The sequence below is a fragment of the Notamacropus eugenii genome, chromosome 3, assembly GCF_028372415.1.
Source record: "Notamacropus eugenii isolate mMacEug1 chromosome 3, mMacEug1.pri_v2, whole genome shotgun sequence".
NCBI lineage: Eukaryota > Metazoa > Chordata > Mammalia > Diprotodontia > Macropodidae > Notamacropus > Notamacropus eugenii.
Genome location: NC_092874.1, coordinates 3,643,025 through 3,715,113, shown reverse-complemented (window position 1 = coordinate 3,715,113; position 72,089 = coordinate 3,643,025). Strand labels below are relative to the sequence as shown.

General features: G+C 38.0%; 1 pseudogene; it reads left to right on the top strand.

The window, feature by feature from the left end:
* The first annotated feature begins 47,456 nt into the window (after nt 1–47,456).
* LOC140531047 (thioredoxin-related transmembrane protein 1 pseudogene) lies at nt 47,457–48,384 on the top strand (annotated as a pseudogene).
* The last annotated feature ends 23,705 nt before the right edge of the window (nt 48,385–72,089 follow it).

The window sequence follows — 72,089 nt, the reverse complement described above, 5'->3', positions numbered from 1 at the left end:
CATGAAGATATTAAAGCTATTCACAGTCATATGAGAAAAATGCTCTTAATCACTATTGGCTAGAGAAATGTAAATTAAAACAATTCTGAAGTAACATCTCATGCCCATCAGATTGGCTAATATGACAGAAAAGAAAAATGGTAAATGTAGAAGATGTGGCAAATTTGGAACACTAATGCACTGCTTGTGGAGTAGTGAACTGATCCAACCATTCTGGAGAGCAAATTGGAAGTATGTAAAAAGGGGCTATAAAACTACACACACTTTGATGCAACAATATACCTACTGTGTCTGTATCCTGAAGAGCTCATAAAAATTGAAAAGGACACATATATTTAAAAATATACTAGCTCTTTTTGTGGTGTCAAAGAATTGGAAATTGAGGGGAAGCCCATCAATTGGGGAAGAGCTAAACAAGTTGTGGTACATAAGTGTAACAAAATACCATCATTCTGTAAGACATACTGAGAATTTCAGAAAAACTGGGAAGACTTACATGAACCGATGTTGAGTGAAGTGAGCAGAACCAGTACATTTTACATGGTAAAAGCAAGAAACGAAGGATAAACTCCATGATCCACTATGAATAACTCAGCTCTTTTAAGCAATACAACGATCCAAGACAATTCCAAAAGACTTGTGATGGAAAATGCTGTCCCCATCTAAAGAAAGAACTGTGGAGCTTGAAAACAGATCAAATCATGCTATTTTTAGTTGTTTTTTTTTTTTTTAACTTTCTCATGCTTTCCCCTCGTGTTCTGATTCTTCTTTCACAACATGATTCACAATAAAATATGTTGAACATGATTGTACATGTATAACCTATAGCAGATTGCTTACTGTCTTGTGGGGGGGGAGGAATGGAGGGAGAGGAGGAGGAATATTTGGAACTTAAAATATTACAAAAACAAATGTTGAAACCTAATTGGAAAAAATGCAATACTACGAAATGTCTTGAAAAAGACATAATATTGGTTATAGTGACTTCAAGTATGCTTTTAATATTGTTGACTTTGGTTTCCCTTCTACCAGATTTCCCTCCATGTCAATATTTCTCATCTCAAATCTTTCACTTTTTCTTTTATTTCTTTAGACAAACACTATTGTGAACTGATTATTGCTCTTGATTTCCTCACTGATTTCTCCTATGCATGCCTCATCTGAGGGTTCTGTGTTCCGACCATTACTCAGACTTGCTTTCATCTTTAATGTATTTATTTTCTATAACATTCCAAGGTTCATCATTGTTGTCCCATGTTTTCTTAATAAATGACAAGATTCTCTATTTCAAAAAGAGTTAGCTAGCTTTCTTTTTTAATTCAGTCTTTGTTTATTTAGATTTATATTGTGTTTGAGGATTCACTACTTAATTATTCTGCTTGTTTTTAATTTATTTTAAAGATTCTCTGAGTTGATTTAAATTTTTTCCTAGACTTTGTTGACACATTTTCTCTTGAAATCTTTTAGAAAAGTTTTTTTTAATGTTTTCCACTGGCAATTTGCTTTCTGGTTCTCCCTTCTTTCTTGGTATAGAGAGCTCCAAGACCAGATTACAGAACTTCTTCAGTGTCAATTAAGGCATATGACATCCCTCCTCTGTGTTCTTGTATTGAAGAAACTAGTGGATGGACTAGGCTCTAATTCAGGACCTCATATTCTAGTTGAACCAACTGGGTTTTATTCTTCTATTTTGCCTTACCAGAAAAGTAATACATGTTGGCTTCCTGTCTAATTCTTCCCTTCTTTCTTCTCTTGTCCTCCATTCATGCCAAATCAACATGTGCCACTTTTTTGTGGACTAAAGGGAAGACATGAAGGGGGTTTTGGCAGAGAATGTTCGGCCATTCAGATCACTCACTGTAGGAATGTGTTCAGTTCCTCCTCACTTGTGCTTTACCTCCACTTAGCTGAGAAGGTGAGGAGGTTGGATATTCCCACAGCATCTCTGGAACACCAATGGAGATCACAAAATTTGGTGCCATTGGTCCCATAGCTACTTAATAGAAGAATAGAACCCATTGGTCTTAGCTTTTGTTCTCAACCTCTTTCTGTTAGTTTCTGAAAAAGCAAAATAGTTCTTTTTGAAATATGAAGACTCAGTAGTCTGAGCATTGCTTTTCTCAATACAATCATTCTCCTTTGGATTCTAGAAACACTACAATAATTAGCACTCTAGCTCGTGGCCAGATTTGGGGGATCACACTCTCAATGACTGAATGTCCAAGGCAGTGATTCTTGACAAATCCATGGAGAAGCAAGAATTCATAATTATGATGACAATAATGATATTATAATAGCAAGAACAGCTCACTCTTACATAGTACTTACATGGTGCCAGGCACAGCACTAAGTGCTGGGCAATTATCATTTCATTTGCTCCTCACAATAACCTTAAGGTATAGGTGTCACTATTGCATTCACTTCACAGATGAGGACACTGAGGCAAATATTTGTTAAGTGACTTGTCCATGGTTGCACAACTAAGAAGTGTCGGAGGCCAGATCTGAATTCATGCTTTTCTGAATCCAAGCCCAGCACTCTATTCACTGTACCACCTAGTTGTGTAAATTGTCTTTGAGATCAAGATACAGCCATTCAAAAATTATTTTTAATTTATGGAATAAAACAAGCATTTCCGTGACATAGTACAAGGAAGAAGATGACTGCGCATGAAACTACAAATCTTTTATGAACGATTTTCAATTCCTTTCAAATATACAACAAATTCTCGTACATATGCACACATGTGTATATATGCATATGTGAGTTTATATGTAGTGTGTATATATGTATATATGTGCATGTAGTGTGTGAATGTATGTATATGTATTTAAAATTTATTTTGTACATACTTCTATCAGTTCTTTCTGTGGATGTGAATATCATCTTTCTTCATATGTCCTTTAGAATTAATTTGAGTATTTATAACATTCAAAATACCTTGCTCCCTCAAAGTTGCTCTTAAAACAATATTGCTGTTACTTTATACAGTGTTCTTTTGGTTCTGGTCATTTCATTTCCAAGCCTTTCCAAGATGGGGCAGGATTATTTACAATATTATCAGGTCTTCTGCAGTTTATCGTGTTGTTTCTGATTATTTCAGACTCTGTGATGACCCCAGATTTGAACTCTCTCAGATAAAACTATTAGACTTTATTCTCCTTATGAGCACAGAGCCCTGGTGACAGAGGTAGGGATGAAAGGAATCCTGACTTTTAGGAGTTTTCTCTATTTAATATTATGCTAAACACAGCAAAAAATTAAAAGTGACACAACCATCAGTGTGCCATCCTTCACATTTTAAAAAGAGCTACTATAAATATTTTTGTACAAATCGGTCTTTCTCCCCCTCCTTTTTTGATGTCTTTTGATTAGAGATCTAGTAGTGGTATTGCTGGATCAAAGGGTATGTGGTTTTGTGGCCCTTTGGGTATAGTTCCAAATTGCCCTCCAGAATGGTTGGATCAGTTCACAACTCCACCAACAGTGTATCAGTGTCCCAGTTTTCCCAATCCCCTCCAACATCCAACATTTTCTTTTTTTGTCATATTAGCCAATCTGATAGGCGTGAGGTTGTATCTCAGAGTTTGTTTTTTAATTTGCATTTCTCTGATGAATAGTGATTTAAAACATTTTTCACATGACTATAGATAGCTTTGATTTCTTTGCCTGAAGTGCTATTTTTCTTGTTGCGGTCTCTGACAGATGACACTGTTTCTAGCATTTCTTTGCTATAATCTGTATCAATCAGTAAAACACCCAGCTTAAGGATAGGCTTTGTGTAATTTCTAGTGGCAATGTCATCATATTGTATTGATCTCAAGAAACCCTCTTTCTGTAAAAAATCCTCCTGACACAGACATTTATTCAAAGATTCTTTGACATAGTTTTGATTGAATTCTTCTGGATACATCATCCCTGAGGCCTACTGAGTCTACTCTGAGATAAAATAAGATAATACACAGGAACTCATTTCTGTACACTGGGTGAATATTGTTGTGTAGTTGTTAAATGATTTATTGGATTCTATTTCCGGAAAGCCAGACTTTGATGAAGCACATTGCAGTTCAAATGGAGATGCTTGATGTTGCCACTAAACCTAAATCATTCTGCCTCTCACTGACTAGCCAAAACTAAGTCTCAGCCCAAGCCTCATCTTCTCATTGTTTGGCTATTGTTGGCTCAGAGTAAGTGTAAATAGCAATTGTGTCTGTTCTGCCCAGAAACTCTGAGTGTCTTCCCCATCTCAGACTGATTCTTTTGTGAAGGCAAACTAGGCCATCTCTTGTCTCTACTCTTACCTAACCTTTGACTACTATATGGGGATTTCTTCAGACAAACTGATACCTGGGAAAGACCTTAGCCTAAAAAGGCCAAGGCTTCCCTGTGCATCTGTGGCCATTCCAAGTCATCCTGACCTATGTTTTGTCACTGGGCTCTGATAACTCTGGAAGAGAGAGTGAGGCTGATGACTTTCCACAATCCTCCCTCATTTAAATCCAATGAATTGGCAAGTAAAGACATCAACCTCTTGATGTCATTGATCTTCTTCCAGAAGGCACCATGCTAAGCTCTTTTAAAAATATTGTCTCATTTCATCCTCACAGCACCATGTGAGGTAGTCGCTATTATTATCACCCTTTTACAGTTGAAAGAACTGAGGTAAACAGAGGTCAAGTAACTTACTCAATGTCACCCAGACAGTAAATGTTTGAGTTCAGATTTTAATTCAGGTCTTCTTGATTCCAGGTCTAGCACTCCATCCGTTGCACCACCAACTATGCTACCCATTGAGAATAACTTGTCAATCATCTCGGGCAACCAATATCTGAAAATAATAATCCTTTATCCAAAACACCTGAGAAGGCAACACGATATCTTTACTTGAAAGCATCCAGTTATTGGCAGCCCACTAGTTTCAATAGGTGGATTGTGAGATCACAGACTAAAACTCAACCTTAAAAGTCATCTAGTCTTCCCCATTCCACCTTGACTCGCATTTTACATGATGAAGGAATGGAATATTTTGGAATTAAGTGTTTTGTCCAAGATCATACAACAGCTAAAATGTCAACCAAAATATTCTGAACCAAAAATTAGTGCCTCCACCTCATACTGACTCATCATATCTCTCTAAGCAAATCATATGCTTATTGAAAATTCAGGCAATGGAGTTATTGGGTTCTACTCTTTGAATATATGGATAATTCCAAACTCCAGCAGTCTAGTCAGGATCACAACTATGGGAATTATTTGGGGAACTAAGCATTATGTTCAGAATGAATTTTGGAAACAGTCACAGTCACAGTCACAGGCTCATGAGTTGCTCACTCCACTCACTTTGTATTACCTGCCCTGAGATGCTCAGACACTAAGCTAAGAATTATGTTGCTGAGTAAGGTGTGGTCTTCAATAGCAATTGGGCCTTCAGATGTTATCTATCTGTAGAAGGAAATTTCAACCTTTGTTAACTTTTGGTAGAACAAACCATCATCACATCTAGTAATGGGCTCAGTGATATCCATGTGTCTTTAATTCAGCTTTCAGTGAGAGAGGCCCAAAGCCTATAGTGGACCATTTGCTACAGAACTAACCACCACTTAACGTGCTGATGTGGATCCCATGACAATGAAAAAATTCCAGTTGAAAAGACAAAACCTTAATATTTCAGGAATACTAACTACTCTTTCAGCTAGAGAGAAGAAATAGGGCAGTGGGTGGGGCCTGGACCAGCTGTGCCACATTTTCCTATTCTTAATTTTGTCTCCAGTGGGAGAAAAAAAACAAAGCAAACAGTTTCTAGGATAAAGTGATAAAACATGTTTTAGGTTAGAAAATAATTGTTCTTCCCTCCATGTCTTTTTAAGCAGTGATTCCTTTTTACAAAGACCATTTTTTCCTGTTAGTTATTGCTAGTGTGTGTGTGTGTCTCATTAGCCAGATCACAGTGAATATTGGGAGATAATTTCCCAAAGAAAACCAATGAGCAGAAAAGTAGTCTAAACAGCTTTCCTGGGTGGCTCAGTGAGAAGCATCTGCCCTGCTCTCTGAATAACTACTTGACCTCCAGAGACCCTTTAAATTCTTAGAGAGATATAGATAAAGAAAGGTAGAAGCCTCTATGGTAACTCAGGGTGCATTCCTCTGAGGAGAAGTAAATGGTCATTTGTCATACTTCCACAAGGCTCTAAGGCAGACATACTCATTGCTGACCCTACAGTATCATGTCTACAGCCAAATTACTGAGAACCCGTGCTGCCGCTAAATCTCATCACTTCTCCTTTGATGACAGGGGAAAGTAGAGCCTATTGACAACATACTTAAACAATTCTGCCCATTAAGGAGACATATTAATCAAAAAGAAATCCTTTAAGGAGTGCCTAGGCTACCTGGAGACTTTTACTATAGTAGTCTAATCCAGCATCACCAAGGGATTCCTATACTTGCTTAGATGGAAGGCTAGGTCTGGTACTCACTGAGAATTTGTAATATACGCCTGGAAACACAAGGGGTTTGCTTTGTATCCTTTATCTTCTCGGTGTTTAATAAGATTATAAGAATGACTTCTTCAGGCAGGAAGAAGACTTCAGTCTAGCTGTTTGGATCCCTGGAAAGTAGAGAACCAGACAGGCAGAATTTTTCATTTCACCCTCAGAGGGATGAGACTCTGACCAACTCAGCTTCCCAGCTGTGCATGGTTGTAGGAACAGAAGTAACAGAGAAGAGTTTCCAATTCTGGTACTTTTTTTAAAACTGTGTTGTAACAGCAGTGGGTATGGGTGCTTTTGGCAACAGCAGGGGAGGAACATGCACATCAAGTAAGTAAGGAACTGAGGACACCTGAGAATGGACAACTGGATGTTGAGGTGCAGTATTTTCTAGGGCCAGTGGCTGAGACCATGGTGCAGTCACTTACGGACCCTCTTCCCAAACTCTATTCTAGCCAATATTGTAATCATTGGATTACCTCCAATGTAAGTACCTCCATTGGAGTACCTCCACCTTCATCAGGTCAACTTGAGGTGGTGGTTGTTGACTTTCCATTTGTGATAATATGAAAAAGACCATCATGTATGGTTATCCTTTACCTCTCACTCGTCTCTGCCTAGAATAGGGAGAAGCTGATTACAAAATATTTTTTTCAAGTCATTCATAATTTTTTTTTAATTGCAGGACTTTATTTTGCTAGCAAGATAAGCAAATGGGGATAATAATTTTATCTGTCTTTCCTTATTTGAAAGGGAGAAAGGGGATGAGGCTGCAGCAAGAAAGAAAGGGGTTTGGCAACTAGCCTACCATGATACAGAAAGGACCAGGGTTTGAGGCTTAGTCTCCTAAACTGTGAAGTTTTCTCCTTGGTAGGGGGATGAATCAAACTGAGAAATAATCCTATGAGTTTATTTTATTTATTTTTGGGGAAAACAGGACAAAAAAACCCCAAACTTCCTTAAAGACTGCACTAAATTGGTCCCAAGCTTTACATTGTGCTTTTCAGATTAAAAAACAGTCATAATTCCATTGTACTGTCTTCTGTAAGAGAGAGGTATGATATCACTTCTCACTTATTCATACGTCTCCCATCTGTCATTTATTTGCAGGAAAAAATATCTTTTTTTCTGGAGTGGAATTGAGGATGGTAACAGCGCAGTAGAAGGCAAGAGCAAAGGTTTTCCAGACTTTACCTAGCTTCCAATGGCCACTTTCCAAAGCTGTCATTCACAGAAAGAGGGGAGTATGTCCTTTTGGCTTCACTTTTTACATCGAGTCCATTTCTTAGTAGTCAGGAAAAGCTACATGACAAACAAAGGAGTTGGGCAAAAATAGTTCTGAGATTTCTTTGAGTGTTATTCTAATTTCATCGTCCCACAATGTCTTCAGTAAATATAAAGGGACATTCTCTGAGCATTTCTTTCAACTTTTCTTTCACTTTTTTATTAGTGCTTCAACAAGGGAAAGCTATCATTGATTGTGGGGCAATAAGATCATGTTTCCCAGAATCTCTCAGTCTTCATCTATTAGCCCCTCTTTGGAGAGAAAAGACTGAGTCTGTCATGAGCTTGATTTTTGGGCTTGGGTCACATTTATGTGATTGACTATCCAAGCCAGCTGGATTTAATGGGGTAAGACTGTCCACACACTCCTTTCCACTGGGTCCACTTTGTATAGCCCTCCTCTCCAATTAAGGAATGGTACTTTCCAATGATACAGTGCATGGCAGAACTTTAACACTGCCAAGGGACTGTGTGACTGCTTAATGAGCCAGTTCATTCTTTTAATGTCTTTCTTCTCTTGGCTCTCTGTGTTTGCAAAGTCAATGGGCAAGGTACTGGAAGGATCAAGGCGTGAGCACACTCACACACAATCACACACAGTTGTTAAAAAGCCCATTTTTCCGTATCCACAAGATATCATAAAATGGGAAAGGGTCCCACACGTACAAAAATATTTAGAGCAGCATTCTTTGTAGTGGCCAAAAACTGGAAATCAAGGAGATGCCCATCAGTTGGGGAATGGCCGAATAAATTATAGTATATGAATGTAATGGAATACTATTGAGCCATAAGAAATGATGAACAAGAAGACTTCAGAGAGGCCTGGAAAGACTTATATGATCTGATGCTGAGTGAAAGGAGCAGAACCAGGAGAACTTTGTGCACAGCAAAGACCACAATGCGCCAGAGTTTTTTCTGGAAGACTTGGATCTTCGTAGCAATTCAAGGACATTAAAAAAAATCCCAATAGTCTTCTAAGCAAAATGACTTCCACATTCAGAGAAAGAACTATGGAATTCAATTGCGGAATGTAGCAGTTCATTTGTGTGTATGTTTGTGTGTGTGTGTATTATGTTTTGGTTTGTTATATGATTTCTAACATTTATTTTAGTTCTTCTACACAGCGTGACTATAATGAAAATGTATTCAGTAGGAACGTATGTGTAGATCCTATAGAGAACAGTGTGCCGTCTTGGGGAGGGAGGGGGGTAGTGGAGGGTAGGTGAGGGGAAAAATCTAAGTATTATGGTAGTGATTGTAGAATATTAAAAAGAAATAAAATGAATATATTAAAAAAAGAAAGAAAAGCCCATTTTTCCTTTCTGAACTTCTTGTACCAGTGAGTTACTTTCTGTACAGGGTTTGAAGAGACAATGGTGTAATATATGACCATGCATGTGGTGCTCAATGTGGTCACGATTTCAGTCAGGAGACTGGTTTACCAATTACTTGACTTTGCACCAAATCAAACACTCTGCCACTATTTATTCATTACATTGTTCTCTAAACTGAGGTTCTTCTTCTCATATGGTCTTCTGTTGAGTGCTAGACACAGAAAAAATATCTCACTTTTATCTTTCTCTTCTTATATACCAGAAAAAATGATGGATAGTAAGTACAATACAGGATTGAGATTCTAGACACTATTAATCTCCAAAAATATGAGAGTTATTAACATCAGAGATCAATGACGATTTTCTTTTCCATTTTGAGGGGCTTGAATCCTTCCTCTTTTTCTTTGACTTCGTAGAATCTAAGACTGGACTGGGACCTCAGTGGTCATCTAATTAAATGTGTCTCAAAACAAGTATCTCTTTTGTGAGAGATGTCAAAAGTATTCTTCTTTCCTTTGCTTGAATACATTCAATGATGGGGAACCTTTTTATCTTCTAAGACATTCCAATAGACGTTTGGTAATTCTCATAGTTGAGGAGATTTCCCTATAAAAGAATTTATCTGTTTCATTTTTAGAATACAGTCCTTGTGAGGTGGTACAAACAAGTAAACAATACCATAAGGAAGGAAAGAAAGAAGAAAGAGTGAAAGGAAGGAAATAAGGGAAGGAAGGAGGAAATTTTGAGTTTCAAATTTTCTCCCCATCTCTTTACTCCCCCTACCTTAAAATGTCTGGCATTCAGATTACCCCTTCCTCCAATCTGTCTTCCCTTCTAACAACCCTCCCTTTCCTTATCCCCATCTTGTCTTTTGTCCCGGAGGGCAAGATAAATTTCTCTACCCCATTACCTGTGTTTCTTATTTACCAGTTGTATGCAAAAACAATTCTCAACATTTGTTCCTAAAACTTTGAGTTTCAACTTCTCTTCCTTCTTCTCTCCCCACCTATCCCCCCTGAGAGGCAAGCAATTCAATATAGGCTGTATATGTGTAGATTTTCAAATGACTTTCATAATAGTTACTTTGTGTAAGACTCACTACATTTGTCTCCATCCTACCCTGCCCCCCATTTCTTCAATTCTGTCTTTTGACCTTGTCCCTCCCCAAGAGTATTTAATTCTAATTGCTTCTTCCTCCTTTTTCTCCTCCTTTCCATCACCCCCTCCTTCCCTGCTTATCCCCTTCTACCCTAGTTTCCTGTAGTGTAAGATAGGCTTTCATAGCAAATTGAATGTGCATGTTATTCCTTCCTCGAGCCAAATGTGATGAGAGTAAGCTTCACTTTTTCCCTCTAAACTCCTCCCTTTTCCTCTCCATTGAAAAAAATTTTTTTTGCCTCTTTTATGAGAGATAATTTGCCCCATTCCATTTCTCCCTTTATCCTCCCAATATTTTCCTGTCCCACCCCTTAATTTTTAGATATATTCCCTTCCTATTCATCTCACACTGTGCTCCCTGTCTCTCTCTGTCTCTGTCTCTCTCTATATATACATATATATATATACATACATACATATCTATCTATCTATATGTACATATGTGTGTATGTAATTCCTCCAACTACCCAGATAGTGAGAAAAGCTTCAAGAGTTACAAATATTATCTTTCCATGTAGGAATGGAAACACTTTAACTTTAGTAAGTTCCTTGTGATTTCTCTTTCCTGTTTAACTTGTCATGCTTCTCTTGATTCTTGGGTTTGAAAGTCAAATTTTCTTTTCAGCTCTGCTCTTTTCATCAAGAATGCTTGAAAGTCCTCTATTTCACTGAATGACCATTTTTCTCTCGAAGTATTATACTCAGTTTTGCTGGGTAGGTGAGTCTTGGTTTTAATCCTAGTGCATTTGACGTCTGAAATATCTTATTCCATGTCCTTTGATCCCTTAATGTGGAAGATGCTGGATCTTGTCTTATACTGATTGTATCTCCACAGTACACGAATTGTTTCTTTCTAGCTGCTTGCAGTATTTTCTCTTTGACCTGGGAACTCTGGAATTTGGCTATAATGTTTCTAGAAGTTTCTCTTTTTGGATCTCTTTCAGAAGGTGACCAATGGATTTTTTCAATATTTATTTTGCCCTCTGGTTCTAGAATACCGGTGAAGTTTTCCTTGATAACTTCATGAAAATATTTTCATTATTGCCATTTTCTTTTACACAATTGTCTATTATTTCTAGGTTTCATATTTTGATCTATGAATGCCTTAGAACTTACTAGTCTCTAGTTACTTTTTAAATTCTTTCTTTGTTGGCCCTTTGTTGAATATGATCTTATTGAATTGTGATCAGTAAATAGTGTCATATTTCCTTTTTCTAAACTTATCTCTTCAAACTCTCCACTGAATTTTGTTCAAGGTCGTCCTATAGACCATTCATTTCATTTCCCTTTTGTTATTCTTTTAAATATTTTGATAGTTTGTGGTTAGGAGTGACTAAAACATGACCACTGACTTTTGGAGTGGCTGGAATTCTGCTATAATCTCTTAATGGCAGGAATTGAATTCATGGCCTTTACTCAGGAGTTTTCTGGGTGGATGAATGGTATTATAGCAAAGAATAAAATATTTTCTATTGTTTATTTGTTTACTAATATGCTAACACAGAAGCTCAGAGAAAAAATAAATAAAATTTTATTAATTTCACAATAATCCTTTACTTCTCTGAAGGACATTTATCTGACAAAATCAATTGTCTATACTATAGTCTGGAGACGGAAAGGAAGTAAGAGACGTTTAAGAAGCTATAAAAGCTGTTAAACCACATACATGTACTGAGGACATCTTCTGATAGTCACTCCCTACTATACAAAGCTTTGTTCGGGGTTGTCTGGTCTACAGACACGAAGGTGGGGAAACGAACTTATTACTGATAGTATAACTATGAGAAAAGACTCAATAAAAGCCAACTAATGAGGCCTGAAGCCGAGGAGCCTTTAGTGCCAGGAGAGATATGTTGTCAAGACCTCTCAATGAATGCCTGTTGTATGTCACTAGACAGACATGGATGATCAGAGTGTCCTCGGAAGTGAAGAGAGGCTTTCAGGATATCAGCAGACTGAGTGTTAGAAAAGTGGGGAATAACGTATGGAAACATTTTCACCAAAAATGATAAAATTGGGCAAAACTCTTTTCTTGGTTGCAAAAAGGTAGCTGTAGGAAGCTATTGAGCTTTCCCAGGAATTTAGAGAGATTTCCCAGGAATGTAGCTCCTGGACATCCTGTTTTCCCTAGCCCACTTTTTACATTACAAAATCGAAGGCTAAGTGGTCCTATGCAAATGCCAGCAGGACACTTGGAGGGAGAAGGTAAGTTAGGGAATAATGGTTTATTACAAATAATAGAACCTTGTACAAAGCAGACCATGGCCAGGAATTGTCCAAGGAAGGAGGCAAGCCTTGTTTACAGCTCATGTTATCTACAAAGCTCACAGTGGGCACTGTTGGTGTTTTCTATTTTCACATCTATACTAACAGTCTTTTTCTAAATATAATATTATTTCACAAATATTTCCCCAAAGACAGTTTTCAGTTGGGGGCATTTAAGGATCAACACATGCATTCAGGGCCATGCTATTGGGTTCGATATTTCCAGCGTCATTTGCAATGTTAGATGCCAAGAGAGATATGTGAAAGTCTTTTAGAAAAAATGAGTGTGATGACACGACACATTTCACTGAAAAATGGGTAAAATAAATTTTTCTAGGATCAAAATTACAGCTTTGATGGAAATAATTCCCCTACTGTTCTGGCCTTGTTAGTCTTCTCTTTTTATTTTTTTAAAAGCAAGACAAAGGACCTAAAAAAAAAAAAAGGAAGAAAAGCTTTCTCCATGAAAACTGGATTTTCTTTTGGACAGAACTACAACAAGCTACTTGGAAGTCTGTTGCAGCCTGTTTTACAGTCTTAGCTAACTTACAAAACATAATAGTTCATTTAAAAAATCAAAATCTGGATTCCACTTACCAGGAAAACAAAACAGAAGAGTTGAGGTCATCCCACATGATATGACATATCACTGTCAGAAGAGCTGTTTTCATATAGAAATAATGGTTCCCTATAAAATCAATCTAGAATCACAGAAAACAAACAGTTCATTAGTGATCACGCTTGACATTTCTGAATTTAAATATTAAAGAGATGAGTTTCTACATTTAATTCTAGTCTGGAAGTTTCCAAAGTGAGAAAAAAAAGACCCAAAGGAGGAAAAGGGAGAACTAATTTAAAAGAGAATGTTACTTCCATTGTAATTTATAAGAGTGGCTTGTTTCTAATGATACTTAAGAGGCAATGATGATGAAACCTTTCCTTTCCCTAGGTTTTGATCACTATAACCCAAAGAATTTCCTGTGAGGGAAATCCAGATTGAATGATCTCAGCCTGTTTTTGCAAATCTTAAGGGTAAGCAAAAACATTTAGCCTCCTTCTACACTGTTATGGAGTAGAATTATCTGTTAAAGTTGTCTGTCTTAGGGTGTGTTTTTCCCAAGATATCAAGACTGATTTGATCCCTCATAATGTGTGTGTATGTGCCCTGCATGTGGCATGTGTATATGCACATGTGTTTGCATCGACAGTAGAGGTATGAACACCTGTGTGAATATGTACATCGTATGTAGATGTGTGTGTGTGTGTGTGTGTGTGTGTGAGAGAGAGAGAGAGAGAGAGAGAGAGAGAGAGAGAGAGAGAGAGAGAGAGTTGTATTAAAAAATTCCACATGGTTTGTGACCAAGTTAATGAGTAATTCTCCTTTGGGTCCTGTGGAAATGTCCCCTTTGTCTATCCCTATCTATCAAACATGAGCTCCTTGAGTAGACAGTCCATTGCCCATTGGTGTTTCTATCCACATGCCTAAGTACACTGCCTGGCAAAGAGGAACGTTTTCAGAATTCCACATGACTGCTAGAGGTTTTTTGTTTGTTTGTTTTTACCACATCAGTCTGTCAATATGCAATCCTTTATTAAGAGATTATCATGTGCCAGGCACTGTGTTGTGATACAAAGAAAGGGAAGTACATCCCTTACTGAGGATTCTAATAGAGCAGACAATTTGCGAGACTTACAGACATATGAGATAGCTGTAGTGCCAATGGTAAGTAATTACAGAGGGAAGGCAGTATGAGGAGGGGGATATACAAAGGTCTCTTGGAGGAAATGGGATGGAAGGGAAATCTTGAGAAGCCAGGAGGCTGGGGTGAAGAAGACAAAATTGCTAGCTGTGTGAAGAGTGAACTGGAATAGGGAGGGACAGGAGAGTAGGAGATCAACCAGCAGCCTATTGCAACTGTTGGGGGCAGAGCCAAGATGGCAGAGTAGAACAACAGATGTGTAGAAGCTCCATCCCCATAGCCCATAAAATACCTGTAAAAAATGACTCTAAACAATTTCTAGAGCAGCAGAAGCCAGAAAACGACAGCGAAAGAGATTTCTATCCCAAGACAGCCTGGAAGGCCAATAGGAATGGTCTGTTGCGCCAGACTCAGAGTAGAGTACAGCCTAGTTTTGGCCACATGGTGCAACAGGGACAGGACTGAAACTGGCTTCAAGGCACAGAATCATGGGTGACAGCTGCAGTTCCAAGATTTCTCAACCTACAAATGCCAAAGACAATTTTAAAGGTTAGTGAGGAAGCTCTTTAACCTGTGTGAGAAGGGAGCAGCATCTGGCCTATCCCCGGGCCCAGGGTGGCATCAGCCACAGGGATAGCAGAGCCTTCTGCCTAAAGACCCTGGGGGAATTGAGCTGCTGATCAGAATCTCAGCCCTGAATAGGAGTCCTGGGGTGAGGAGGAGCACTGGCTGGTGGAGCTGATGAAGGCTCTGGAGCGGGAATTCTACTCACAGAACCTAGGCAGAAAAGCATGTGGTTGCTTTCAAACTTGAGTGCAGACCAGGAGAGGAGTAAACTCCTCTCCCTTGATTGTGCCACCTTGGAGGAACTGAGAACTTACAGGTCCCTAGGATATACCCTCCATTTGACAAAGGACTCAAAAGTCAAGTAACTGGCTGAGAAAATGCCTAATAAAGGGGAAAAAATAAGACAATAGAAGGTTACTTTCTTGGTGAACAGGTATTTTCCTCTATCCTTTTGGATGAGGAAGAACAAGGCATACCAGCAGAGGAAGACATAAAAGTCAAGGTTTCTGCATTCAAAACCTCCAAAATAAGTATGCCGTGGTCTCAGGCTATGGAAGAGCTCAAAAAGGATTTTGAAAATCTAGTCAGAGAGGTGGGGTAAAAGTTGGGAAGAGAAATGAGAGCGATGCAAGAAAATCATGAAAAACGAGTAAACAGTTTGCTAAAAGAGACCCAAAACTGCTGAAGGAAATAACACCTCTAAAAATAGACTAACCCAAACGGCAAAAGAAGTCCAAAAAGCCAATGAGAAGGAGAATGCTTTAAAAAGTAGGATTAGCCAAATGAAAAAGGACATTCAAAAATTCACTGAAGAAAATAATTCTTTCAAAACTAAAATGGAGCAATTGGAAGCTAATGACTTTATGAGAAACCAAGAAATTACAAAATAAAACCAAAAGAATGAAAAAATGGAGACAATGTGAAATATCTCATCGGAAAAATAACTTACCTAGAAAATAGATCCAAGAGACACCATTTAAAAATTATGGGACCACTTGAAAGTTATGATCAAAAAAAGAGCCTAGGCAATTTTTGAGGTATGAGATGAGGAGAGTGTGTAGGAGGATAGAGAGAAAGGACCTCAGGTATGGTGGACCAGACGTGCAATCTCTGCTACCTGGGAGGCTGATACAGGGGCGTAAATTAAGCTTAGGGACTCTGAGATGCAATTGGACTGAAGCAGCTCATGTGTGCTCATAAACCTCCCATCAAAATGATGAACTGTGGATATGGGTTGGACACGGCCAGATGCTCAAGGAACAGAGAACTGGCCTATATCAGAAAAAGACCTGGTCAACCCTTTCATGACAATCAACAGCCAGATTGGCCAGAGTCAGACATGAAGACATGGATACAATGATATGGACAGACAGACAGATAAAGGGAGAGAGGGAGACAGAGACCCAGATAGAGACACAGAAAGAGAAGGTGCATGGGTTGGCAACAGATTGTATATGCGGTTTGAATGTGAGTGAAGGTTGACTAATGTGAGTGTGGCCTACTAGGATGATAGTTGTACCCTCAACAGTAAAAGGACATTTTAGAAGACTTGAGGATTTGGGGTCCAGTTCCTTTAAGAACCTAACCTCTCTGAGGCACCAAGAAAGGGTGAGTAGTCACACAGTAATCCCTGTAAGCTGTTAGCTTGCTTCATTTAGCCTGAAAGACCAGGGGAATGAAGAAGCAGTACTCTTCCTCAGGACTGGACCAAGAGGTCCCATTAGAAGCTGCTTCTATCTCTTAAATTCTGTCATATACTGAGACTCAAGTGGCAAGCAGTGCTGTGACCTTTCAGGAATAACCTTCTAGAAAGTCAATATGTAATGAAGAGTTCTTCCTGGAATGCCTTGCCTCAGTCTGATATGTAAGAAAAGAGCCAGTTTTAAGGAGGCTGTAGCTGAAAAACTATGGGTGGGTGCCAAAGGCAGTAGAACCAAGGGATCCCTAGTTGCATGGTCTTTGCTGGAATCAGCTAGGCTCTGACTTCACTGATACTACCTTGCTCAACTAAGAATGAACACCTCTCTCCAAATGCTGAACTTGCTAACATTTGGAGAGATGCTGAGAGGTCTTGCAAAGTCTCTCTTGTTTCTCCACTGCTCAAGTACCTCATGTCCCCAGTTCCCTTTCCACCTGACATCCTGGGGTGCTCCAGTCTCAGGTGCTGAGAGCCAGCAGAAACTGGGTCAGCTGATGATGGCTGCTCTAAGGAAGCTGGTACAAAGTAAGTTTTTGATCACTTGGTGGAAAAGCCACATGACCACCTGATGCTAATACCAACCATGCCCAAGCCAGGGTTGCCTTCCCTCTTTTTGAGTGTTAAATGCATGAGGGGAAGAAAAAAATCTCTTAAGAATGATACTGCTCCAATGACTGATGGAAAATTACATTTATTAGCTGGCAAGTATAACAGGGAAGGCAGAAAGGTAATTGAAACCATGCAAAACTCCCCATTAGAGGAGACAAATGACTCAGAGTCTGAGGCATGGGGAGAACTGGCCGCACTTTGCCCTGGGTGACAATGACATGAAGCACATCAGAAGCCCTGCTGTTTATCTCTTTGAGCATCTGAAATATTCATAGAGCCCATCGCTGGAATAAATTTACAGTCTGCTTGAGGAGATAGCAGAGGTTGATAAAAATGCTTCTCTGACCTTGGAGAACTTGGTTGGTGCATTTGAAGACTTTGACACATGGATGAGTACGGGAGTATTCAGGGCCTGGTAGTACACTGTGGCCTGAGGCCTATATCCCTGGCAGCCCCCAAAGGGGTGTTCTCAGAGGAGTAGCCAAGCCCAGTAGATCTGAAAATCCTTCCTCCAATGAAGGAAGCCAGGGGGAACTCAGGAGAAGCAAATGAAAAGCAACATTTTACAAACCCTGACATCACCATGTAATTAGTGGTCTTCAGTGCTTCGGGTGGCTTTTCTCACTGGCAGCATTATTCCTATCTTGCTGATCAGTGCATACCAAGTATGGCCCTGTGCCACTTGCTAGGGCATCCTGAGTGACAGCCAGGGCCACAAGGGAACAGAGTACAAGAAGCAGGGTTAGAGCCCAGGTTTAGTCAGGCTAGGACTACTCCCTGGGATTTCCCCCAGGAAGGCAGACCCTTCAAAGGTGATGGATTGAAGAATGATTACTGAGGGTGAAGGATGACACTTTCAACAAAACACTGAGATTGTATGCGTCAAAAATGGATTTTAAGCTCAAGTCCCTGAAGCCCGACCACATTCAGGCCCCAAACACCTACAAGAAGTTAAAATGCAGGATTTTAGGTGGTTTTAGATATCAACATTTCCTCAGGAAACTATTGTTTCCCACAGTGAGTGAGATGAGTTCAGATCTAAATGTATGGTAAGTGAATGTGCACATATGTGTGTGTGATGTATTATGGTGATTGAGGGTGCCTCCACACATATGTGCGTGTACATGCAGCTTGTGCATGTCATCTATGTGTGTGTGTGTGTATATATATATATATATATATATATATATATATATATATATATATATATATATATATATATATATATATATATATATATTTGAATATGTCTCATGCAATGTGGTATGTGCCAATACGTTTTGCATATATGTGAGCATACATGCATATGTGTATGTGTAAGATTTACCAGTGGTGAATCCCTTAGCAAGTAAGTCATTTAGTCCTTCTATGATTCAGTTTTCCCATTGGTGACATTTGGGAGTTGGACGCAATGGTTTGCGAGATTCCCTCCATGTTTAAATTAATGATCTTGTAAGTTTCTTGGGCTTCTCCCAAGTTCTTTTGGAATTCTGTGATATCAGTGCAGCACTACCACCTGTTCACCACTCTGCCTTCTGTATTATGTGACTGACCTATCACCAATTGTTATACTTCCTATGTTGTTTCTTTTAGGCCTTGTTAGGTCTGCCAGGCGTTAGTGGGAATATACTTCAGCATTCTCAAGATTCTCCACCTCCCTGCAAGTCACTCATGGCTCTCACTTTTCAAATATTGTGGTGTTTTCTGATACATAGACAAAGCGAATCATCTGGAGTTAAAAAAATGCATTTGGCACCAGGCAACAACAAGAGATTTTTGTAAGATCTGTACCTCACTAGAAGGTAATATCCTTGGGAGGGATTCTTTCATTCCTTGCATCTCCAGTAGCCAGCCAGCATGGGATACACAGTAGCTCTCATTCAGTGTGGTGAACTGATCAGTAGCTTACCAATCCACTGTACCCTTTCATTCAGTTCTGAGCCATACAGTATGTCTGGCTATGTTGATGCTTCAAGGTCTTCCCTTCTCTCATGTCTTCATGGGATTGTAGAGCTCCAAGAAACTCCTGATTGATGGATTGAAGCACAGTGAAGTGACCAGATAACTGGCCCCAAAGGCAGGAGGACACAGGTTCAAGCCCCACCTCTGACACACACTCTCTGTCACTTACCTGGGATCCAACAGATCCTCTCTGACTAATAAGCTGAAGAGGTGCTTCTGACTGTATTGACAAAATGAAGCTCCTCAGCAGGGAGTTCAGGATAGGAAAAAAACCCAGGTCCAGTCTTGAACCCTGATTTTTTAAGGCCTAAGCCAATTTGAATTGTCTGATTGAGAACATCACATGGCAGGCATTAGGAGTGAGGTTTCTGGGACTTTGGGTTCAGAGTCAAAGAACCTGGGCTCAAGTCATATGCTTGATGTTCACTATGTGACTTTTGAAGTTCAGAGTGAGTTCAGAGTGCTACAAAGTCTAACCGAATGCTCCAAGAACTTAGAGGAAGAAGAGATCAAGAGGGTCTTTGGGAGACTGAAAATCTTAAAATGGATGGTTGAGTTTGAGCTGAGTCCTGCATTCAGCACAAGACTAGAAAGGCCAGTAGCACATACATACTGGGAAAAGGAGACAGTGTGAGTAGAAGTGAGAAGGCAAGAATGCATGAGCTGTGTTCTAGACACAATGCATAGACTGACATATGTAGAGAATAGAGAAGTTTTTGACAGCAGTGGAGGATACACTTGACAAGGTGAACTAGACAACATTACAAGGATATAGTAAATAACTTGATTACTGTGGTGTTTTGATAGAATAAAGGCTGAACAGAGGAAGGGTTAATATGACGGCTTATTTTTTTTTAAATTGTAGTGGAAAAAGAACAGCAGTTCAAGAGTCTAGGGACCTGGCTTCAGCTCTGGGCTTTGCCTCTTGTTCTCCATTAATCCTTGGGCAGGTCACTCCTGCTCTCTATAACTGAGTTTCCTCATCTGAAATGAATAATTTTCTGTAGATGCTTCTGCTTGCCTACATTTCTTCATAGGACCCAAGATCTTAGAATTGGGAAAATAGACTTTCGTATGTCTGTAATGTCCATAATTCATCAGCAAGACTTCCATGCCATTATCATATGGATCTGCTTCCTGTCTCTCAGGGTGCTTCCAAGTGCACTTGAAGGACTTCCTCTTTTCTAGGTTTGTACTGAGAACAACCCTATCTAGTAGACACCAGTGATAGCTTTACTCCTCTTTGAGAAGAGGAAACTTTGAGACAGAGAAGTCTAAAGGAATGTTCAAGACTTCTTGGGGAGTTTGAAAGAGGCCTCATGGCCAATGGTATTAGAGGGATAAAGGGAGACTAGGCTGCTCAGACCAGTGGTGCTTTCTCAGCATTGACCACCACATCCATTCTTTCAGTCCATTAACTGCTGTGACCCTCAAGTGGAAAATCATTTGAAGGAAGATCATTTGGAAGCCCTGAGGGTCTCCACAGGCCAACACTTCACTTTTTAAACCTGTGTAACAAGTGATTCAGTTTAATGAAATACCACTCTCAATGACCAAGCAGAGAACCAATAAATGGTTAATGAATAAAACCTACAATTGACTTTTAGCTTGGACAAAGGCAATGCATCTCACATGGAAATGATCCAATACTCATGTTAGTGTCATAGGCCAATATGCAGAAAAAAGAGACAGAAGCACCAAGCACCCCAGCTCTTCAGACATGGGAGCTCATCAACCCCATGCACCCAAATAATCTTCATCTTACCCATTTCATTAAAGCATTCCCTGTGAAAATGTGCAGTCTTCCATCATTTTGGTTTTTATTTATATATATATTTTTTAATTTAACTTTTAACATTCATTTTCACAAAATTTTGGGTTACAAATTTTCTCCCCTTTTGTCCCCTCCCCCCCCAAACACCAAGCATTCTAATTGCCCCTATGACCAATCTGCTCTCTCTTCTATCATCCCTCTCTGCCCTTGTCTCCATCTTCTCTTTTGTCCTGTAGGGCCACATAGCTTTCTATACCCCTTTACCTGTATTTCTTATTTCCTAGTGGTAAGAACATTACAGTTGATCCTAACACTTTGAGTTCCAACATCTTTACCTCCCTCCCTCCCACCCCTTCCCTTTGGAAGGCAAGCAATTCAATATAGGCCAAATCTGTGTAGTTTTGCAAATGACTTCCATAATAGTTGTGTTGTATGGGACTAACTATATTTCCCTCCATCCTATCCTGTCCCCCATTACTTCTATTCTCTTTTGATCCTATACCTCCCCATGAATGTCGATCTCAAATTGCACTCTCCTCCCCATGCCCTCCCTTCTATCATCCCCCTCACCCTGCTTATCCCCTTATCCCCCACTTTCCTGTATTGTAAGATAGGTTTTCATACCAAAATGAGTGTGCATTTTATTCTTTCCTTTAGTGGAATGTGATGAGAGTAGACTTCATGTTTTTCTCTCACCTCCCCTCTTTATCCTTCCACTAATGAGTCTTTTGCTTGCCTCTTTTATGAGAGATAATTTGCCCCATTCAATTTCTCCCTTTCTCCTCCCAATATATTTCTCTCTCACTGCTTGATTTCATTTTTTTTAAGATATGATCTCATCCTCTTCAATTCACTCTGTTCACTCTGTCTCTATGTATGTGTGCGTGTGTGCATGTGTGTGTGTGTGTGTGTGTGTAATCCCACCCAGTACCCAGATACTGAAATGTTTCAAGAGTTACAAATATTGTCTTTCCATGTAGGAATGTAAACAGTTCAACTTTAGTAAGTCCCTTATGACTTCTCCTTGCTGTTCACCTTTTCATGGTGCTTTTCACTCTTGTGTTTGGAAGTCAAATATTCTTTTCAGCTCTGGTCTTTTCATCAAGAATGCTTGAAAATCCTCTATTTCATTGAAAGACCAATTTTTCCCCTGAAGTATTGTACTCAGTTTTGCTGGGTAGGTGATTCTTGGTTTAAGTCCTAGTTCCTTTGACTTCTAGAATATCCTATTCCATGCCCTTCAATCCCTTAATGTAGAAGATGCTAGATCTTGTTTTATCCTGATTGTATTTCCACAATACTTGAATTGTTTCTTTCTAGCTGCTTGCAATATTTTCTCCTTGATCTGGGAACTCTGGAATTTCGCCACAATGTTCCTAGGAGTTTCTCTTTTTGGATCTCTTTCAGGCGGTGTTCTGTGGATTCCTTGAATATTTATTTTGCCCTCTGGTTCTAGAATATCAGGGCAGGTTTCCTTGATAATTTCATGAAAGATGATGTCTAGGCTCTTCTTTTGATCATGGCTTTCAGGTAGTCCCATAATTTTTAAATTGTCTCTCCTGGATCTATTTTCCAGGTCAGTTGTTTTTCCAATGAGATATTTCACATTATCTTCCATTTTTCCATTCTTCTGGCTTTGTTCTGTGATTTCTTGCTTTCTCATAAAGTCCTTAGCCTCCATCTGTGCCATTCTAATTTTGAAAGAACTATTTTCTTCAGTGAGCTTTTGAATCTCCTTTTCCCTTTGGCTAATTCTGCTTTTGAAAGCATTCTTCTCCTCATTGGCTTTTTGAACCTCTTTTGCCAATTGAGTTAGCCTGTTTTTCAAGGTGTTATTTTCTTCAACATTTTTTTGGGTCTCTTTTAGCAAGGAGCTGATTTGCTGTTCATGCTTTGACTTCATGTCTCTCATTTCTCTTCCCAGCTTTTCCTCCACCTCTCTAACTTGATTTTCAAAATTCCTTTTGAGCTCTTCCATGGCCTGAGCCCATTGGGTGGGCTGGGACACAGAAGCCTTGATTTCTGTGTCTTTTTCTGATGGTAAGCATTGTTCTTCCTCATCAGAAAGGAAGGCAGGAAATGCCTGTTCACCAAGAAAGTAACCTTCTGTAGTCTTGTTTCTTTTCCCTTTCCTAGGCATTTTCCCAGCCAGTGACTTGACCTCTGAATATTTTCCTCACACCCACCTCGCCTCCTGATCCTCCCAGCCAGTGTTTGGGGTCTGAGATTCAAATGCTGCTTGCCAGCCTCAGGGCTTTGGGCGGGGTCAGGGCTGCTATTCAGTGTGAGATTAAGTTCATATTCTCAGGTAGGGGCAGGGCCGCCTCTCAGGCTCAGTTCCCTCAGGGAGTTTATGCACAGACCTTCAACAATGGATCCAGGCTCCTGCCTGCTTGGGAAGCCCTGGTCTGCGCTGCCCCTCAGCTTCTATCTCCCGAGGGGGCCCGAGCCCTGGGGCACCCCACTCCCCCCTCGACCCACCAAAGAGACTCTCTCACCGACCCCCGTCACCTGTGCATGGAGGGACTTGTGTGGCCGCTGGAGATCCTGTCCCTGAAGCCCGCTTGGATCTGTTCCTCTCGGTGCCGCGGCCGTGGCAGGGCTGTACTCAGCTCTGGGTCCAGATGCCCAGTCTGCAGTGCGAAGGACCTTTTACGAGAGGTTTGCAGGTCTCTCCAGAACAGAAATCTCCCTCGCTCCAATGTTCTGTGGCCTCTGGGTGCAGAATTTGCCTAGAGTTACTTCTTTGTATTTGTTCTATGGGTTGTGGGTTCAGAGCTATGTGTATGTGCGTCTTTCTACTCTGCCATCTTGGCTCCACCCCTCCATTTTGTTTTTTAACTTAATGTCTTTCAATTAATGGAAATGTATTTGCTCTCCATCCTACCCCACAACTAAGTAAATAAGAAAAAGAAAAGAAAAAACAAATTGTGACTAATACGTGTAGTCAAAGAAAACTAATTCCCACAATGCCTCCTCACAATTTCTAATGAGCATAAAAAAGTAATGTCTTTTGAAGTCCAAAGAGGGAATAAATTGTCCATTCTCATTCTCACTCTATTAAGATAAAGCAAAGTAGTTGACTTGCTGCAGGTAGAAATATCATGAAAACATTGGCACAAAATGAGAAACTTTAATCCAACAGAAATCATCTCATTTATGGGAATGCAGGCATGGATAATGAGATTCAATGTTGATGATAGCCATTCTTATATAGAGGCTTACATGTTTCCCTATAGAAAATATCAATTTCAGAGAAATTGTTTCCTTGGGCACTTTGAGAAGTCTAAAAATGGAATGTATGGTTTGTCATATTGATATAAACACCAGTGGGAAGATGTGAAAATATCTTTTGTCAGTCTTGGGCAAAGTTAAGTCATTAGGGGATAAACAATATGTACTACAGAATACATACTGACCTTGGAATCAAAGAAATCAGATTAAAATTCCTCTCCCAACCCTTATTAGCTTTGACATCCTGACAAGTCATTTTCACCATTTGGACCTCAGTTTCCTTATCTGTAAAATGAGAAAGGTAATTCCTGATGTACCTTTCTCATTGGCTTATTGGAGAGACTTGAAAGATATCAAGATGTCAAAGATAAGAAAAGCAAAGTGCTTCTTAACATTCAAAATGCTCTAGGAATCCTACTTATCCTAGGCTTCCAATGACCAACTTCTTCCATTTTATTCTGACCTCAGTCTCTTTTTCATGGAGACTGTGGCCTCCATGCCAGGGCACACATGCTTTTCCACCTGGCTGGGCTATGAGCCTGTGAGCTCTCAGAATGTCTCACCTTCTCTTCCTTGCCAGCTATAAAGACAGATTGCCCACTCACACTCTCGAGGTTCTTTGTTCTTAAGGACATATTCCAGGTTATATGTCATAATGACAGGCAGCCAGTGTCAGTGCTGCCAGGTCCTCACCAGCCCTGTCACCAGGTTCCAGTTCATAGACTAAATCAGTGCAGAAGATGGATGAGAGCTTTGGCCATTGCTCAGTGCTCAGTCCAGGAGTTGAATGGAGCAGCTCAATGAGGCCCAACTGTGTAAAATAGGGGTCAAATATGTACATCTGTGGTTCCCCATACATCAGATATTGTGGGTACATTTCCCACTGAGTCCCATTCATTACAGGGATTCATAGGTTTTCTATTTAAATATATATGTGTGTGTGTGTGTGTGTGTGTGTGTGTGTGTGTGTAATATGTGTATATAATATAAATAAATAATATAATAAATATATACATACATACACACACACACACACACACACATATATATATGTGAACTGGTTTTAATTTAACTAATTAATTTTGAAGGGTGAAGTCATTAGTCTGTTATTTCATTGTGGATGATCAGGTCAAAATCAATTTACTGCTAGTTTAGCTCTCTGTGAATCAAATTTCTTTTCCTTTTTAAAAATAATTTTATTTGTTTTCAGTGTTCTACAATAACTACCATATAACTTAGATTATTTTTTTGCCCTCCTTCCCCCCTATCTGTCCCCCTCCCTCCCTGAGACGGCATACAATTTTGTATAGGTTCTACACATACATTCCTATTAAATATATTTTCACTATCCTCATGCTGTGTTGGAGAATTAAAATGAGTGGGAGAAATCATCTAACAAGCCAAAACGCAGTACACACACACACACACACACACACACACACACACACACACACACAATCTGCTCTATTCTGCAATTGAATTTCGTAGTTCTTTCTCTGAATGTGGAAGGCATTTTGCCTTAGAAGACCACTGGGTATTTTTTTGAAGTCCTTGCATTGCAATGAAGTTCCAAGTTTACCAGAAAAAAAAAACAAAAAAACAAAAAACTCTCACACACTGTGGTCATTGCTGTGCACAAAGTTCTCCTGGTTTTACTCCTTTCGCTCAGCATCATATCATATAAGTCTTTTCAGACCTCTCTGAAGTCCTCCTGTTCATCATTTCTTCTAACACGATAGTATTCCATTACATGCATATATCATAATTTATTCAGCTATTCCCCAATTGATGGGCATCCCCATGGTTTCCAGTTTTTGGCCACCACAAAGAGTGCTGCTATAAATATTTTTGTACATGTGGGACACTTTCCCATTTTTATGATCTCTTGGTGATACAGTCCTAGAAGAGCTATTGCTGGATCAAGGGGTATGCACATTTCTGTAGCCCTTTGAGCATAGTTCCAAATTGCTCTCCAGAATGGTTAGATCAGCTCACAGCTCCACCAACAGTGTATTTGTGTTGCAACTCTCCCACATTCTCTCCAGTATTTATCATCTTCCTGTTCTGTCATGTTTGCAGTCTTATATGTGTAATGTGGTTCCTCAGAGTTGTTTTAACTTGCATCTCTCTAATCAAAAGTGATTTAGAGCATTTTTCATATGATTATAGATATCTTTAATTTCTTCTTCTGAAAATTGCCTGTTCATACAACCATTTATCAATTGGGGAATGACTTGTATTTTTGTACATTTGACTCAGTTCTCTATATATTCTAGAAATGAGGCCTTTATCACGCACATTAGTTGTAAAAATTCTTTCCCAGTTTTCTATATCCCTCCAAATTTTGGTTGCACTGTATTTGGTTGTGCAAAAACTTTTCAGTTTAGTGTGATAAAAATTATTGATCTTGCACTTCTTAATGCTTTCTATTTCATCTTTAGTCAAAAATTCTTCCCTTCTCCATAAAACTGATAAACACACTATTCCTTGCCCCATCCAACTTGTCCATGCTATCAATCTTTATACCTAGATCGTGTACCCATTTGGACTTTATTTTTGTGTATAGTGTCAGGCATTGGTCTATGCCTAGTTTCTGCTACGCTTTTATCCAGTTTTCCCAGCAATTTTTGTTGAACAGTGAGTTCTTATCCCAGAAGCTGGGGTCCTTGAGTTTATCCAACAGTAGATTGCTATATTCATTGTGTACTGTGTCTTAAGTACCTAGCCTATTCCACTTGTCTCCCCTTCTGTTTCTTAGCCAGTACAAAGTGGTTTTGATAATTGCTGCTTTATAGTACAATTTGAGATCTGGTAGTGCTAGGGCACCTTCCATAGCATTTCTTTTCATTAGTCCCCTTGATATTCTGGACCTTTTCTTCTTCCAGATGAATTTTGATACTATGTTTTACAGTTGTAGAAAATAATTACCTGATAGTTTAGTTAGTATTGCACTAAATAAGTAAATTAATTTAAGTAGAATTATCATTTTTATTATACTGGCTCAGCCTACCCATGAGCAACTGATGTTTTTCCACTTATTTAGATCTGACTTTCTTGTAGCTGTGTTCATATAATCCCTGGGTTTGTTTTGCCAGGTAAATTCCCAAATATTTTATAGTGTCTACCCTAGCTTTAAATGGGATTTCTCTTTCTATCTCTTGCTGTTGGATTTTGTTACTAATATGAAGAAATGCAGAAGATTTGTGTAGGTTGATTCTGTAATCCGCAACTTTGCCAGAGTTGTTTATTGTTTTAAGTAGGTTTTTACTTTAATCTCTAGGATTTTCTAAGTATATCATCATACCATCTGCAAAGAGTGGCAACTTAGTTTCTTCTTTGCTTATTTTGATTCCTTCCATTTCTTTATCTTGTCTAATTTCTGTAGCTAACATTTCTAGTACCATCTTGAATAATAGTGGTGATAATGTACATCCTTGTTTCACCCCTGATCTTATTAGAAATGTGTGAATCAAATTTCGAAATGACTTTCTGTTTACTTTTTAGGTGGTTTTTTCACTCCAGAATGACTTGCATTATATCTTCATGGAATGTTATCTAGATAGGGAACTCCTTAAACCTCAGGCTGCATCTTATGGACTCACCAATGGCTCTGGGATCATTTAGCTTGGTTTTCCTCTACCCATCTTGGAAAACCTTGTAAGCCAATGACTTTGTGCTCAAGTAATATTAGAAGTCATATGTTTATCATTTTAATTAGAAAAGAATATAAAGTTAGTGTCTTATTATCTTCTTCAATTGCAGCTTTGCTTGAATCTATTAATTGTTCTTTTTTTAATCTAATGAATCTTGGTGGTATTCTTGTTTGATGGCCTATATTCCATGGTACTTTTCTTTATGTACTATCCTTGAGGTGCTTTTGATTTCTTTTCTCAAACTAACCTCAAAGGTCATCAATTATCTCTCTGTGAACACTCTGGCAGTGGGATCCACTCTGACTGAACCTGTCATTTGTGTTTGTCTGTATGTCTGTCTGATCGATGGACCCATGAGATGACTGACTACAGGGTAATTGGGGACAAAAGCTGCAGAATGTCTGTCTATATTTCAAACAAATTTGTATTCATCCTTTCTTGACCAGGCAGGAATAACAGGGATAGGCTTAGAGAGGCAGTGGCATGCTAAATTGTGCAGAGAACTCTAGGTTTGGCAGTGGTGGGTTACAGAACTGGAGAACATGAGATAAGTGCTGTGGGACGATTGGTCCTAGCACAGCCAGGAATGTTGAGGTCTGTGGAATGAGGTAAGGACAGAGATGTGAAGAGTAAAGATAGGGCAATAAGAACTTATAGGACAACAAAAGGTAGGAAGTTGTAAAATTAGAAAAATATGGATAATATACCAATTGAGGAGAAGAAATCACTGTTGGAAGCTTGACTCTAGCTCTGAAGGAGAGATTGTTTCCTTCGACACATTGAGAAGTCTAAGAATTTTCTCTTTTATTTTCTTCATTTCTTTTGTCAAATAATCAACCAACAGTGTAAATATACAAGGCCATGGAGGCACAAAGCAGAAATGAAATAATTTCTGTACTCCAGGAGCTCACATTATATTGTCAGAGAAAATGCAAAGTGCATGAAAGATAGATGAGAGAGAGAGAGAGAGAGAGAGAGAGAGAGAGAGAGAGAGAGAGACAGAGAGACAGAGAGACAGAGACAGAGACAGACAGAGAGAGGGGGGGGAGGGAGGGAGGGAGAGAGAGACAGTGACAGAGACAGAGACAGAGAAAGATGTACGCAATACGTTACTTCAGCTCCTTTTAGAAAGACAGAGGCTTTGCTCAGCTGGAATCAGATTTGGGGACTGGGGAGGCAGAATGAGTCAGAGACCTTCAACTATTTCTTTCCATGTAACAGTGTCTCTTTTCTCATATCATGGTTTGTTGGCCCAAAGGAGAACCTTATCTCCAGGGACCAAGCTCCTTGGAACCTCAGCCAGTCTGCTAAGTAGCAGCCAAAGCCTGCTGTGTTTAGACCTCTGATTGCTTTTCAAGAGGAGCAGGGTCCCTCTTAATGCTCTTTCCGACTTAGGGTTGGGAAGTATTGTTGCTAAATTCATGATAAATGTCTGATTGTTCAGCTGTACCCTTTCGGAATGTTTGGAGTTCCCTTTACAATAAACCAGAGCAATTCATTGGGTCTGAGCACCTGTTACAGAGAGTTTGTATTTTTTAGTTAATACACTTTTTCATCTTCTATGCAAATAAGGAGGCATAAAAGGAATCAAAGCCTTTACTTAGAGCCATTTCAAGGTGCTACTCTATACCTCAATACTTCATTCCAAATTTCTGTCATTGTTGTCTGAGCCCTATACAACATTTACTCTTGCTTTATCTATTCTCATTATTCAAATACAATTGTATTGGGGACCCATACTTGCCATGAAAATCTCTCCACTGTGAACAAGAGTAACTAAATTCAGAGAGGTGTTTAGAGTTTGGAATGGGGGATAATTTATCCAGTGGCAGGAAATCTTAAAGTCCAAGTTGTAGAAGATGTCTGATCAGCATGGGATGGGGTAAGGTCTAGGAACCAGCACATAGGAAATTTTGAGTCCTAGGCACGCGAAACAATCTACATTTTAAGAAGCATTCATTAAAGAGACACAACACATGGTATTATGTAGAAGAAAACAACATATGCTGGGTCAAACAGCAAACTGATAATTGGGAATTGGGCTATTTGGTAAAGCCAATAAAACCTCATTTGAAAAACTAGTTAAGATGCCACAGTGACACTTTTAAATATTTATTTCTCATTACAATAACAGAAATGAAAGTTAGGTTTATAAATTTTACAATATGGGGATGACTTGGCAGTGTTTCTGAAAGATGTGTAATGATAGAAGAAGTAGCATATGTTGGCTTCTGATCAGGATCTCTGAATGGCTAAGGAGTCCAAGTGGGGAGGTGATTGAGCAGGCTGCACCAGGAAGGTACAGTAATGTAAGAGCAACCCCGTTCTCATTTTCCACGGGATATAATTTGGAAGCTAGAAATATACAGCTTGTGTGCCAAGAAAGTACTAGTAAGGAAAACCCACTTCAGTTAGATAAGTTGAACAAACCAAAACTTGCTCTTTCTGTGGGAAAATAAAAATACAAAAATAAAACATGAAAATGGTCTGAAAATTGTAGAAAATGATATAAAATGACATAAAATGATATGAAAATTAACAACACCATGTTGGGTGGGGAGGGATCTCAATTAATCAACCAAAAACTAACGAAGTTCCTGCAATATGTCAGGCACCATGCTAAGTGCTGGAGATACAAAAAGTGGCAAAAGATAGTCCCTGCTCTCAAGAGCTTACACTTTAATGGGGCAGACAACATGCAAATGAATACACACAAAAAGAAGTTATAGAGAGGATATAGAAGAGATAATTTTGAGAAGGAAGATACTAGAACTAACACCTTTGGAAAAGGCTTCCTGTAGAAAGTGGAAATTGAGTTGGGGCTTAAAGAAAGTCAGAGAATTCAAAAGACAGAGATGAAGATAGAGTATTCCAGGAGGACAGCCAGAGAAAATGCCCAAAGCCTCAAGAAAGGGGATTTTGTTTGTGCATCAGCCCGCAGACCAATATTCCTGGGTCTAAGAGTAAGCAGTGAGAAGTAAGGTATAAGATGACTGGAAAGTTCGATGAGGCTAGGTTACAAAAGGCTTTGAATGCCAAATAGAGCATTTGTCTTTGATCTTGGTGGTGATCAATAGCCTTGGAGTCTATTGGGTAAGATTTAGAGAATCCAATTTAAGAAATTCACTTTGCTGGCTGAATGAAGGATAAATTGGAATGTGCAGATAGATCCCTTAGCAGACTATTGTAATGTTCCTGGTGTGAGGAGATGAGGGCTTACACCGGAGTGGTGCCAGTGTCAGAGGAGACAAGCAGACATTGGAGAGATGTTTCAGAAATGAAATCAATAGACCTGGGCCACAGATTGGATGGGGAGTGTGAGGAATTGAGCAATAGTGAGAAGTCAAGACTAACTCCTAGGTTGTGAATCTGAAGAGCTTAGGGGATAGTGTTTCTCTCTAATATATTAAGAAATGTGTAGTGGGGAGGACTTGGGAGAAAGACAAAGAATTCTGTCTTGGACAAATTCAATTTAAGGTATCTACTGGACATATGGTTTGAGGTGTCTGAAAGGCATTTGGGCATGTTAGTTTGGAGGTCAGCAGAGATGCTGGAGCAGAAAAGGGAGATGTGAGGATCACTGGCATAGAAGTGGTAATTATATGTTCTAAAATGTTTATAGTAGCTCTGTTTATGGTGGCAAAGAACTGGAAATTGCAAATGCAGAATTGCTGAACAAGTTGTGATATGTAGTTGTGTTAGAATACTATAATGTTGTAAGAAATGATGAGCTTCATGATCTTAGAAAACGTGGATAGACTTGCACAAAATAATTAAGAGGGAAATGAGCAAGAGAATGCTGTCTATATTGTTTTTAAAATAATTTTGATAGAGTAAGACATTTTGACTTTCATAAATACCGAAATTAACTGCAAAAGACATATGAAGAAAGAGGCTATTTGCATACAGGAAAAGAAGTGATAAATACAAATATGTATGGAATGATTTCACACACACATATTTATGTATCCATCTGTAATAGGGGTAAGGAAAAAAGTTACATACTAACTTTACAATATATTTCAAAGGAATAGAAATGTACACTTACAATTTCATGTGCAATCATTTTTTTTTAATTCTACCATGTTACAGAAATGCTTCTGCTATTTCATAACTTAAAAAAAAAATAAATCCTTGGGAGCTGCTGAGATTGCCAAGTATATGTAGTATCACCAAGTGAATAAAAGACAAGGCAGATAGAACCCCAACCTTGGGGTTGGGACAGAATCCCAAGGGTTAAAGTTTGACCTCAAATCATGACTTTAAAATAGACACATTTATGAATATTAATTGGGGAAGTCATTGAAATTAACATTTCAGACTGAATTTAGAAACACTCCTACAGCTTAATGTCTTCCTTTCACTTACATTTTATTGAAAACTGAGTTTTATTAAAATTTTACATGGGGTGAGAATAAAAACAAAAGGCAGTTTAATATAAGGCAAATTTATTTTGCTATATTTTTAAATTTCAAAATATGTTAATATTATGACGTATTAAGAGAAGAGTAGGAAAGAAAAATGATTTCTTAAGAGTTTATATATTCTGGGTATTGTGTTAAGTACTTTACAGATATTCTCTCAGTTGATTCTTCCAACAACTTTCCCAGGTGGGGGACTATTATTGGCCCCATTTTATAGCTGAGGAAATTGAAACAGATAGCAGTTAAGTGACTTTTTTAGGTTCACACAACTAGTAAGAGTATGAGACTGTATTTGAAATCATCTTCTTAATTACAGACCCAGTGTTTTATCCACTGCACCACCTAGCTGCCTTAGGAAGATTGATGTCAGCTGCTGCCGCATCAGAAAAATAACATACATAATGACGTCGACAGTGTGAATGTAAATGGTGACGGTGATGATGATGCCAATGATGCTGCTGCTGCTGCTGATAACGATGATCACTGGAGGATGTGTAATGAGAAGGAACAAGACCAGCTCTAGGAGAGAGAGTTGAGCACATTCCCTTCCCTTTTTCCTTGTGCAGGTAGGAGACCAGAAGCTTAATTAATTCCATACAAAGCCAAAATATTTTTGGTAAGATACTTTTGTCAAGCTGCTTCTCTCACCTCCTTTCCAATTCCCCACCCCACACTTTTCTTTCAGTAATTTTCATGATCAAAAATGGCTTCCTGACAGAGGAAGGAGGAGGGATATATTGTAAAATGAAGGGCATAAGCGGAATAGCAATAAAATAAATTAAATTGGTACAGAAAGTTTTTGTTTGGTTCTTTACTTTGTTTAGTGATGCTGGATTCCATCGTTGTCTGATTTCTCCACATGTGTGTCATTACTAGAGGAAATGGATCTCATGAATTGTTCACACTTAACTGATGAACTTTCAGAGCAGGAAGATCTTGTTTAGGACTTGTTTGCATCTTAAAATAGAGCGTCGTTGTACCTGTGAAGAGGACAGAAGAGAGCTTTTTGTCACCTATGGTTGTTGTCAAAGAGAACAGGGTATCTCTCAATGCAGTGAGAAGCACTGCTTGCTATTTGTGATGGGCCATTCCTTTGTTATGGTCAAGAAAGAACACTGACACCCCACTGATGCAATGTTCTGTCTTTTGAGCCTTTGCTGTGGGAAAACTTTGTGCATGTGTGTGTGTGTGTGTGTGTGTGTGTGTGTGTGTGTGTGCGTGTGTGTGTGTGTGTGTGTGAGAAAGAGAGAGAGAGAGAGAGAGAGAGAGAGAGAGAGAGAGAGAGAGAGAGAGAGAGAGAGGAGTACTCTTTGATGTGAGCTGAAAGTAGAGTTCCTGTGACCCTTAAGTCTTTGTAGTCCTTTTTTGAAAATTACATAGGGGAATATATGGAGAATCCCCACAGGAAAGATAAGGTTTCCCCAATAGAGAGGAACGTTTTTGCAGCAACCTCTAATACCAAATCCAGTCACTGGGAGCCTAGACTATGGGATGTGGACCATAGGGCACACATTTTAATGGCTTTATAATCAAGAAATATTCCTTTGATAAATGCACTGTTAATGAGGTTTCTCTAGGACCCTCTTAAGTCAACTAGTCCAAATGTCATGTTAAGTAGCACTGACATCCTGATCTCACTTCCCTTGCTTTCAATGAGATGTCAACTTGACATTTTATTGGAAAGAATCTTATTCAATCCCTTCTAATGGGAATTTCCTCCCTTCTCCCCTCCATCTCTTGGTACCCCAGTATCTTTCAAGGCTCATTTCAGTTGCCACTTTCTACCAGAGGACCTGACTAATTTCCCTAGGTGTTAGTGACCTACCCCAATAATTTGCGTTTATTTCATATACACTTATTTACTTACTGCATGTCCATCTTTGTTACTCTTTTGTCTATGTTGAGTCTTCATTCCTGCTTTCAGGAGGCATAATGGACATAACTATGACTTTGACTGTCAACTGACAGAATTCTGGGACCTGAATCCCATACTGGTGTTTGATCAAATTTAAAACCAGAGAGGTTCCAAACTGAATGTAGAGTGACATTGTGAACTTTGAATAAGACCTGGAGAACCTGGAAGCCTAGAGACAGTGTGCTCTACAGCAAAGGATGTAGTATCCACAGCCAATGAAGAAATACATTTTGTGAGAAAAATGCTTTGCAGCACCAACTTTATGTTTGAGCCTACTCTCCCCAGTGACCATTGTGGTTTGGGGAAGAGAATACTCCTGTCCAAAGGGATGCACTAAGATTCATTGTCTCCCTCCATCTTCTCAGTAAATATCACTTTGTAAAATCCACCTGATGTTAATTGGTTAAATTGATAGTGAGGTGCTAATCACTCAGTATATCATGACAGAGGAGATATACTTATAATGAGTGATTTATATTGGGGAGAAAATACTTGCACAGAGGCTCAAACTTATAGCAGTAGAACAATACCAGTCACTTAAGGATATCCCTATATACCTAAGGTCTCAACTATCAGTGTCAGTGAGACCTGAGATAAAGACCCCTGAGGGTTATATGGCTACCCTAGATTCTGTGAATCTTAGATAATGTAACTACATTGACTGGCTGTTCACAGAAGGTAAGTTACATATAAATTAGTTGAACTTGGGGGTAGAGGCAAGATGGCACCGTAGAAAGATGCATATACTCTAGCGCTTCCCCCACAGTCGACAAAATATCTGTAAAAATAACTCTCAACAAATTCTAGAGCAACAAAAGCCACAGAACAGCAGAATGAAAGAGGTTTCCAGTCAAAGGTAACGTGGAAGGCCCACAGGAAAGTTCTATCTCACGGGACGCTGAGCAGAGTGGAGCCTAACCCTGGCCACACTGCATGGGCAGCAACAGGACTTGAACAGACCTCCCGGGCAGAATTCCTAGAAGGAAGGGTCACGGATCCCTCACCCCACAAGCAGCAAAGAAAGTTCCAAAGGTCGGTGTGGGAGGGCTTTCCCAAGTGGATCAGAGGGAAGTGGGGTCTCCCCAGCACTGGACCCAGGAGGCAGCACAGGTGGCAGCAGCAGCAGCAGCAGCAGTGGGTGGCAGGCAGCCATGGTAGCTACAGAAGCAGCCTGGGTTCATTGTCCAGGCAGTTCAGTTTAAGGCCTCGGGGGTATTGAGCAGCGAATTAGAATCTCAGCCTTTAGCAGGGTTCTGGGGGAGGAGGAGCACTAGAACCCCCTCTTAACCAGGGATTCAGAAGTCAAGTAACTGGCTGGGAAAATGCCCAAAAAAGGGAAAAAAATAAGACCACAGAAGGTAATTTTCTTGGTAAACAAGTGTCTCTTTCCATCCTTTCACATAAGGAAGAACAAGACATACTGTCAGAAGAAGTCAAGGCTTCTACCTCCAGTACCTCCAAAATGAATACGAAATGGGGGCAAGCCATAGAAGAGCTTGAAAAGTGAGTCAGGAACTTGCTAAAGGAGAATCAAAAAATGTTGAGGAAAATAATACCTTCAAAAATAGGCTAACTCAATTAGAAAAAGAGGTCCAAACAGCCAATGAGGAGAAGGAAGCATTAAAAAAGCAGAATTAGTCCAATAGAAAAGAAGGTTCAAAAATTCACTGAAAAAATAGTTCTTTAAAAGAGACACTGGAGTTCAAGGAAGCTAATCACTGTGAGATAAACCAAGAAGTTAAAAAACAAAATCAAAAGTTTGAAAAAAATGGAAGATAATGTGAAACATCTGATTGGGAGAAAAAAAAAAACTGACCTGGAAAATAGATGCAGGAGAGACAGTTTAAAAATTATGGGACTACCTGAAAGCCATGATCAAAAAAAGAGTCTAGAAATTATATTCTATGAAATTATGAAGGAAATATGTCTTGATATTCTAGAACCAGAGGGTAAAATAAATATTGAAAGAATCCACCAATTACCTCCCGAAAGAGATCCGAAAAGAGAAACTCCTAGGAATATTGTGGCCAAATTTCAGAGTTTCCGTGTCAAGGAGAAAATACTGCAAGCAGCTAGAAAGAAAAAATTCGAGTATTGTGAAAATGCATTCAGGTTAACACAGGATCTGGCAGCTTCAACATTAAGGGATCAAAGGGCTTGGACTAGGATATTCCACAAGTCAAATGAACTGGGATTAAAAAGCAAGAATCACCTACCCAGCAAAATTGAGCATAATACTTCAAGGGAATAAATGGTAATTCAATGATGTAGAGGACTTTTAAGCATCCATGATGAAAGGACCAGAATTGAATAGAAAATCTGACTTTCAAACATAAGAATCAAGAGAAGCATGAAAAAGTAAACAGGAAAGAGAAATCATAAAGGACTTCCTAAAACTGAACTGTTTATATCCCTACATGAAAAGATAGTATTTGTAATTCTTGAGACTTTTCTCAGTATTTGGGTAGGTGGAGGGATTACACACACACAAACACACACACACACACACACAGAAAAGAGGTTGAATTGAATCAGAAGAGATGATATCCACAAAAAAATAAAATTAAGGGGTGAAAGAGGAAAATATTGGGAGGAGAAAGGGAGAAATGGAGTGGGGAAGGCTATCATTCATAAAAGACATCAGAAAAATATTGTTCAATGGAGGAGAAAAGGGAGGAGGTGAAAGGGGAAAAGTGAAACTTACTCTCTTCACATATGGCTTAAGGAGGGAAAAACATGCTCACTAAATTTGGTATGAAAATCTGTCCTACACTACAGGAAAGTAGGGGGGAAAAGTACAAGTGAGGTGAGGAGGATGATAGAAGGGAGGGCAAATGGGAGAAGGGAGTAACTGGAAATAAACACTTTTGGGAAAGGAAAAGCTCAAATGAGAGAATAGAAAAAAAGGTGGGACTAGGTAGGATGGGAGGCAATATAGGTAGTCTTACACAATGTAACTATTATGGAAGTCTTTTGCAAAACGACACATATATAGCCTGTATTGAATTGCTTGCCTTCTCAGTGGGGATGGGTAGGGAAGGAGGGAGAGAGAGAAGTTGGAATTCAAAGTATTAGAAACAAACGTTGAGAATTATTATTGCATATGACTGTTAAATGAAAAATACAGGTAATGGGGTATAGAATTTATCTTTCACTACAAGAAAAAGGAGAAGATGGAGATAAGGGAAGATTGGAGTGTTGTAGAAGGGAGGATACACTGAGGGAAAGGGTAATCAGAATGCAAGATATTATGGGGTGGAGGGAGGGAAGAGATAAAGAGAAAAATTGTAACTCAAAAGTTTGTGGAAATGAATGTCGAAATCTAAAAAGAAAGAAAGAAGAAAAAAATTAATTCAACTTTTAGCATCATGTCTTTCCACTGCACTATCATGCCTAGACAAGTTAACCCAGAGAAATCAGTGTGTTTTCATGGATATGACACCATAAGGCACTCTGCAATGGTTTCATGACAACTTTGGGAGCTTTGTCAGCTCTTTTAAGACAATGGGATATATTTCAATAATGAACTCACCCACAAAGTGGCACAGGTCATGGTAGCTCTGTTACATAAGTCGATGCATTGATTTCAAATGGAATTAGATGAATAAGGAAGGATTAATGTAATCATAAACATTACTTTAAAAATGTCACAAGATTGCATCAACATACAAGGATTTAATCTCCGTTGCATTTGTGAGCAGAAGGCCAACATGCAGCCACACAGTATAATGATGCCCTGAAATGTTTAGATGATGTTGCTGATAGACTTGACTATATGCTTTGTCTCTAAAGCTGTCTCTTTGGTTGAGTTGGCTAATCAGGAGAGTATCACAACTAGTCAGTCAAGTCCAGATATCCCCTGCACTGCTTCTCTACATGGAAATGGCTTTGCTTATAAGGAGTTTTTCCAATAGTTGACTCAGCTTTCTTGATATCAGTTAGATTTTGATCATCTGGTTAATTTTTTTCTGCGTTCATTCTTTCCTCTCGTCTCATCCAAAGTTAATACCTGTATGAAGTTCTTTTTATTCTTTTCCTTCGTGATCAAAAATGAATTGAAAATCTTTTTAATACAGAATCCTAAAATCTCTATTCTTCGCTGGTGGGGGGATTCATCTCAGTCTAGGTCTCTGATAATGACTAAAAATGGCATCTAAAATGAAGCTTTTATAATGATTAGTGTTAACAATCTCCTTTATTGAGACTGTATACAGTGCAGCTGAACTTGCTACCTTGGCTTTACATCTGAAGCCCATCCTTAAGAGGATCGTTGGTGGTCAAATCCAGCATGAGCCTACTTGTTTCATTTTTTCCCTCTTTTACTTAACAGTGGTATAAAGACTTTCAATTAGCACTTTGGCAGTAATAAGGTCCTTTGTCAATACGTTATAGCAATATTCTAAGCATGATTGCACTTTAGTGATGGTACAAATCATTCTCAATGAAGTAATCCTTTGACAGATGAAAAAAGCCTAGATAAGGAGGATGAGCTAAGGTCCATTTTATGTATCTTTGGAATTGTAGAAGAGAGATAGCAAAGACCTCAAGAGGCTAATGACTACAGGCCACAACACTTATCCAAGAGCCTTTTCAGGAAGGAAAATCTCCAGGGGAATCACCATATTGCCCTCATTACCTCTTCCTATTAAAAAACCACTAGCCTAAATTATCACTCACATTCATATTTTTGCGAAATCACCTGGAATCATGGAATTGTCAGACACACTAGAGGTCATTTAGCCCCACCCCAGGATTCACAATATTAAGAAACAGAGCTGCAGATATGGCAAATGGCATATTCAAGGTTTGTCTCAGTAGAAGCAGGACTCTCACTCCACCAGCTCACATCCAGCTGAGAGCTAATGGTCAAAAGCATCATGGGAGGCTGGCTTTTCGACTCCAGTCTTCCCATAAAACTGCCTAAATATTGCCTCCTTGTGAATAAAGAAAACACGAGTAAAACCAAACCAAACTCTTGCGGTGGGAACCTGCTGCTGCCCTTTCCACGCTTCACACCTAGCCTTCATTGCAAAGGATGCTGGGTATCATTGAAAATATCAGATCCTATGCTGCCTGGAAACTGGTCCAGTACTGAGAATCTGGAAATTGTGCTCCTGTCAATCATTTAGAATGATAAATAAGTGTTCTGGCTTATGTAGCTCTTAGAGGAAATTGTGGTGGAGCCAAATCTCAGCTATTCTGATTATTTGGAGGGAGGGATAGATATTTAGCTTAATTGACATAAATACATTGACTTCAGTTGCATAGAAAGGTAAGCTATTGTTGGATTGCCACATCAATGAAATCACAGACAAAACGAAGTCAGGTCAGCAAACCTTTATTAAGCACTTACTATGTTTCAGTCATTATGCTAAGTGATGAGAATACAGACAAAGCCAAAAATAGTCATGCTTTCAAGAAATTTACAATTTAATTAATGGTGGAAACAATGCACACAATCTCTCTTTCTCTCTCCTACCATATATCTCTCTTTTTCTCTTCCCTTATTACCCCTCTTTTCTTCCCCACATGCATACATGCTTGTGTGTTTGTATATGCATATACACACATATCCATATACTGTATATGTGTACATGTATATGGATGCACATGTGTATAAATACATTTAAATGTGTACATATGAATTTATACCTTGTAAGTATATAGACACACATGTGTGCATACGTGCTACATATGTATTGCATGGAGTATTTGCATATATACATAATACAATGTAATATTTTTATATGTAGTAATATGACACACATACTATGTGTGTATATGTATACTTCCTTTAATTTAGTCATTTTTCAGTTGTGTCCAGTTATTCATGACCACATTTGAAGTTTTCTTGGCAAAGTCACTGTAATAGCTTGACATTTCCCTCTCCAGATCATTTTATAGATGAGGAAATCAAAGCAAACAGGGTTAAGTGACTTACCTAGGATCACACTGCTAGTAAGTATCTGAGGCCAGATTTGAACTTCCTGACTTCAAGCCCACTACTCTACCCACTGTGACACCCAGCTGTCCCAGAAAGTATTCAAATATGGAAATATTTTATAAAGTAATATATTATTTCTGTGAACCCTTCCAACTATAATTCCATGATTTTATGACATAAAGTCAGCGTATAATTTCTGTTTACTTCATCCTCTGATGAGGGATAAGGCCATCTTATTGAAAAAAATATCAAGAAATGAACCCTGGAGAGACATTCGTAGGGTACATTTATTGCCCTTCTACCTTCACAATAAACCCTGTCTGACATCAGGCACCAAAGATAATACCTTTCTTGGATAATGTGGACTTAAATGGATGCCATTCTATGATGAATTTTATGAATAAAAGTGCTAAGACATTGCATTTGGTGTTAATTTCTATGATGAATCCTTGGAGTCACAGCCTTGAGGGACATGAGATCCTTCATAAATGTGCCCTTTAATTTTACCATGCTCACCTCAGCCTCTAAAGCATTATTTATTTTTAACATATTAAGATAGACAATTGACTTTCCTATGGCTTTTCATGATTCCATACCCTACCTTAACTAGACTTTCTCTAGAGTGTCACAAAAGGTTGCATCATTTTGGATGTCTAATTCTAAGCTTCTGAAAAATATAATATTATGGAGAAAGGAAAATAAAATTTAGGGCTTGAAGATGAGGGGAAAGGAAAGGGAATATGGAGACTCTGGAGATGAGAAGAATGATAAATTATAAAATTCAATAGCTGCCTTTTGCCTCTAGGAACAAATTGTAGAATCTTTTTTGGCATTGAAAGTCCTTCATAACCCTCCTAACTTTCCAGTCCTACATTTTATTTCCCACCACCTACGGTTAGATGCATTGACATGACTTTTCATGAAGACATTCCATACCTCAACTCCATATATTTTCATGAAATGTCACTTCTTCCTGGAACATTCTCCTTGCTTTACTTGATTACTGACTCATCTAGCTTCTTTTAAGTCTTTGGACTTAATTAGGACTTACAGTCCTAATTTCTACAGGATGTGTTCTCTAATCCTGCTTAATTCTAGTGTCTTCCCTTTGGTAATGATGTCCTATTTATCCCTTACAAGGTTTGGGAAACTGTAGTCCTCTAGGTCTTCGAGTGCAACCCTTTGACTGAATCCAAATTTCAGAGAACAAATCCTTTTATTAAGTGAATTTGTTCTGTGAAGTTCTGTAAAGCATCACATTTGTCACATTTGGCCTTGAGGCTACAGGTTCCCCACCCCTAATGCTGTATATAGCTTCTTTGTATTTATTTGTTTGCGTATTGTTTCCTCCATTACACTAAAATCTCCTTGAGGTCAGGGACTATCTTTTGCCTCTTTTTGCATCCCCAATGGTTAGCACAGTGTCAGATATGCAGAAAGAACTTAATCAATGATTACTGATTGAATTTATGAATGCTAGAGATGACAAATAAAAGGGAGAATGGATACGTATTTGAATAGTTGAAAGAAAAAGAAAAGATATTGAGCTGAATAATCTGAAGAGGAGGAAAAGGCAAAAAACAAAAAAACAGGATAAGTGGATACTCCAAGGAGAAAGAAAAGAAGAAAGAGAAGAATGGTGTTGATGGGAAGAAAAAGGAAAGATAAACAAATAAAGAATCAAGGTGAAGGAGAAAGGAAAAATGGAAGGGGGCAATCCTATATTAAGCACTTAATACGTGTCAGGCACTGTTAAACACTTTATAAATACAATGTCTTTTGAGAGATAGCTGAAAAGAATAGAGAATTAAAACAATTTATCTAAAATAATTTATCTATAACCATCAGCAATCATTACTTGTAATGGGGATAAGTAGAAGTCTTCCCAGTAAGATCAAGTGTAAACAAGTATACACACTATCCCCAATATTATTCAGTATTTTACTGGAAATCCTGGCAATACCAATAAGAGAAGAAAAAAATAAAAGAAATCAGAATATGGAACGAGTTGATAAAACTATTTTTTTCTTTCCAGCTGTTGTGCTGATATAATTCGAAAATCTAAAAGGCAACTAAAAGGTTAGTTGAAACAATTAGTAATTACAGCAAAATGGAAGGATATAAAGTAAATTCACATAAATCATCAGTATTTCTCTATAACATGCAAACTTGTAAGAAGAAATAATAAAAGATATCTCATTAGAAATAGTTGAAGACAGTATAAAATAATTGAGATTACACCTAACGAAACAAACCCAGGAACTGTATATACAAAATTATTTTTAAAAATGACGTTATCGGAGGCAGAGTCAAGATGGTGGACTAGAAAGGCTCACCCAGGGTCCTCCCCACAGCCCATAAAATACCTGTAGAGAGGGACTCTCAACAAATTTTCGAGCAGCAGAAGCGGAGAAGAACAAAGTGGAGGAGATTTTCAGTCCATCGTGACCTGAAAGGTCCACGGTGACCTGAAAGACCCACGGAAACGTTGGTTGCACCAGACATGGCACCCAGCCCAGGATCCAAAGTGAGAAGAGAAGCAATGGGGGGCAAGATAGGATGGAGGGAAATATAGTTAGTCTTACACAACATGACTATTATGGAAGTCATTTGCAAAACTACAGAGATATGTCCTATATTGAATTTCTTGCTTCCCAAAGGGAATGGGTGGGGAGGGAGGAATGAAGAGAAGTTGGAAGTCAAAGTTTTGGGAACAACTGTCGAGTATTTTTCTTACTACTAGGAAATAAGAAATACAGGTAATGGAGTATAGAAAGTTCTCTGGCCCTACAGGACAAAAGAGAAGATGGGGACAAGTGAAGGGAGGGATGTTAGAAGAGAGAGCAGGTTGGTGATAGGGGCAATTAGAATGTTCGGCATTTTGGGGAGGGGAGAGGGGAGAAATGGGGAGAAAATTTGGAACCCAAAATTTTGTGAAAATGAATGTCAAAAGTTAAATAAATAAATTTAAAAAAATAAAAATGATGTTATCAAAATAATATCAGATTTAAATAATTGGAGAAATATTAATTGCCCATGATAAGGCAGTGACAATATATTAAAATGACAATTTCACTCAAACTAATTTGTGTGGTTAATGTTATCTCAATTAAATTGCCAAAAAAAATATTTTACTGCATTATTAAAAATACCAAATTTCTTTTGGAAGAACAAAAAGCCAAGAATATCAAAGGAACTAATAAAAAATGTTAAAGGAAGATTTAGCAGTGCCAGAGCTTAAACTATTAGGTAGCAATTGTCAAAACTGTCTGGTACTGGCTAAGAAATAGAAAGGTAGATCAAGTGAACAGAATTGACCCAATGTACAGCAGCAAATAAATATAGCAACCTTGTATTTGACAGGTGTAAAGACTTTACATTTTAAGGTAAGAATTTATTATTTGGTAAATATTGTTGAAAAATTTGGAATACAGTACTGCAGAAACGGAGCATATCTTACACCATTAACAAGATAACGTCAAAAATGATACATGATCTAGATATAAAGAGAGATATCACAAGAAAATTTGAATAACATGGAGCATATTACTTTTCGGACTTGTGGAGATGAGAACAATTTATGAATAAAGGAGAGGTAGAGAGCAATATGAGGTATAAAATAATTTCAGTTACATCTTAAGAAGTATGCAAATAAAACAAATGTAACAGAAGGAAAGCAGAAAATTGGCAGGAAGAAATATAAACCATATCTCAGATAAGGTTTCATATCTCAAATATGTAAAGAACTTTGTTGAATCCACAAGAATTTGTCATCCCCCAATTGTTGAATGTGCAAAGGATATGAAAAGGTAGTTTTCCAATGAAGAAAGTCAAGCAATTTATAGGCATTTGAAAAAAATTGTTAGAAAAATGCAAATTAAAACAATCTTGAGATATTATTTTACAACTACCAGATTGCTTCAAAAGATTGAAAGATAAAGCAACAAATGTTGGATGAGATGTGGAAAATTGGGAAACTAATTCATTTTGGTGGAATTTTGAACTGATCAAGACATTTTGCACAACAGTCTGGAATTATGTCCAAAGTGTTATTAAGCTGCCTATACTATATGACCCAGCAATATCACTATGAAGTGTATTTAAATAGACAATTAGGGAAAAAGAAAGGGAACCTCTATGTTTTAAAATATTTATAGCAATCATCTTTGTGGTGGCAAAGAGCTGGAAAATACAGTGATGTCCATCAAGTGGGGAATGGCTGCATAAATTGTGATATATGATTTTGATGGAATACTACTGTGCTATAAGAAATGATGAGCTCTATGATTTTAGGGGGAAAAAACGTTGATAGACTTGCATGAAATAATGAAGAGTAAAATGAGCCAAACCAAGTGAACATTATATAAAGTAATAGCAGTATTGTTATAAGGACAACTTTGGATGAATGAGTCTTTTAACACATGAATGAACAAGTCACTTTGACTATTTTAAGTGCCCAAATTAACTGCAGAGGACATATGAAGAAAGATGCTATATGTTTCCAATGAAAGAATTGATAAATAGAAGTATGTATAGAATAATTTTACATATACACATATTTGTTTCGAACTGTAGCCATCTCAAGGATGGGGGTGGGGGAGAGGAAAGAAAAGAAAATGGAAATGCAGAAGTTAACTTTATTATGCATTTAAAGGGAATATCCAGTCGTAAAAATAAAAAAGACAATTAGTGGGACAAAGTAAGGATTTTCAAAGGATATGGAAAAGAAGTTGATGCAGCTGTCATGGTATTAAGAGGAACTGAAAAGACCAGGATAATGACAACTTGGCAATTTGAATCACACACATGCAGTTTGCAACAGCATTTCTCTGGGCAGAGCTAATAACAAGAAAGACAAGGAATGAAGATTGTACTTCCAAGAAAGGCATGTGGCATGTTCCTGTGGCCTGTATTTAATGAGCAATGGTTATATTTCTTCCCTAACCTGGTGACTCATAACCATGCCAAAAAGTAAGTCTTATCTCCTTCTAAAAAGGACAAAATGTTCACAGTTATCTTCCTGATAGTCTGGGTTCTTAGTAACAGTGAAGTTTTCCTTATAAAGGAGGGAGTGGTAACATACACACACGTATACACATATGTTTACATATATATATATATACACACACACACACATATGCATATGGATGTGTATATGTATACATATATATATTTACAAAACAGCTAATATATAGCATTAATAAAATATTTTGAGATTTGTTCAACACTTTACAAATAATTTATCCTTCTAACAAACTTGTGTGGTCAGTGCTATTAATATTCCCAATGTACAGATGAGAAAACTAAGTCAGGTAGAAGTGAAGTGCACAGCCTAGACGAAATTAACGAGTATTTGAGACTAGATTTGAACTCAAGTTCCTGATTCCATTTTTCTGTCTACTGCACCATCCAACTGTCTCTGATACAGAAAGGTACTGCTCTATTATGGGACGAGGTTGGATTTTTGAAGTGCATCTGAGAAAGAAGAAAAGGAAAACCAAGAGGGGCATTGGAACTAGAACTTAGAAGTAAAATTCAGTACCTTCTGAAGAGGTGTGAGCTGGGTTCTCTGATGAGGAAGCAGCTACTTATCCTCCAAGAAACAGGAATATACATACCATGTGCAGCCACATTGAGGAATGATCAAAGGAAGAACACAATATAACAGTGCTTGTGGACCATGTTTATTGGCCTTCAATTGTTGTTTCTTAACAGTCATGAATTAACCTCTTGGATTCAGGCTATCCCAACATGTAGCTTATCAGAATTAGTTTTGTGTGATTTGTTGATAGGTAAAGAAATGTTCCCTTTTTAATCCCTTAGGTGTATATTTTCTGAACTGCTCTCAAAGTAATTCTCTTGACTTAGAGACTAAGTCCATATGTCTTACCTAAAACCCCAATGAGAAGCCACATGTTATTTTCAGTCTTTCAGAATACACTTTTAATTTTTTATCACCTTGAAGGAGTGATAGACAATAGCCTTCCTACCCTCTAATATACTCAAATAAGAGACTATTTTTTCAATCATCCTTTCCCTTTCCAAGACAATCACAAAAAATGGAGTTACCAATTTCACTTCAGAAATAAATCTTCAATAACAACCTGGACCTGAATGTATGGTTGAATATATACTTGTATTAACATTATTTTTATAATTAAATAATAGCATTGCCTGTTTGTATGGTGAAATTTTAATTTTAGTTATTGTATTTCTTTCTTTTGCTGAGCAGTGAATAAAAAATGTTGCCCTCCTTCTATAAAGTGTATTCACGGGATGGCATCATTGGATTCATACTAAATCTCTATTTTCCTGATTTTCCTTATTAAACATTTTTCCTTTCTATTGAAATAGTGAAAATCAGTGGGTAGAGCCAAGATGGCAGAGTAGAAACAGATACCTGTAGAAGCTCCCCCTCATAAGCCATAAAATAACTGTAAAAAAATGACTCTAGACAAATTCTAGAGAAGCAGAAGCCATAAAATGGCAGAATGAAAGAGATTTCTAGCCCAAGGCAGCGTGAAAGGCCGAAAGGAAAGGTCTATCTCACCAGGTGTAGAGCGGAGCACAACCCAGCAAGGCCCCTGCTGTGTGACAGGGACAAGACCCAGAAAAGGCTTCAGTGAGCCACCAGCAACAACAGTACCAAGATTGCTCAACCCACAAATGCCAAAGGAAGCTTCAAAGGTCAGTGAGAAAGCTCCTTCACCCAGGAGAAATGAAACGAGGTCTGGACTGCTAGCAGCAGCTAGTGTAGCAGCAAAGTCCATTTTTGGAGTCCTCCTCCTATAGCTCCTGGGGGAATGGAGCAGCTGCTATGAGTCTCAGCCCTGAGTGCTGCCTTAGGAGGAGGAGGAGCACTGACTTGGTGGAGTTGCAGGCAGTTGTGGAGAGGGAATTCTACTCTCAGATTCTGGGCAGAAAACTTTTTGGTTGCTCCCAGACCAGTGTGAAGACCATGAGAGGAGTAAACCACTTTCCCTTGATTTTACCACCTTAGAGGAACTGAGAACTTCCAGGTCCCCAGAGTATACCCACTTCTTGAAAAAGGACTCAAAAGTCAAGTAACTAACAGGGAAAATGTCCAAAAAAGGGTAAAAATTAAGACCATAGAAGGTTACTTTCCTGGCAAACAGGTATTTTCTTCCATCTTTTCCAATGAAGAAGAACAATATATAATGTTAGAGGAAGTCAAGGCTTCTGCATCCAAAACCTCCAAAATAAATGTTCAATGGTCTCAGTCTGTGGAAGAGCTGAAAAAGGATTTTGAAAATCAAGTAAGAGAGGTGGAGGAAAAACTGGGAAGAGAAATGAGAGCGATGCAAGAAAATTATGAAAAGCAAGTCAACAGCTTGCTAAAGGAGACTCAAAAAAATGCTGAAGAAAACAACACCTTTAGAAATAAGCAACTAACTGTTGCTCCAGGTGGGGCGCATGGCAGCAAAAATGATGCCATCTGGGAGTCCTTTGCTCACCTCGGTAGTACTACTGCTGTTCTTGTGGGGGACTCTGGGAGTCCAGGGACTCTGAAGACACGTGAAGACTATCACAGAGAAGAACTGGAAGGAAGTGCTGGAAGGATAATGGATGATTGAATTTTATGCTCCATGGTGTCCTGTTTGTCAGAACTTTCAGCCAGAGCGGGAAGATTTTGCTGAGTGGGGGGAAGATCTTGAGGTTAATATTGCAAATGTGGATGTCACGAGCAGCCAGGTATCAGTGGTCGATTTATCATAACTGCACTTTCCCACTATGTACCACTGTATAGATGGAGAATTTAGAAGATATCAAGGCCCCAGGACTAAAGAGGACCTCATAAATTTCATAAATGACAAACAGTGGGAAAGTATTGATCCTGTTTCTTCATGGTTTGGGCCAGGTTCTTTCCTGATAAGCAGTGTGTTGGCTCTTTTTCAGCTATCTATGTGGATTAGGACTTGTCATAACTATTTTACAGAAGAACTTAAAATACCAGTTTGGGGATCCTATGCAATTTTCGCCTTAGTAACTCTGTTCTCAGGCCTAATACTGGGACTTATTATGGTATTTGTGGCAGACTTCCTTTGTCCTTCAAAAAGGAATAAACCTCAGCAGTATCCTTATTCGAAAAACTATTGCCAGAATCTGCGCATATTTTGAAAAAAATTGGAACAAGAAGAAGAGGAAGATGAAGATGATCATTCAGATGATGAATTGGAGAACAAAAATTCATCAGAAAAGGACTTTTCACAGACTGAAATGAGACAATGTATTGTCAGTCCTCCTTCAGTAGTGGATAAATCCTAGTTCTTAGTTAAGTTATTATTTTGACAAAAGCATGAAGAATGATAATCTAAACCTTTTGGTTTGAAATATCTTACTTGTACATTTGTAGCAGATATCTTTTCTGTAAATTCAGCAGTTTACTTTATTTAAAAATAGTATTAGCATCTGAAATGGAATCCTAAAATAGGCTTTGAAAACTGTCTGGTGGTTCAACCAGTTCCTTAAAATAGGAGATTCTGGTGTCAGACAGTGAGATAGATGTCCTTTTTCCTTTAATTGTAACTTGTTAACCCTTTTGAGGAATTTAAAGAGTTTATGCTAGTTGTTTTTTATTGTAGAGAAAATATTTGTTATTTATGTAAAACTTCTCAGTTTCACTCTTGGAAAAAATTAAGGAAAACTCTTTGCCTTAAGTGAGAATTTTTCTTAGTGTCTTGTAAGAAACACATATTTCACAGTAAACTTTTATCTTTTGTAGTCATGTAGGCCAAATTTTCCCCATGTTTGTGTTAATGTTAATAAAAATGACTGCTTTTAATTATTCTACTTCCCACACATGGTAACAATTAATAATAGAAACTTAGTGACCATAAATTTCATTATTATAATATGTTAATTTCATCTCAGGTCATCAATCATGACTTTTTTTGGTTATTTTCTGCAGTTAAAATACTTCCTTCTGCAAAAGATACTTTTAATGCTTTTCTTTAAATACACATTTTCTTACATTCCAAATTCTATTTTAACTTGATTTCTCAGGATTAAATGTATTTTATTTCCTGTGACCTTAAAGATCCATTTTTTTTTTAATTCTATGATCTTAATCTTTCTGAGGTGAAGGTAAAACATTTTTTATATTATTCAGGGTTTAAACTGTTTAGGAGAAAAACAATATTTTGAATTTTGGATAATTCAGGAATTAACATGGAAAAGGCTTGTTTTTATAAATTTCAAACTAACTTTTTCTGTGCAAATGAAGATATTAAAATCAGCATAAAATTTTAACATTGTCTATTTATAATTGAAATCACTCAAGTAATCCTATTTGGGTCTTGTGTCATTATTGTGCTTTTCATTTAACTTACTTTTGATAGAAAAATAAAAATTGCTAATAATTTGGTATCTGATCTATTCTGGGGCAAACATTTTAAATTTTAAACTATTCAGAAAATATTTTTCAACGTCTATTTTAAAAATCAGTATTTAGTGGTAACTTGCAAAAAATAAAAAAATACCCTACTCCAAGGTTCACTATTCAGATTGGAAAAAGCCTTTTACCTCTACTGATTTTCATGTGTTTTGTCTTCATTAAAGAAAATTCCTAATTTATTTTTGCCAAGTTTAATATATATTGTTATAGGCTTTTTAAATAACATTTCCAAGTTTTTGAAAAAACAACATTCCATTTTTTAGTATCCTGATTATTAATCTATTATAAAAGTAGTTACTTAACATGATTAGAGAACCGTATATGCCTACATACATATACACATATATATCCATACTTTGGAGAGTTGAAATCTAGAAAATGTGACTTGAAAGGAAAATAAAGATACAGGGAAGACCAAAACTTATGATAAGCTACCAGAGAAAAAATACCTTTGATCTCTTTAAAAAAAAATCTTTTGTATGCTTTCAGGATCTCCTTCCTCTAGATACTGCTGATATGAGCCACTAACTCTTTGTTTAATATTCTTTAAAAGGATTTTCTTTTAGAGTAATGAATATTCACAAACTAAAGACTCCTGAATTTCAAGAATGACCTCACATTTAATGTGACTATTTAAATTTTGTAAAAAAAAAGTGTAAGTTTTTCTAAACGTTTTGCTAATGAAAAAGAAACTACTTTTTACTTGTATATTAAAACAAAATAAACCTAATTGATTTGTAAGAAATGTTCAAAGGAATGCTTAAATGCATTTAAATGTATCACTTTCTTGGGGAGGGGATTGTTTTGTTTTTTTATTACATTCCATTTTAGATGATATTTTTATTTTTCTTTCTAAATCATTTTGTTTTTAATGATGCTCCATGAAAGGGTGCAAGATGTATAGTTAAGTCTTTACATTTTAATGGATAGAATCATCATGATTGCTATGTAGTGGAAATACCTTCATTTTTCTTGACTTTGTCCCAGCTAAGAAAACAGCGTCACAGCAGACCATGATTTTTAAAAGCTTTATTCTCTGTCTCTGCTATTTTTATATTTTCCAGATAATTTTATGTTAATTGCATCATCTTAATGTTTTTAAATAAAATTTTATTGTTTTTACCAAAAAAAAAAAAAAAAAGAAATAGGCAAACAATTGGCAAAAGAGGTCCAAGAAGTCACTGAGGGGAAGAATGCTTTAAAAAGCATAATTAGCCAAATGGAAAAGAAGGTTCAAAAGTGCACTGAAGAAAATAGCTCTTTAAAAATGAGAATGGAAGAGATGGAAGTTAATGACATTAGAGAAACCAAGAAATTACAAAATAAAACCAAAAGAATGAAAAACTAGAAGATAATTTGAAATATCTCATTGAAAAAAAACTGTCCTGGGATCGAAGGACATGGAATATGATATTCCAGAAATCAAAACAACTAGGATTAAACAAAGAATCACCTGCTCAGCAAAACTGAGTATAATACCTCAGAAGAAAATATAGTCATTCAATGAAATAGAGTACTTGCAAGTATTCTTGATGAATGTACCAGAACTCAATAGCACATTTGACTTTCAAACACAAGAATCAAGAGAAGCATGAAAAAGTAATCAGGAAAGAGGAATCATAAGGGACTTTCTAAAGATGAACTGTTTCCATTCCTACATGGAAAGATAATAGTTGTAATTCTTGAGGCTTTTCTCAGCATTTGGGTAGTTGGAGGGATTATACACACGCACACACACACACACACACACACACACACATATATATACACATACATATATATGTCTGTGTGTGTATACATATATCTACATCTATATCTATATGTATCTACATCTACACATCTATGTATCTCTATCTATATATCTACATCTACATCTACATCTATATCTATCTATCTATCTATCTATCTATCTATCTATCTATCTATCTATCTATCTATCTATCTATATATGTATTGACAGTGAGGACAGGGTGAGTTGAATAAGGAGGGGTGATATCCAAAAAAATAAAATTAAGGAATGAGAGAGGAATATGTTGGGAGGAGAAAGGGAGAAATGGAATGGGGCAAATTATCTCTCATAAAACAGGAAAGAAAAAGCTTTGTCAATGGAGAACCAAAGGGAGGAGGTGAGAGGGAAAAAGTGAAGATTACTCTCTTCATATTTGGTTTAGGAAAGGAATAACATGCTCACTCAATTTGGTATGAAAATCTGTCTTACACTATAGGAAATTAGGGGAGAAGGAGACAAGTGGGGTGGGGGGACGATAGAAGTAAAGGAAAATGAGAGGAAGGAGTAATTAGAAGTAAACACTTTTGTGGAGAGACAAGGTCAAAAGAGAGAATAGAATAAATGGGGGGGGCAGGATAGGATGGAGTGAAATATAGTTAGTCTTACATAACATGGCTACTATGGAAGTCTTTTGTAAAACTACCCATATATATACCCTATATTGAACTGTTTGCTTCTCATTGGGATGGGTAAGAAGAGAGGAAGGGAGAGAAGTTGGAACTCAAAGTTTTAGGAACAAATATTGACGATCGTTTTTGCATACAACTGGAAAGTAAGAAATACAGATACTGGGGTATAGAAATCTGTCTTGCCCTACAAGAAAAGAGAGAAGATGGGCATAAGGGAGGGGAGGGGTGTTATAAAAGGGAAAGCATATTGAATGAAGGGGTAATCAGAATCCAACGTGTTTTGGGGTGGAGGGAAGGGAGAGATGTGGAGAAATTTTGGAACTCAAAATTTTGTGGAAATGAATGTTGAAAACTAAGAACAAATAAATAAACTTTGAAAAAATAGTAAAAATCCTAACAATTTAATTAAAAAGTTACATATCTTGATCAGAGAACCATTTTACTAGGAGCTACTGCAGGTAAATGAGATAATGTCCCTATTGGAATCATGAATTTCTTATCCACAGATACGTTTTCATATTTTTATGTCTTTAGTCTGAAAAATCTTGTACCAACATATAGACACATATTTGTATGTATTACTTTTTTTAAAATTTTTATTTTTTTAATCTATTTATATAACTTTTAACACTCATTTTCACAAAATTTTGGGTTCCAGATTTTCTCCCCATTTCTACCCTCCCCCACCCCAAGATGCCTAGGATTCTAATTTCCCCTATCACCAATCTACCCTCTCTTCTAACATCTATCCCTTCCCTTGTCCCCATCTTCTCCTTTGTCCTGTAGGGCCAGATAATTTTCTATACGTCATTGCCTGCACTCGTTATTTCCTAGTAGCAAGAACAGTACTGGACAATTATTCCTAAAACTTTGACTTCCGACTTCTCTTCATCCCTCCCTCCCCACCCATTCCCTTTGGGAAGCAATCAGTTCAATATGTGCCATATCTCTATAGTTTTGCAAATGACTTCCATAACAGTCATGTTGTGTAAGACTAACTATATTTCCCTCCATCCTATCCTGCCACCCATTGCTTCTCTTCTCTCTTTTGATCCTGTCCCTCCCCAAGAGTGTTGACTTCAGATTGCTCCCTCCTCCCATTGCCCTCCCTTCCATCATTCCTCCAACCCAGCTTAACCCCTTCTCCCCCACTTTCCTGTATTGTAAGATAGGTTTTCATACCAAAATGAGTGTGCATTTTATTCCTTCCTTTAGTGGAATGTGATGAAAATAAACTTCATGTTTTTCTCTCACCTCCCTTCTTTTTCCCTCCACTAAAAAGTCTTTTGCTTGCCTCTTTTATGAGAGACAATTTGCCCCATTCCATTTCTCCCTTTCTCCTCCCAATATATTTCTCTCTCACCGCTTAATTTCATTTTTTAAAGATATGATGCCATTCTATTCAATTCACTCTGTGTTCTCTGTCCCTGTGTGTGTGTGCCTGTGTGTGTGTGTGTGTGTGTGTGTGTGTGTGTGTGTAATCCCACCCACTACCCAGATACTGAAAAGTTTGAAGAGTTACAAATGTTTTCTTTCTGTGTAGGAATGTAAACAGTTCTACTTTAGTAAGTCCCTTATGACTTCTCTTTGCTGTTTACCTTTTCATGCTTCTCTTCATTCTTGTGTTTGAAAATCAAATTTTCTTTTCAGCTCTGGTCTTTTATCAAGAATGCTTTAAACATCAATTGGGGAATGGCTGAATAAATTATGGTATATGAATGTAATGGAGTACTATTGTGCCATAAGAAATGATGAACAAGAAGACTTCAGAGAGGCCTGGAAGGACTTATATGACCTGATGCTGAGTGAAAGGAGCAGAACCAGGAGAACTTTATGCACAGCAACAACCACAGTGTGTGAGAGTTTTTTCTGGTAGACTTAGAATTTTGTAATAACACAAGAACTTCTGAAAAAAAAAAAATCCCAATGGTGGACCTCAAGGCAAAATGCCTTCCACACTCAGAGAGAGAAATATGGAAGTCACTCACATAATGTAGCAGATCATGTTTGTGTATGTGTATCTGTTTGTGTATCATGTTCTGATTTGTTATACGGATTCTTTCATTTATCTTAGTCTGACTACATAGCATGACTATAGTGAAAATATACTCAATAGGAAAGTATATGTAGAATCTATACAGAATTGTATGCAGTCGTGGGGAGGGAGGGAGGTAGTGGGGGGTGGGTGGGGAGGGATAAAATCGCAATTGTATGGCAGTGATTGTTAAACATTAAAAAAATAAAAAAATTAATAAAAAAAAAAAGAATGCTTTAAAGTCCTTGATTTCATTGAAAGACCATTTCCCCCCTGAAGTATTATACTCAGTTTTGCTAGGTAGGTGATTCTTGGTTTTAGTCCTAGTTCCTTTGACTTCTGAAATATCCTATTCCACACGCTTCAATCCCTTAATGTAGAAGCCCCTAGATCTTGCGTTATCCTGATTGTATTTCCACAATACTTGAATTATTTCTTTCTAGCTGCTTGCGATATTTTCTCCTTGACCAGGGAACTCTGGAATTTGGCCCCAATGTTCCTAGGAGTTTCTCTTTTTGATCTCTTTTGGGTGGTGGTCAGTGGATTCCTTGAATACTTATTTTGCCCTCTGGTTCTAGAATGTCAGGGCAGTTTTCCTTGATAATTTCATGAAAGATTATGTCTAGGTTCTTTTTTGATCACGGCTTTCAGGTAATCCCATAATTTTTAAATTGTCTATCCGGGATCTATTTTCCAGATCAGTGGTTTTTCCAATGAGATATTTCACATTATCTTCCATTTGTTCATTCTTTTGGCTTTGTTTTGTGATTTCTTGGTTTCTCATAAAGTCATTAGCCTCCATCTGTTCCATTCTAATTTTTAAGGAACTATTTTCTTCAGTAAGCTTTTGAACCTCCTTTTCCATTTGGCTAGCTCTGCTTTTTAAAGCATTCTTCTCCTCATTGGCTTTTTGAACCACTTTTGCCAACTGAGTTAGCCTATTTTTCTTTCTTTTTTTTTAACTAATTTATTTAACTTTTAACATTCATTTTCACAAAATCTTGCGTTCCAATTTTTCTCCCTATTTCTCCCCTCCCCCAACCCCAAAACACTGAGCATTCTGATTGCCCTTATCACAAATCTGCCCTCTCTCCTATCATCCCTCCCTTCCTTTTTCTCCATCTTCTTTTTTGTCCTGTAGGGCCAGATAACTCTCTAAACCCCATTACCTGTATTTCTTATTTCCTAGTAGCAAGAACAGTACTTGACAGTTGTTCCTAAAACTTTGAGTTCCAACTTCTCTTCATTCCTCCCTACCCACCCATTATCTTTGGGAAGATGAGCAATTCAATATAGGCCATATATGTGTAGTTTTGCAAATGAGTTCCATGATAGTCGTGTTGTGTAAGACTAACTATATTTCTCTCCATCCTATCCTGCACCCCATTACTGTCCCTCCCCAAGAGTGTTGACTTCAAATTGCTCCCTCTTCCCATTGCCCTCTCTTCCATCATTCCTCCCACCCTGCTTATCCCCTTCTCCCCCACTTTCCTCTATTGTAAGATAGGTTTTCATATCAAAATAAGTGTGTATTTTACTCCTTCCTTAAGTCAAGTGTGATGAGAGTAAACTTCATGTTTTTCTGTCACCTCCCCTCTTTTTCCCTCCACTAAAAAGTCTTTTGTCTGCCTCTTTTAGGAGAGATAATTTGCCGCATTCCATTTCTCCCTTTCTCCTCCGAATATATTTCTCTCTCATTGCTTGATTTCATTTTTTTGTTAAAGATATGATCCCATCCTATTCCATTCACTCTGTGCACTCTGTCTCTATGTGTGTGTGCGTGTGCGTGTGCATGTGTGTGTGTGTAATCCCACCCCAGTACCCAGTTACTGAATAGTTACAAGAGTTACAAATATGGTCTTTCAGTGTAGGAATGTAAACAGTTCAACTTTAGTTAGTCCCTTATGACTTGCCTTTGCTGTTTACCTTTTCATGCTTCTCTTCATTCTTGTGTTTGAAAGTCCAATTTTATTTTCAGCTCTGGTCTTTTATCAAGAATGCTTGAAAGTCCTCTATTTCATTGAAAGATCAATTTTTCCCCTGAAGTATTATACTCAGTTTTGCTGGGTAGGTGATTCTTGGTTTTAGTCCTAGTTCCTTTGACTTCTGGAATATCCTATTCCACGCCCTTCAATCCCTTAATGTAGAAGCTGCTAGATCTTGTGTTATCCTGATTGTATTTCCACAGTACTTTAATTGTTTCTTTCTAGCTGTTTGCAATATTTTCTCCTTGACCAGGGAACTCTGGAATTTGGCTGCAATGTTCCTAGGAGTTTCTCTTTTTGGATCTCTTTCAGACGGTGATTGATGGATTTCTTGGATACTTATTTTTGCCCTTTTGTTCTAGAATCTCAGAGCAGTTTTCCTTCATAATTTCATGAAAGATGATGTCTAGGCTCTTTTTTGGATCATGGCTTTCAGGTAGGCCCATAATTTTTAAATTGTCTCTCCTGGATCTATTTTCCAGGTTAATTGTTTTTCCAATGTGATATTTCACATTATCTTCCATTTTTTCATTCTTTTGGCTTTGTTTTGTGATTTCTTGGTTTATCACAAAGTCATTAGCCTCCATCTGTTCCATTCTAATTTTTAAAGAACTATTTTCTTCAGTGAACTTCTGGACCTCCTTTTCCATTTGGCTGATTCTGCTTTTTAAAGCATTCTTCTCCTCATTGGCTTTTTGACCCTCTTGCCAATTGAGTTAGCCGATTTTTCAAGGTGTTATTTTCTTCATCGTTTTTTTGGGTCTCCTTTAGCAGGTAGCTGACCTTCTTTTGATGCTTTTCTTGCATCTCTCTCATTTCTCTTCCCAGTTTTTCCTCCACCTCCCTTACTCGATTTTCAAAATTCTTTTTCAGCTCTTCCATTGCCTGAATCCATGGAATATTTATTCTGGGTGTTTGGGATACAAAAGCCTTGACTTCTGTGTCTTTACCTGATGAACATTGTTCTTCCTCATCAGAATGGAAGGGAGGAGATACCTGTTCACCCAGAAAGTAGCCTTCTATGGTCTTATTATTTTTTCCCTTTTCTGGGCATTTTCCCAACTAGTCAATTGACTTCTGAGTGTCCTTTCCACACCCACCTCGCCTCCAGATCCACCCAGCCAGCAATTGGCATCTGAGATTCAAATGCTGCTTCCCAGCGTCAGGGCTTTGGGCGAGGTCAGGGCTGCTATTCAGTGTGAGATTAAGTTCAGGTGCTCAGGTTGGGGCAGGGCCACTACAAGGGGCTCAGTTCCCACAGGGGATTTATGTGGAGACCTTCAACAATGGATCCGAGCTCCTGGATGCTTGGGGAGCCCTTGTCTGCTGCCGCCTCTGCTGCTGCCTCCCGAGGGGGCCTGAGTTATGGGGACACCCCACTCCCGTCTCAACCAGCCATAGATACCCTCTCACTGACCCTTGTCATCTGTGGATGAAGGAACCTGCGCAGCTGCTGGAGATTCTGTCCCTGAAGCCTGCTTGGATCTACTCCTCTAGGTGCCGTGCAGCCAAGGCAGGGCTGGGCTCTGCTGCGGGTCTGGGGAGCGACGAATGTTTCTTATCAGGTTTTCAATTTTCTCTGGCACAGAAACCTCCTCTGCTCCATTGTTCTGTGGCTTCTGCTGCTCCAGAATTTGTTGGGAGCTCTTTTTTACAGGTATTTTATGGGCTGTAGATTTCGCAGCTAGCATATGTCTGTGTCTTTCTACTCTGCCATCTTGGCTCCTGGAGTTAGCCTATTTTTCAAGGTGTTATTTTCTTCGACATATTTTTGGGTCTCCTTTAGCAAGGTGTTAACCTGCCTTGCACGCTTTTCTTGCATCTCTCTCATTTCTCTTCCGAGTTTTTCCTCCACCTCTCTAACTTGATTTTCAAAATCCTTTTTGAGCTCTTCCATGACCTGAGCCCATTGAATATTTATTTTGGATGTTTTGGATGCAAGAACCTTGACTTCTGTGTCTTTCCCTGTTGGTAAACATTGTTCTTCCTCATCAGAAAGGATAGGAGGAGATATGTGTTCACGAAGAAAGTAGCCTTCTGTGGTCTTATTTTTTTCCCATTTTTTTGTGTATTTTCCCAACCACTTACTTGACTTTTGGGTCCTTTTCAAGAGTTGGGTATACTCTGGGAATCTGTGCGATCTCAGTTCCTCCAAGGTGGCACAATCAACTCTATACTGCTCTGGACTCAGAGAGGGATTTTTATGCTCAGAATTTTAGCAGTTACCTCTCCACAACCACCTGGCCTTCAGTTCCCAAGTCAGCACTGGGGGCTGATTTTCAGATAAGTTGGATGGGCAGAGCCACCCTTCACTGTGAGACAAAGACCAGCTCTCCCAGAGCCTCCTCCCAGGGGTGAGGTAAGACTCAGCTCTTCATTGCCCCCAGGGGTTTTTACGTTCCAACAACGGAGTTTCAGTACTGGCTGCTGTGCAGGGTCTCTGGCTGCTGCCTGCTGCTGGAGCTATGGGAAAGCCCTTCTTCCTTCCTGGCCTTTGGTGCCTGTGGGCCAAGGGATCTGAGGACCCGCTGCTGTGACTGTAGAGTCCACCCCCGAGGTATCCTCCTCCCAGAGTCTTGTCACGCTGTGCCACTTGGCCAAGGCTGGGCTGGGTTCTGCCCTCGGCTCTGTGTCCAGTGCAACTGACGTTTCCATGGGCCTTTCAGGTCACCATGGGCTGGAAATCTCCTCCACTCTATTGTTCTCCACTTCTGCTGCTCCAAAATTTGTTGAGAGTCCCTCTCTGCAGGTATTTTATGCGCTGTGACCTTGCATGTGTCTTTCTAGTCTGCCATATTGGCTCCACTCTCCTTTATTTTTTAATGTATAAGATCTCAGTGGCTCCTTTTTCACCTCTCTTTGAATTTCTAAGACTGAGCATGTCTCCACACGCCTCTAGTTTTGGACCAAAATCTGTGAGTCAATAGATAAAGCAATAGTTGAAAGTGACACCTTTCCAAACTGAGACTTTAACAGATGATGGTACACTTTCACAGCTGCAGGTCCAAGGACTTCTGTGTGGACTTTGTTCCGTACAAAGAGAAAAACTGGTAAGAACATCATAGCTACAGAAGAGAAAGAGACTTTCCTCTGTAGAAGGGAAGATTGAAATCCAACCTTTTAGTTACTATGAGTTTTAAAACCCTGAGTTTCATCTGTTATTGATTTGGTTGGTAGCAATCAACAGAGAGTCTTGAAATGAAAGACCACTAGGAGACTGGTCAGTATTTATCCCAACCAGACATTATCAGGGTCAGCTCTGCCCCTATGTTTCCGCCAATAGGAGAGCAAAGATCAACAGCCTATCTCCCCACATTTCATTTCTCGAAACAAATTGTTTTAAGTATGAAAATATTTTGAATTGGTAGTTGTTTTCTGACAAAATCATCATCTTACCAAAATTTAAGTATTCAGTTTACAGAGCACTTAGAATTCAGTAGGGATGTCCAATAATACCTGACTCTAATTTATGCAAAACTCGAAGAGATCTTTGACATCGTGTGATACAATGCCCTTCATTTGCAAGCAATGAAACAGAGGCCAGAAAAGGTGAAATGGTTGGTCTACAGGCATATACTTAGAAAGTGAAAATTCCAGGTCTTCTACCCAGATTCTCTAATTCCAAATTCAGTGCTTTCCTGACTAAACCTTGGCAACTTTTCAGGGTTCTGTGTCCTTCATGATGGGAAGAAACATTTTCATGGGAGTTGAATAAGACTGGGAACCAGTCATTTTTTCACCAGAAAATTGACATGAAGTTAAAGCTAAACATAGAACAATTTCTTTTCTTGAATATAAGTAGACAATTTAGAGAGTTTAAGTAATTGAAAGCCCTGATGCATTGCTTATTCAATTTCCCAGAAATCCTTGACATTCCCAAGGCAAAATAGAACAGACTTTGAGTGTAAATAGCCTTTGAGGGTTGATATTCAAAAGACCTCAAGAGTAATCATGACTGGAGGTTCCAGATTAAGGCAAATAACAATTGGAAGTAAGAGAAAAGCATCCAAGGTACTTTATGTCGTCTCAAAATGCCTTAGATGTTATTTTCCTTTCATCCTTCCTTTAAATTGTTATCTAAAACCGGGTCCAATAAATGCAACAAAGGCATGAAATTTATTAAGGATTGCTAGAAACTGGACTTTATTTTTGGCATTATGAAGAAAATCTAATGGAATTGCCTTCCCATTATCTTCCTTCTTTAACCAGTCCTTTGGTTTACTTGTGACATGTGGCAGTGTTGGCTTGTAATCCATCACTGCTGAAAGAGAGACAGAGGCCCTCATTACCATGCTCTCAGCAGGCCAATGGCACTGTGACACTTATCTACTGGAAAAATGCTGATCATGGTATTTCAAACCCAGAGGGCCTTAAGTGACCCAAAGGTAATAAGGAAATTTCCACTACATAGAAGCTTGATCACAGAATCTTCCTAGAGAGTCAAATACTGAAAATGAAATGGACTTCTTTTTGGAGCTTTCTTCGGAGCCAGAGGAAGATCAAAGAAGGAAAATTAGGTTGCTCAAAAACTACTGACTTTACTGTTGTATTCTCTTCAAAGGAAATTACCTTTGGCTGGGGAAAGATGAAACAACACTGCTTGACAATGAATAGGAATATAATGACATTTAGGAAATGCCATCTGTGAATTCAAGTCACCAGGCCTAAATAAACTGTCTGGTTTATTAGATATTAAATAAAATAAATTTATTTATTAAGTATTTATTTAACAAATATATTTTAATATATTTATATTAATATATTTACATATAGTTATGTAATTTATTTAATAAAAATTTAATAAAAAATAAAAATTTATTAAATATTAAATAAATTAATTATTGAACAGAAATGCCAGGGTCCTGAAAGAATTAACTGGAGGAATAGCATATTTTCTGTCAATGATCTTTCAAAATTATGGGGAACAGGAGATATTCTAAATGACTCAATAAGGGCAAATGCTGTCTCACTTTTCAAAAAGGAACTTCATAAGGGTAGGGATTGATTGGGAGAACCAGCAAAACCATCATATTTCATTTAATGTAGTTTTAAAGATTCTAAGTCTTGATACATTTCTCAAGTGACATGCTGAATATTGACTAGGTATGAACAAAGCCTAGGCATCTCTCTAAACCCTATAAGATGTCTATTCTGATTGCCTGAATTGTTTGCCCATGCACACAGGGGACTGAATAAAACCATAAAGCCACTTGATCCCAGATATTGGGGTTCCTAGCAGCAAAGAGGAGAGAGTGCTTCAGGCAAATCTCTGACAAGGCACCTGTTAGGGCCTAGAGAGAGCAGAGTCTCAGGCTTCAGTCTTAGCCTCCGTCTGTTTGTCTTCCTTCCTAACACTGTGTATTTGGAATTTGTTTGCCCTTCAGTATCCTAGAAACATATTCCTGGAATTCCTGACAACAAAGCCTTTATAAGAAGCCAAGGGCAGACTGGAGTCAATGAGGAAAACAGATTTGAAGCTTTCCAAAGACTCTAGGAGAAAAGTCCTACCATTTCTAAAGAGAAGGTCTTGGAATTCCAATGAAAGGACTTCTGTTAGCTAGGCGTTATCCCTTTTTCACATGTGTTCTCTAGGTTTGAGGTAATTTTCCTTGGGTCTCTGTAATCATTTCTGAGAGACTGTGCCAGAGACTTGACAGAGGGACAGTGCTTAACTGAACTGACCAAGATTAGTTAATTGCTTTAGAGTCGCTTCACTCATCTCTTACTCTTTGTAGCCTCAACTGGGATTTTCTTGGCAAAGATAATGGAGTGACTTGTCATTTCCTTTTCCAGCTCATTTTACAGATGAGTAACTAAGGGAGACTGGGTTAAGGACCTTACCCAGGGTCACATGGCTAGTAAGTGTCTGAGGACAGATTTGAACACCCAAAGTTGAATTTTTCTGATTCCAAGCCTTGTGCCAGGTCTACTGCACCACCAAGGTGCCCTGTACCATGGAATAGGTGAGATGCAAGAGAAGGGCAATGATTAAAAAAATATAAAGCAGAAAGTCTCCATTAAAATTCAAGTACAGAATATAAACAAATGTACTTCTGGAGATCGTCAAAACAGAAGGAAAGGAGGAAAACTGAAGTCAGATCAAAATTAGAGAAGCAAATGTGATAATAGTAAAAAAATCAGTATCAATAGTGGTGATGACAATAACAATATCTAACATTAATATAGTACTTTAAGTATTCTAAATATGTTTCTATAACTTTTCAAGCGATTTCACCCTTATAACAACCCTGAGACAGTTGTTACTATGATCATCATTTTTACAGATGAAGAAATTGAGTCTAAATGTGGTCAATAACTTACCCAGCTTCTTACAGTCAACTACATCACCACAGGCAACTTACTTAATCTCTATTTGCTCAAGTTTCCTTATCTATAAAATAAAGAAAATAATTGCACATATTTCTCAAGGTTTTGATGAGGATCAAGTAAAATAATATTTGTAAAATATTTCATACATCATCTGAAACATAGTGTGTGCTATATAAATGTTAGATATTTGTCATCATGATATAGATAGTATACCCTTTTTGCTATTACTTATTCTATTGATATAATGCTCTACATTCCTTCACCCTTTTTCTACTGGACGATTTCACCACTCCTGTGGTTCTCTACTCCTAATAGATCAATTCATCCCAGAATCTTCATTTTGAGAAAGAAAAGCTCAAGGCCAGCCATAACTACCCCTCATTTCCTATCTGGTTCCCACTCAGAGCTTTCTTGACATTTTTCTCCACCAATTCACAGTAGCCTTCTCACTGCAGAAATATCTTTTCTTTCAGTCTCCAGCAGCTTCCCCTCACTCTTGGAAGATTCTTCATTTCTACATCCTTTCCACGTTTGAAGATTCTTCTGGCCTTACTGTTCTGTCCTTTGGTCAATTATTTCCAAAAATCTTCATTTTAAGGAATCAGGCTGGAAAAGTTCTTCTCTACTTATTTCATTTTGAATCATTTTGGATCAGCAGATTCTTTATCTGCTTTTGTATATTATTCACAGTGGTTGGGTTTTGTTTTGTTTTGTTTTGTTTTGTTTTGTTTTGTTTTGGAGAGCTGCTCTATTCCACTGCATTGAAAGATTGCAATTGACTTTGACTTTTCTACACTGGTGGGCATTGACTACTGTTGGGGAGACAATTTTTATTTATGTATTGAAACAGTTAGCCACTGAAGACCTTCACATTTCTCAAATTCTATATTTCTGTGACTCTATTTCCAGTTCTTGGTTACTAAAACAAAGTGCTACTATAAACAATTGACAAGAAAAAGAATATATATAGACACTTGGCATTGTTGTCTTGTCCTAACCAAGGAAAAAAACTGCCAAGAACATAATGGTAGGTGTTATGCTTGTTTCTGTTGCCAAAGATGAAGGGTAGATAAATTCTATGATTCACTTGATAAAATCCCCCAAAATAAGTCAGGGTATTATCTGGGGCACTGAGACAATTTATCATTTGGCACAGTTGGGGAAGGAGAAAAAGATGGAATTTTTTTCTTCAGGATAAAGAAATTAAAGAATTCAAAATTGTGTCCATTACGTAGAAGTCTTGCATCTATACACCTTGAAATGCTTCCTTAAGAAAAGCATCAGAAGTTCATGTAGCAAGAAGTTAGTAAATAATCTTACAATAAATGAAATTCTATTGATCTATGCAACCATGCCTCCATGTACATAAATATATTTTGTGTATACATATTTATGCACAACTATATATCCTTGGATATGTATATCTGTATACACAAATGTGAATGTGTGTGTACCTATGTATAATATGTGTATAAGACTACTTATCATGGTGTGTCTTTTTTGAATTAACTTTCTGTGTATATTCAGATTCATTATTTTATAGATCAAAGTCTACACAAGATTAGAATAAAAAAAACAAAACATTTTGTATCCTTACAACATCTCCTGTTAGAATTATTCAAATAAACAAATGATGACAAAATTTAGGAAATGGATAAGGAAGCATCATGGAATATGATCATATTCCCTGAAGAACCTTAATTCATGTAAAATCATCATGTCAACACAAAGGCTATAGTAGCCTGGAAAGTGATACCATCAAAAAACACTGGCTCCCTTAACAAATAGAAAAATATCACAGTCAAGAATACAAGTAGATAAACTAATATTAACTTATTATTAGGCAATGGTTTATTGTTGATATAATAATATTGATAAACGAGAGTAGATTAGCAATAAATTTTAAGTTTATTACTATATGTCAATATTTGTATATATTTACAAATTTTTAACTTTGTGGAAGATGTTGGTATGTTGTTCCAAGCTCCCTCATCCCTAAAACTCTATAGGACTGTGGACAGAGAAAACAAGCCAACAGATGTCTTGCCATGATCTTAATCTAAACCAGATTATCCCAAGAGCATTTTTAGATGATTCTGGAATGACAATACAGATGAAATAAATGAAATAGATCTGTCAGAATTTCTACACACTTATTGAGTGATTGGTCATTCATAACAATATTTTTTCTGAAAAATGCCTTACAAAAGCCGAGGTTTTTATCATTGATGACAAGGGGACCATATATTAATTCTCTTACAAGGAAATAAAAATAGCATCGAAGACAATGGGGGAGGGGGAAGTGAGGTGGGAAGTATTGTTGTTGGATTAGATAAAGGATACCCAGAACAAATCAAAGCTTGATTCTATATTTTAAAAAAAGGTTGACTATATCAAGTATCTATTCAAGTACAGAGGTAAATAACTAGAACGACAAATGGAAAGAGGCATAAAGAGAGTAAATGATGACCTGTACCAAAACACTGAGGTTTAAAGGAATTTTTCAAATTTAATCAGTTGTAACTGGATATTTTGGAATCCCTCATATGTTGATAAAAATATGAAAAAAGGAGCAAGTCATCTTACACGATTTGATTTCTTATATACATAATTTTCCAATGCTTACTTACATCAGAATGTCTGTTCCCCACATCGAGGCTTATTACTGATCTTCCTTGGGTTGCACGCATGTGTGTGTTTGTGTTTGTGTGTGTGTGTGTGTGTGTGAATCAGTATAATAAGTCACTAGTCCCCTTCATGTGCTTCCCATTGCTTATCAGCCAGGATGAATTAGCTTTTAGAAAGGGTGTTTACTAAGGAAGTATATCAAGGATATTTGTTATAGAAACACTTGCCCTAAAGAAAGAACATAGTTTTCATTTTCACGTCCAAGTTCCCAGGGAAAAGTGAGCTGGGATTTGTATTATAATGTTAGTGAGCTATGAGTTATATATATGAGCAGTTTATATGGTGAAGGAGTAATTCACAACTCCTGATTGCTAAAATTATTTTCTCGGGCTTGGAGACATGATGGCAGAGTAGAAGGATGGACTACCTCTAGCTCTCCCCACATACGTGTAAAAATGACTCTAAACGATTTCTAGAGCACTTGAAGCCACAAAATGAAAGAATGACAGAGATTTCCAGCCTAAGACAGCCTGGAAGGCTCACAGGAAAGGTCTATCTCACTGGGCTCAGAGCTGAGCACAGCTTAGCCTTGGCCTCAGCAAAGACAGGAATAGCGCAGGCTTCAGGGCACTGAATCATGGGTGGCAGCTGCAGTTCCCAGATTTCTCAATCCACAAATGCCAAAGACAACTTCAAAGGTGAGCAAGAAAGCTCTTTCACTTGGGTGAGAGGAAAGCATGATCTGGCCCCAGCCTCAGCCCTAAGGCAGCAGCAGCTACTACAACTGGAGCAGCAACATCCACTTTTGGAGCCCTTGATGTAAAGACCTTGGGAAATCAAGCAGGCTGATGTGAATCTCAGCCCTGACTGGGGGTCATAGGGTGAGGCAGAGCTGATGATGCCTGTGGAGAAGGAATCCTACTCGCAGCTCCAGGGCACAAAAGAGTGTGGTTGCTCACAGACAAGAGTGCAGGCCAGGAGAGGAGTAAACTCATCTCTCTTGATTGTGCCACCTTGGAGGAACTGCAAACTTACAGGTCCCTAGAGTATACCCTCCACATGACAAAGAACTCAAAATCAAGTTACTGGCTGAGAAAATGCCTAAAAATGGAAAAAATAAGACTACAGGTGACTTTTTCCATGAAAAAGCATTTTCTTCCATCCCTTTGGATGAGGAAGAACAAAGCACACCATCAGATGAAGACATAAAAGCCAGGTCTTCTGCATCCAAAACCTCCAAAAAATGTGCAACGGTCTCAGCCCATGGAAGAACTCAAAAAGAATTTTGAAAATCAAATAAGAGAGGTGGAGGAAAAATTGGGAAGAGAAATGAGAGCAATGCAAGAAAATCATGAAAAGGAGACCCAAAGAAATACTGAAGAAAATAACACCTTTAAAAACAGACTAACTCAAACGGCAAAAGACGTTCAAAAAAAAAAACAATGAGGAGAAGAATGCTTTAAAAAGCAGAATTTGTCACATGGAAAAGGAGGTTCAAAAGCTCACTGAAGAAAATACTTCTTCAAAAATTAAAATGAAGTGGATGGAAGGAAATAACTTTATCAGAAACCAAAAATTTGCAAAACAAAACCAAAAGAATGAAAAAAAATACAAGACAATGTGAAATATCTCACTGGAAAAGCAACTGACCTGAAAAATAGTTCCAGGAGAGATAATTTAAAAATTATTGGTCTATTTGAAACTCATGATCAAAAAAGAGCCTAGATATCGTCTTCGAAGAAATAACAAGGAAAACTGCATTGATATTCTAGAACTAGACAGTAAAATAGAAATGGAAAGAATTCACCCATCGTCTCCTAAAAGAGACCCCAAAAGAAAAACTCCTAAGAATATTTTAGTCAAATTTCAGAGTTTCCAGGTCAAGGAGTAAATATTACAAGCAGCCAGAAAGAAACAATTTATGTATTGTGGAAATGCAATCGGGATAACACAGGTTTTATCAGCTTCTACACCAAGGGATCAACAGGCTTGGAACATGATAGTCCAGAAGTGAAAGGAACTAGCATTAAAACCAAGAATCACCTACGCAACAAAACTGAGTATAATACTTCAGGGTAAAAAATAAAATTTCAATGAAATAGAGGACTTTACAAGCATTCTTATTGGAAAGACCAAAGTTGAATAGAAAATTTGACTTTCAAATACAAGAATCAAGAGAAACATGTATAGGTAAACAGAAAAGAGAATGTTTAAGGAACTCATGAAAGTTGAACTGTTTACATTCCTACATGGAAAGATGTTATTTGTGACTCATGAGACTATTTACAGAATTGTGGTAGTTGGAGGGAAAATATATGTTGGCATGTATAGGTATGTATGTATGTCTATATTTTATATGTACAAGTATATATATGTACATGGGTTTATGTGTGCATGTATGTACTTATATCGGTGTGTGTATATACATATATATACGTGTATATATGTGTATGCGTGTGCATATATATACATATATACATATACATATGCATATACATAGACAGAAGGCACAAGGTGAGCTGAATGTGAAGGGAAAATACCTAAAAAATGTAATTTACTGTTGAATGGAATGTACTGGAAGTAGGAGAAAGGAGAGGAGGATTCTAGTGAATCATTTCACATGGTAGAGGGAAAAAGGAGCTTTTACAATGGAGGGAAAGAGAGTGGAGATTAAAAGAAATGACTGAGCCTTGCTCTCATGGGATTTGGCTTAAGGAGGAATAACAGACCTCAATTCGATATGAAAATCTATTTTACCCTGCAGGAAGGCAGAGGGAAAGAGATAGGAGAAGGAAGATAATAAAAGGGACAGAAAATTGGGGAAGGAGATAATCAGAAGCAAGGTCAGGGGAGAGAATGGAATGGTTTGAGGGCAGGATAGGACGGAGAGAAATGTGGTTAGTTTATTACAACATGACCATTATCGTAGTGCTTTGCATTGTTATATATATATTTGATCTACATTGAATTATTTGTTTTCTTAATGGGAATGGATGGGGAGGGAGGGAGAGCATATGGAATGCAAATATTTGGTAAGGAATGTTAAAAATTGCTTCGTATGCAACTGCAAATTAAAATACACAGGCACTGGAGTATAGAAACCTGCTTTGCCCAAAATAGAGGGGTAGGGGGATGGAAGAAGGGTGGGTGGTGGAAGGGAGGAGAGCCTGGAGGAAAGGGTGGATGGGGTGCATGCTGTCCTGGGGTAGGGAATGATGAGAGATGGGGAGAAAATTTTGAATTCAAATTCTTGTGGAAGTAAATGGTGAGAACTGAAAAATAAGCAAATTGTATATAAAAAAAATTTTCTGTCTCCATAGACTCTTCATCAAATTTCCATCAAGTATAACTCTCTTCTGGGCCCCCAGGGCTGGTACCTGAGTCCTCCCAATATTTCCCACTAAGCAACTTTAAAATAACATGGAAATTCAATATTACAGTCACATAACCAACAAAAGATAAGAGTGAGGTACCTTTCCAAACTAGAACAACTTAGGAGTTCAAGGAGAAAGGTCTACGTAGAACTGGGAAGGGGGTGGGACTGAGCAGAAATATGATGCTATAATAAAACCAGCTGTAAGCCTTGCAGGACACTAATGTGACAGCAGTAGCTATCATGGGAGCCCAATTTTAACACAAAGTACAAAATCAAGAAAGAAGCTGGAAAAAATTAGCCAACAATAACAAAGAATTTTTAAAAGCTCAAGATACAAATTCAAAAGATGATATGAAAATGTCTATAAATAAATGTTCATAGAAAAACACAGATTTGATACAAACCCAACAAATATTCCAGAAAACTAAAAAAAGGTAAAAACAAGAGCTAAGGAATTATTATAAAAATTTAGAAAAAAGAGCAATAGAGCAAAAATGGGAAATGACAGCAATGCAAGAAAATCATGAAAGGAGAAATAACAGCTTGATAAAAGAGGCAAAAACAAAACTACCGAAGAAAATAACACTTTAAAAAAGAGAATTGAGTAAATGGGGAAAAAGGAGGAAACACATTTTACTGAAGAAAATAATTCCTTAAAAATTAAAATTTGTCAAGTAGATGCTAATAACTCTATGAAACCTTTATCACCAATGAGACAAAGTCAAATGAATGAGTCACTTGAAGTAAACGTGAAATATCTCATCAGAATAACAACTGACCTAGAAAATGGATTGGGGTGAGATAATTTGAAAATTATCAAATGATGTGAAAGCCATGATCAAAAAAATCTAAAAATAATATTTCAAGAAATCATAAAAAAAATGTCCTGGTATCTTTCAACCACAGGGTAAAACAGAAATTGAAATAATGCACTACTCATCTAAAAAAATCCCCAAATGAAAACTCAACAAAATATCATAGCCAAATTCCAGAGTGGCCAGTTTTCAGACAAAATACTGAAACCAACAAGAAGTAAACAATTCAAATACTGTTGAATCTCAGTCAAGATCACACAACATTTATGAGATATTGAAATTAAGGAATGGAGGGCTTAGATTATGATATTCAAAGATGCAAAGGGGATAGAATTACAACCAACAATCACATACCTCACAAAACTACGTATAATCCCACAGGGGAAAAAAAAAGAGGAGATATATAATGAAATAGAATACAACCAAGCATTTCTTTTTTTTTAATTAATTTATTTAACTTTTAACATTCATTTTCACAAAATTTTGGGTTCCAAATTTTCTTCCCATTTGTCCCCTCGCACCACCCCAAAACAACGAGCATTCTAATTGCCACCAATTCGCCCTCTATTCTATCATCCCTCCCTTCCCTTGTCCCCATCTTCTTTTTTGTCCTGTAGGGCCAGATAACTTTCTATACACCTTTACCTGTATTTCTTATTTCCTAGTAGCAAGAACAGTATTCAACAGTTGTTCCTAAAACTTTGAGTTCCAACTTCTCTTCATCCTTCCCTCCCCACCCATTTCCTTTGGAAGGTAAGCAATTCAATATAGGCCATATCTGTGTAGTTTTGCAAATGACTTCCATGGTGCTCGCGTTGTGTAAGACTAACTATATTTCTCTCCATCCTATCCTGCCCCCCATTGCTTCTATTCTCTCTTTTGATCCTGTCCCTCCTCAAGAGTGTTGACTTCAAATTGTTCCCTCCTCCCTTTGCCCTCCCTTCCATCATCCTCCCCCACCCTGCTAATCCCCTTCTCCCCCACTTTCCTGTATTGTAAGATAGGTTTTCATACCAAAATGAGTGTGCATTTTATTCCTTCCTTTAGTGGAATGTGATGAGAATAAACTTCATGTTTTTCTCTCACTTCCCTTCTTTTTCCCTCCACTAAAAAGTCTTTTGCTTGCCTCTTTTATGAGAGACAATTTGCCCCATTCCATTTCTCCCTTTCTCCTCCCAATATATTTCTCTCTCACCGCTTAATTTCATTTTTTAAATATATGATGCCATCCTATTCAATTCACTCTGTGTTCTCTGTCCCTGTGTGTGTGTGCCTGTGTGTGTGTGTGTAATCCCACCCACTACCCAGATACTGAAAAGTTTGAAGAGTTACAAATGTTTTCTTTCCATGTAGGAATGTAAACAGTTCAACTTTAGTAAGTCCCTTATGACTTGTCTTTGCTGTTTACCTTTTCATGCTTCTCTTCATTCTCATGTTTGAAAGTCAAATTTTCTTTTCAGCTCTGGTATTTTCATAAAGAATGCTTTAAAGTCCTTGATTTCATTGAAAGACCATTTTCCCCCTGAAGTATTATACTCAGTTTTGCTAGATAGGCGATTCTTGGTTTTAGTCCTAGTTCCTCTGACTTCTAGAATATCCTATTCCACACGCTTCAATCCCTTAATGTAGAAGCCCCTAGATCTTGCATTATCCTGATTGTATTTCCACAATACTTGAATTATTTCTTTCTAGCTGCTTGCGATATTTTCTCCTTGACCAGGGAACTCTGGAATTTGGCCCCAATGTTCCTAGGAGTTTCTCTTTTTGGATCTCTTTTGTGTGGTGGTCAGTGGATTCCTTGAATACTTATTTTGCCCTCTGGTTCTAGAATGTCAGGGCAGTTTTCCTTGATAATTTCATGGAAGATGATGTGTAGGCTCTTTTTTTGATCATGGCTTTCAGGCAGTCCCATAATTTTTAAATTTTCTCTCCTGGATCTATTTTCCATATCAGTTGTTTTTCCAATGAGATATTTCACATTATCTTCCATTCATTTGGTCATTTGGTTCATTCTTTTGGTTTCATTTTGTGATTTCTTGGTTTCTCATAAAGTCATTAGCCTCCATCTGTTCCATTCTAATTTTGAAAGAACTATTTCTTTCAGTGAGCTTTTGAACCTCCTTTTCCATTTGGTTAATTCTGCTTTTTAAAGCATTCTTCTCCTCATTGGCTTTTTGAACCTGTTTTGCCAATTGAGTTAGCCTATTTTTCAAGGTGTTATTTTCTTCAGCATTTCTTGGGGTCTCTTTTAGCAAGGTGTTGACCTGCTTTTGATGCTTTTCCTGCATCTCTCTCATTTCTCTTCCCAGTTTTTCCTCCACTTCTCTAACTTGATTTTCAAAATCCTTTTTAAGCTCTTCCATAGCCTGAGTCCATGGTATATTTATTTTGGATGTGTGGGATAAAGAAACCTTGACTTCTGTGTCTTTCCCTGATGGTAAACATTGTTCTTCCTCATCTGAATGGAAGGGAGGAGATACCTGTTCACCCAGAAAGTAGCCTTCTATAGTCTTATTTTTTTTCCCCTTTTATGGGCATTTTCCCAGCCAGTGACTTGACTTCTGAGTGTCCTTTCCACACCCACCATACCTCCAGATCAGCCCAGCCAGCAACTGGGGTCTGAGATTCAAGTGTGCTTCCCAACCTTAGGACTTTGGGAGGGTCAGGGCTGCTATTCAGTATGAGATTAAGTTCAAGTGCTCAGGTGGGGGCAGGGCCACCACACAGGGCTCAGTTCCCTCAGGGGGTTTATGTGGAGACCTTCAACAATGGATCTGAGCTCCTGCGTGCTTGGGGAGCCCTTGTATGCTGCCGCCTCTGCTGCTGCCTGCCGAGGGAGCCTGAGTTATGGGGACACCCCGGTCCCCTCTCGACCAGCCAAAGAGACCCTCTCACCGACTCTTGCCATCTGTGGATGGAGGGACCCGCGCAGCTGCTGGAGATTCTGTCCCTGAAGCCTGCTTGGATCTACTCCTCTAGGTGCCGTGCAGCCAAGGCAGGGCTGGGCTCTGCTGCGGGTCCGGGGAGTGATGGATCTTTCGTATCATGTTTTCAGTTTTCTCTGGCACGGAAACTTC